Genomic DNA, 72,089 nt, shown 5'->3' with positions numbered 1-72,089 from the left:
AGCAGCTTCTGCTACACTCCCATGTGTATTAGTCAGCTCTGTGTGCTGTTTCAGATAGCAGTGTGTAACGCAAACAGATTCAAAATCACCAAGGCTCATTTCCTTTGCTCTAGTCTAATCAGTCACCCTGTAACACATGGTCAAGGTCTCAAGGAGCTGTTAGGACATGTGCACCTTTCTGCCTGTCTAAACTAGGAGGAACATGTGTCAGTCTGTTACAGTAATTATGACTTGCTCTACTCCAGTAGTAAATGTGCTTTCAAATTGCCAAAGGAAATATCGCTTTCTGTCTAGAATGAGAGCATGAGTCTGTGTGCATACAGGAATTGTTGTTAGCATTTTAATTTGTGTTGCTGTTGATCAGAAAAACTTGCATATTCAGGAAAGGCTCAGCTTGTTTTCTTCCAATGTGTTGGTTAGCAATCAGCAGAAAGCAGTATCTCAAAAATGTGATGCAAATTTAAACACGTTTGAAAATTGCATGGTAGATTATTCATGAATTCTTGCAATGGCTGAGGTGGTTCCTACATGTTGAGAACTCCAATTAACCCTTACCACACATGTACTCTTACACACATGTCTGTACTCTTCATGCAGTTGTGGGAGACTCCATGCAGATGTCTCTTGCAGCTGACAATACACAGTCTCCAGAAACACACTCTTTGCACACACGCAGCAGCTTCTGCTACACTCCCATGTGTATTAGTCAGCTCTGTGTGGTATTTCAGATAGCAGTGTGTAACGCAAACAGATTCTAAATCACCAAGGCTCATTTCCTTTGGTGTAGTCTAATCAGTCACCCTGTAACACATGGTCATGGTCTCAAGGAGCTGTTAGGACATGTGCTCCTTTCTGCCTGTCTAAACTAGAAGGAACATCTGTCAGTCTGTTACAGTAATTATCACTTGCTCTACCCCAGTAGTAAATGTGCTTTCAAATTGCCAAAGGAAATATCGCTTTCTGTCTAGAATGAGAGCATGAGTCTGTGTGCATACAGGAATTGTTGTTAGCGTTTTAATTTGTGTTGCTGTTGTTCTGTAAACTTGCACATTCAGGAAAGGCTCAGCTTGCTTTCTTCAAATGTGTTGGTTAGCAATCAGCAGAAAGCAGTATCTCAAAAATGTGATGCAAATGCAAACACATTTGAAAATAGCATGGTAGATTATTCATCAATTCTTGCAATGGCTGAGGTGGTTCCTACATGTTGAAAACTCCAATTAACCCTTACCACACATGTACTCTTACACACATGCCTGTACTCTTCATGCAGTTGTGGGAGTCTCCATGCAGATGTCTGTTGTAGCTTACAATACACAGTCTCCAGAAACACACTCTTTGCACACACGCAGCAGCTTCTGCTACACTCCCATGTGTATTAGTCAGCTCTGTGTGCTGTTTCAGATAGCAGTGTGTAACGCAAACAGATTCAAAATCACCAAGGCTCATTTCCTTTGCTCTAGTCTAATCAGACACCCTGTAACACATGGTCATGGTCTCAAGGAGCTGTTAGGACATGTGCACATTTCTGCCTGTCTAAACTAGAAGGAACATGTGTCAGTCTATTACAGTAATTATCACTTACTCTACCCCAGTAGTAAATGTGCTTTCAAATTGCCAAAGGAAATATCGCTTTCTGTCTAGAATGAGAGCATGAGTCTGTGTGCATACAGGAATTGTTGTTAGCGTTTTAATTTGTGTTGCTGTTGATCAGAAAAACTTGCACATTCAGGAAAGGCTCAGCTTGTTTTCTTCCAATGTGTTGGTTAGCAATCAGCAGAACGCAGTATCTCAAAAATGTGATGCAAATGCAAACACGTTTGAAAATAGCATGGTAGATTATTCATCAATTCTTGCAATGGCTGAGGTGGTTCCTACATGTTGAAAACTCCAATTAACCCTTACCACACATGTACTCTTACACACATGTCTGTACTCTTCATGCAGTTGTGGGAGTCTCCATGCAGATGTCTGTTGTAGCTGACAATACACAGTCTCCAGAAACACACTCTTTGCACACACGCAGCAGCTTCTGCTACACTCCCATGTGTATTAGTCAGCTCTGTGTGCTGTTTCAGATCGCAGTGTGTAACGCAAACAGATTCAAAATCACCAAGGCTCATTTCCTTTGCTCTAGTCTAATCAGTCACCCTGTAACACATGGTCATGGTCTCAAGGAGCTGTTAGGACATGTGCACCTTTCTGCCTGTCTAAACTAGAAGGAACATGTGTCAGTCTATTACAGTAATTATCACTTACTCTACCCCAGTAGTAAATGTGCTTTCAAATTGCCAAAGGAAATATCGCTTTCTGTCTAGAATGAGAGCATGAGTCTGTGTGCATACAGGAATTGTTGTTAGCGTTTTAATTTGTGTTGCTGTTGATCAGAAAAACTTGCACATTCAGGAAAGGCTCAGCTTGTTTTCTTCCAATGTGTTGGTTAGCAATCAGCAGAAAGCAGTATCTCAAAAATGTGATGCAAATTGCCAAAGGAAATATCGCTTTCTGCCTAGAATCAGACCATGAGTCTGTGTGGACACAGGAATTGTTGTCAGGGATTTAATTCATGTTTCTTCTATTTTGTAAGAGTTTGACTCGTAGCAAAGGATCAGCTCATGTGATAGGATTTGAAAAGTTTTTTTTAAATAAATGTAATGAATTTAAATTACATAAAGGTATTTTTTTTTAGTTTTTTGCAGGTATTGGTGAGCAACAGTGAAAAAATATAAAGATGCCTATAAAGTCAAGAAAAACAAAAGAAAAGAAACAACAACTATATTTGAAGACGACTGATAAAAAAAAATAGGCGGCGAAGCACGTGTTGGAAAACAGAAAAAGTCTTCTGGTAAGCAAACTAAAGATTTTTTTAAAAATATCTTCAAAAAAAAAAAATGATCGGAAGATACATTCAAACAGTGTTTCAAGTACAAAACAACAACAGAGTCGACAGCAAAAACAAAATGCTAATATAGACTCAGAAGTTAGGAAGAGTGACTTAACACGGAAAATAGATTTTAAAAACATTCGTCGAAAAATGTTTCAGAGAAGAGTGATGTTAAATTTGCTGAAGGATATGAAACAATATAAGAAAAAAACTAAATTTTATAAGAAAAAGAAATTAATTGAAAATATTGTTACCAAGGCATTAGAAATAAAAAAAACTATTCATTTTAATTTTGAACAGGATGCGTAGATTAGATAAATTAGTCAATGCAATGAAGTCACAAAGCAAAAGGAAAAGAGAAGTAAAAAAAAAAACTTTTGTTAAGTGTTCTTAGGAGAATGGAAGCATAGTTCAAGTACTGAACCATTTTTTAATGAAGAGAGTTATCTTCAAAGTAATAGTTTGTTGCATGCAGTTGACACCAATGGTAGAGCATATGAAGTTAAGGGTGGGTGTGTAATGGAAAAGGAGAAAATGGTTCCAAGAAATGAGGAACAAGTGATGGCTGATGAGGTTATGGGAAGACGTCTTAAAGCCCCAGTGTACACTTGGAATTGTAGTAGTATTTGTACTGTGCGTCAGGAATCTATTGATAAATTATGTGACTTTCTAAAAGAATATAGTAAAAAGAGTGTTAAACAGAAGATTAAGGTGCTTCAAAGACTAGATCCATGCAGAGTGAGAGAGAATACTGGTTTGCAAGGACATTCTCTGGCTTGTCTATCTCGGAAAGTGTGTCAAAGTGTTTTTCACCATTTTAGGATGCTGGCAGTTCATCATACTGAAATGAGAAAGTTTGTGAGAACATTGTATTTTGCTAAAAGTCCAGCACTAAAGTTAAATGAGTTGAATAATGCTCTGTTCCGTGGATCTGTATCAGATGTAGTGAAGGTTACTGATGAAATTCAGTTTTGTTACTTTGGTCCAGAACAAGAAAGTGCAGAAAATGATACAGTTATTGATGAAAATGTGGAAGAGAATGTAGAACTCACTGTTAGTAAACATTTTGATGATGAAATGACAAAATTTGCTATCATCTCTAATGAAAGACCAAATATTACTTGTATATGTTGCCGGAGAAGCCATTACAAAAATCAAACAAGGAATGATGATCTGTATAAAAAAAGTGAAAATGAAGATAATTATAAGTGGAAAGATTTTGCAACATATATATTTCTGGAAAATTGTTTTGATTTGGGTGAAGATCAGCGTATTTGTAAATACTGTTATAACAAGTTAGAAGAAAATAGAATGCCAGCTAGAGCTGTACATAATAATTTAGAATTGGTTGATATTTCTCAAGAACTTTCTGATTTAAATACGTATGAGTCTATACTCATTCAATGTGCCCATCCGTTTCAGACCATAGTGCGTATGGAGCCAAAAACTGGTAAATTACCTCCTTCGGATTTACAGAGAGGTTTAAAAGGAAGAGTTGTCTATTTGCCATTAGATTTGAAAAAAAATATGGAAACAATTGATGCAGATACTTTGGAAACTGAACCATTAGTTATTCTGGTTAATTGTGTACCTACAAAGAATAAGAAAATTTGGCAGGAGCTGGTGGATGTACGAAAAGTACAAAGAGCAAATTTGTATTTGAAAAAAAATAATAAATGGTATGAAGCCATTTATACGGATGAAGAAGAAATACTAGAAGACACAGGAATACCAACTGGGCAACTTGAAAAAGTGGAAAAGTCAAAAGAAGAAGAAATTTATGAACATTTCAGCATACATCCTCTTCATTCTAAAGAAGTTATGGGAAACGCTATTGATCTGTTTCAGATGAAGAAAGCACAAGGAACTCCCGTGAGTGTATGGGAAGAGAGCTTGGAAGCTCGTTGTTTTCCCCAGCTGTTTCCTACAGGAGAAGGAGGACGATATGATGAACGTCCAGTACAGATTCCTGCTTCTGAGTATCGGACTACAAGACTATATGCTGAAGATCCGAGATTTCGTCAAAGTATTCCTTATTTGTTCCATCTTTTATTTGAAAGTGACTTGTCAGTACTATCTTATGCAGTAAATCACATTTTGAAAACTGGAGTACATCTATGTAATGTGACTGCAAAGGATTTTATGAACAAAGTGCAACAGCGAGATGATCATTTGGAATCTCAATTGATCAATTTGATGGCTTGTCAGCGTGGGACGAATGAATATTGGTACCGACGCCATGGAGAATTAAAATGTATGTTACGGAATTTAGGAACTCCTACATGGTTCCTTACCCTAAGCTGTGCTGAGTACACTTGGGATGATCTTCTGGATTTTCTTCGAGAGGCAAATTCAAATATTGAAAACATCCAATACAAGACAGCAGGAGAATTGTGCTCATTGGATCCGGTTAGTGTTTGCAGATATTTCAATCATAGATTTGAGGCTATGATGTCCTTCATCTGCAATAAAAAAAATCCACCTCTTGGAGAAGTTGTGGATTTCTTTTGGAGAAAAGAGTACCAAGCCAGAGGTGCTCCTCATATTCATATGCTGTTGTGGATCAAGGATGCTCCAAAATTTGGAACAGATTCTGATGATGCAGTTTTAAGTTTCATCTAAGGATATGCAACATGTGCTATACCTAAAAGCACAGAAAAGAAAAATTTAAAAGAGCAAGTTTTACGATTCCAAAGTCATCGGTGTGGAAAATACTGTCGACGGAAGTACAAGAGTAAAGATAAATTCTACACAAAATGTCGATTTGGATTTCCACGACAAAAGGAAGAGTAAACAGTTTTATGTCAGCTGTGCGACATACCATTACAAGAAAATCGCCTAAGAATACCTACAACCTAAGAAGAAAAGAAGAGTCAAAATATATAAATGACTACAACCCAGTTATTTTATCCATGTGGAATGCTAACATGGATATACAGTATGTGGCTGACAATTCTATTGCTGTTGCTCGCTATGTCACATCTTACATCACTAAATCTGAGAAAACGGAATTGAAGGAAATGTGGGAAGAGATTTCTCACGAGAAGACTGTCAGTAAGAAGCTATACAGTTTCAGTTTAAAGATGTTATCGCATCGAGAAATTGGATCCTAAGAATGCTCAGATAGGTTATCATCTGCAAGTCTGTACTCGAAATCCAGAAGAATAATTTGGGCAAGTTTAGGCCTTGCAGGAATGTGAAACCGGGTTCTGAAATCTATTCGAGAAATTGAATATTTAGCAGAGTTCGAACCAGAAAGTACAGACATTTTAAGAACAAACATGTTGGACACATATTACCCACAAAGAAGTCATCACCTTGAGAACATGTGTCTCTATGAAGTGCTGCAGAACTTTATTTTTAAACGGAATGTCACAGAAGATATCAACAATGGAAAATATAAAGTCATTGGTGAGGAAGGATGTTTGGTGAAGCAAACAAAAGGAAGTTTGATAAATCACCGGAAGCTGAGTTGCGACACTCCTGACAAAAAGGAATTTTACTACTTGGCACTTTTGCAGCTGTTTAAACCATGGCGTACAGAGGAGGAACTACTTGGAAAATTTCAGAGCTATGAAGATTCCTTCAATGCTAACAAAGACAACGTTGAATGCAGTACTTTCACAACTCATGCTCAAATGTTAAATGAAGAAATTTAACAAGAAGCAACAATTGCAGCTGAAGTAGCTAGAGACAGTTCTCAAGACAGTCAAAGTTCTGGGACATTCAGTCAAGATCCTCTAGGACAACCGATCATCGAAAATGAAGCAGCAATAGCCATGAATGAAGTGGAAACAGCTATGAATCAAGCTCAGGAAGATTTTGTAGACTTAACATATTTGGAGGAGCAACTGAATGAAGAACAAAAACAAATTTATGAAGAAGTCAGACAAAAAATTGATCACGGATTACTACATGAAAATAAAGAGTGCTCATGCACATCTTTTGAACCGAGGAGAATGTATGTAAGTGGACAAGCAGGAACTGGAAAAAGTTTCTTAATTAATGTAATTAGAAGCTACCTACAGAAGAAAATGGATTCCATTTTGTCTTGTGTTGTTACTGCTCCAACTGGGTTAGCAGCGTATAACATCAAAGGAGTTACCTTACATCGTTTGCTAATGTTACCAGTAGAGCATGAGAACAAAATACAGTACCACAAACTAGCAGGAGAAGCATGCTTGGAAGTTTCAAGAGTATTGAAGAAAATTAAAGTACTCATTATTGATGAGGTAAGCATGGTATCAAACTTAATGCTTGCCTTTGTGCATTTAAGAATGCAGCAAATTCTGAAGACAGACTTTGATGTCCTATTTGGAGGAAAACATGTCATAGTTTTTGGAGATCTTTTGCAACTTACTCCAGTTAAAGGACAACCGGTATTCCATACACTTACACATGAAGACACAAAAAAGTCATTAGGAAGTATAGGCAATGTAAATATTTGGACATATTTTGAGTATAAGGAACTCATTACCAATATGAGGCAAGCCAATGATGAGGACTATGCAAGTATTCTGAAAGATATAAGAATTGGACTACTCACAGAACATGGCATAAAAGCATTACAGAGTCGATTGCTGAGTAATTTGTTTCCAACAGAACAAATAGTTCCAGAGAAAATATACAAGAAAATTGCAGAAAAAAATACTGTAATCTGCTTAATGCCAACACTACATGAATGTTCTGTATTCAATCAAGAACTTTTGAAATTGGAAAATGAAGAGATTATAAAACTGGAAGCTGTGGATAGAATAGAACATGAACGAATAACTGTTATATTGACAGGCAAATTGGGTACTAAATTGGATTCTCTGGAGAAAAACATTTCTAAAACAGCAGGTTTGGAAAAGAATCTTTATGTGTGTATGAACTGTAGAGTAATTTTAAGACGGAATTTGGATGTAGAGAAAGGTTTAGTGAATGGAGCTATGGGAAGAGTTGTGGGTTTTATTAATTACCAGAAAAAAGTTGGAATTGAATGTTTAAAAATAAAATTTGATCAGATACAAGAGGTTAAAGACATTTGTCGTTGTTCAGTTCGTTTCTTGCTTGTGAAAGACTTATATGTGCGTAGGAAGCAGTTTCCGTTTTCTCTAGCATATGCTGTAACAATTCACAAGTCTCAAGGATTAACTGTTGATAGTGCTTTTGTAAACATTGGATCTAGCCCTTTCCACGCCCTGTGCCGGGCGTTTCATTAGCGGGCGGGGCTCATGACGAGATAGTCTCGTCATGGGCACAGCGCAACCGCGGCCCATGACGAGACCATCTCGTCATGGGCACTCAAGGGGTTAAAGAAGGTATGGCATATGTTGCTTTATCACGCGTGAAAAAATAATCTGGTTTATTCATGATAGACTTTGATGACTCAAAAGTAAGTGCTGATGCAAACTGTGTAAAGGAGTATAATAGATGAAGAAGAAGCTATGCTCCTCATTTAGGTCAGTATCCTGTGTTTGAAAAACGTGTTGTTTGTCGGAAAAGGAGATATGAGGATATCAGTGATGTCATTTGAGATGTCATCAATGATGTCATCAGTGATGTCACTGGCCATGTCATGAGTGATGTAATATGTGACGTCATCAGCAGTGGATTGCGGGTGCGCGAGTTATAGTTAGCTGAACTAACTATAACGGGGGAATTTCATTGGTTTTTTGCGAGTAAAATGTCCAGCTAACTATAACGTGTGTTAAACCTCTGGTTTTTTCAGTGAATATATATATATATATATCCACAATTGACCCAGATTTCCGAAGTCAATAGCCCCTTGGCAGGTGGCGAGTCAAAAACCAGGCAGGTCTCCCGGTTAGTTACATTACATACAGCTGTGTGTCTGACGAAACGTGTTACGAATAAACCATTGGGTTACTTTCTGAGTGCGAGTCCTTCTGTGAAGAAGACGATGTGTGCAATATATATATATATATATATATATGCCTTCCGAAGTGGTTCACTTTTCCAGTTTGCCTGGCGCTCATCAAAGGTGCGTCACCCTCCCGGCTAAAGCGAACCGCTAATCATACCACAAAAAAACAGCCGTGAGCAAGGTATTTTGTAATACAGAAACGCCTTGGTTGGGTCTGTGTTATTGCTGAATAGAAATGATTGAAGAATAAATTATAATTACTGGATCACACGAGCTGGAGTGCGACCCTGCTTTCTTCTTTGTGAAGGGATTGTGGTATATACATATATATATATATATATATATATATATATATATATATATATATATATATATATATATATATATTAGCTACTGGCGGTCGCCAGTAGGTAGTTATAGTTAGGACCTAGTTACTATAGGAAAATGACAACATTCTATTCACATTAACTTTGGCGCCGATGGATGAATCTTCGTGAAATTTTCAAAACAAATTCTTTGTTGAGATCAGCTCCTGTTGAAGATTGCATTAATCTCTTAGCATGAGCTGTTTCCCTCTCCCAGAGTCCTGCACATGCGCAGATGTGCTTAGCTAGTAGAGTGCACCTGTTCCTAGTATAGAACTGTCAGGCTGTTCTAACTGATGTCAGCAACTTATTACTCCTCCTACTTGCTGACTGTGCAGTTTCTGTATGACCGTCTATGTGCATAACTCTTCTCATGTGTACTTGTACCGCCTTATTCAGCCCCTGTGTGGGTATAAAAGGACCATGCTTCTTCTGTTCAGTGTGCTACTTCACTCAACACCGAAGGGTGCTGGGGGGGGGCGTGGCCTGCTGAGCAGCGAGATGGCCGCTCTCTGAGTGAGCTCCGCCGGCCAGAACGAGATCCTAACTTTATCCTACACATCGGGGTGAGACGGAGCCGCCCAAACCGGCAGAAAATGTGCAGGAGGATGTGAGACATCGGCGAAGGTACACTATTCCCGCCTTCCATCGGCCTGCACGGTGTCGGGACCTGCAAAACTTGTGGGCGGTCCTGGTGGCGGCGCCGGCTGGAGCGTGATCCTGGAGACCCACTACTCGAGCCCGGGGCTGGTTCTGGCAGCGAGGCCTGTGCTGGGAAGGTGACGCGTGGCTGGTGGTCCCTGCCTAGACGGCGCCCGCTGACGAGTGCCCCCCGCGTGTGTTGAAGTGCGGTGGCGGGCTATGAGCTGGCAGCAGGACGAGCTGGGACGTGCGATGAGGATAGGCGGTGGACCGGAGGTCAGCGCGCTAATCGCCATCACTGGCGGCGGCAGATAAGTTGGTGGCCCTGATAACTGCTGGCTGTGGGGCATTCGCACTGTGCTATTGAGAGCTGGGGAGTCCGCAGGCTGCCGGCGCTGGCCCCGCTGCGCGTACCAGGTTGGCGGACCTTGGGATAAGGGGCCGCCATTTTGTGGATGACTGATGCAGCCGATGTGAGGTGGTGAGGAGACCCGTGAGCGGCGTGAACACATGGCGGGACGCTGACGCGCGGCTTCATGGATGCGGTGAGCGATATATGTGATCCGGCTGATGCCCTTGTAGCGGGGGTGCATATGGGCCAGGAGTCGTAGCCGGGCGTCCTAGTGTTTCACCATCGCTGGGACACTGCTCGCTTTGACCGGGAGCTGCGAGTGGCATGCTCCTTTGAAACGCTGACAATGCAACTGGGGGCATGTGCGGAGACACCGCTGTGCCGCTGGAGGTACATGAGCTGAATAGATGGAGGTGGCGAGCACGTGAGTAGGCGCTGCTGTGGCCCTGCCAGCTGGTTGGCGACTGAAGGAGGGTGTTGTGAGGTTGCTCCCCCCTGCGTTACAGGAGGTTTGGCAGAAATCTGCTTGAGACTCGGATACAGACTGACTCCTGCTGTGGCAATGTTCTGTGGTCACCTGTAGGGGGCACGGGTGCCGGGTGTAGGGGCCCACGAGTGAAGACCTGCTGCCGTGAGTACTGCAAGGTGGTCGTAGCCTATGCCTCCCACCTCCATAGTTGGGAACAGTTAACGTGAGCGCTAGAGGTGGTGTGAGGGTGACCTGCTGCAACGCTTCTGGCGAGGAGGCGGTGGGGGGCCCTTGTTGTGGGTTCGCGGCAGGCTACGGAGGTGCTATCCTCGTAATGGGTAAACAGGATTCTAAGCAGCCGAAGCTGAACTTTGACCATAAGCGCTCCACAAGGCAGGTGGAATTGGAGCCGGAGTCCCATGCGGTGGAAAGGCGCGACCGGGCCGCCGAGGACCATGGTGAGGATTTACACACACTTATGCTTGAGATGCGTTCTAGCCTACGGAACATTGACACTAAACTAGACAATCTCACCAGTCAATTAGACTCTGTGAAGACACAGATGGCGACACTTGAGACGCGGTTGGACACGCTTGAAGCTCATCAATCGAAGTTTCATGAGTTCCAGGTTGAAACGAAGGACCAGCTCCTGCATATGGATAAATTGTTGGGCATAATCCGTGCTAAGAACGAGGATTTAGAAGCGCGGTCCCGGCGCAATAATCTACGTGTCACGGGTATTCCGGAGACCATTGTCAGATCTAAAATGGAAACCTACAGAACTGAACTCCTACACGAACTGTTTGACTCTAGCCTATCCGCGGTTTTTGTGGTGGAGAGGGCGCACAGGTCGCTGGGTCAGAGGCCCCCTGTTGGAGCGCCGCCCCGGCCTATAATTGCGAGACTCTTGAACTACCAGGATCGTGATCTAATCCTGAAACTGGCCAGGGAAAGAGGAAACATCACGCATAAAGGCAATAATATCTCCTTTTACCCTGACTTCACCCCGGCTGTCCATGCTGCCTGCCGGGAATTTCTGCCGGCAAAGCGGGTTCTTCTGCGGTCGCAGATTCCGTACTCGCTCCTCTACCCGGCTAAATTAAAGGTGTCCTTTGAGGGGTCCGCCCACATATTCACTGATGCTAAGGCGGCGATGAAGTTCGCCAAACATATGGGAAGTAAATCCACAAAACGACCCCGTGGTGCGGAGGAGGCGGTTGATGGCAGGCTGAGTGACAATGATTAAACGTGGGTCCCGAATAGTGCATCTAGAGGGAAACGACTCCTGATTGTCTGATGGCTCCTGTCAGATCTAGAGGGTTGTGCAACTGTGTGACCCTGTCATTCAATCATTGCTATCTGCTATAATGTGTAGCTCCCAATTGTTAGGACTTGGGCGGCTCGTATCCCCTGCCGATCTTCTGGCCACCCTGTTCCACACAGGGTAGTAGCCGGCATAGCTACACCCCCTCGGGAATGTTCCCTTGTTTACTTAACCCCTTCGATGCTCATGACGGAATGGTTCCGTCATGAGCATCGGTGCTCCTGTGCTCATGACGGAACCATTCAGTCATGAGGATAGGGGCACGAAATCCCTCTGCTGCAGACAGCAGAGGGATTTCCTTTTCTCCCCCAGAGCCTCAGGAGCTGGGGAAGAGCTTCCCCAGCTGCCGAGGCCCCGTCCCTGGTTTCTGTGAAAGGACGATCAGCGCGCAACTCGCGCTGTCGTCATTTCACAGAAACCGAAACTAAAATGAACCTTTAGGTTCATTTCAGTTTCACTTTCTACATGCTCAGGGGGCTATCTCAGCCCCCTGAGCATGTAGAAAGACGGGAGAGGTATCGTTGGAAAGGGGAGAATCTCCCCTTTCCAATGGTACCACTCCCCAGTGGATCCCTGCTTGGGGATTGCCACAAGAAGGCGATCCCCAAGCAGGGATCCACCCACTAGGCACCAGGGAGGGGGAGCGGCACCTTGGGCAAGGGCTTTTGCTCCCCCATAAATATTTTGGGCACAATCAGTCTTTCTGGCCCCCCTGGGGGGGGGGTAGATGGGGGCAGTAGCCCCCAATCTGCCCCCCCGGGGGGGTAGAAAGCCCACTAGGCACCAGGGAATTCATGTAGATTTTTTCATTAGGGGTGGGGGCTGCCCAAAACGGGCATGCCGATGCCCCCACCCCCCAATGCACAAAATCAGTCTTTCTGCCCCCCCTGGGGGGTAGATGGGGGATGTAGCCCCAATCTGCCCCCCCGGGGGGGTAGAAAGCCCTCTAGACCCCAGGGATTTTATGTTATTATATTCATTAGGGGTGGGGGCTGCCCAAAACGGGCATGCCGATGCCCCCACCATCCCTAAGGCACACAAGTAGTCTTTCTGCCCTCCCTGGGGGGTAGAAAGTCCACCAGGGAATTCATGTAAATATATTCATTAGGGGTGGGGGCTGCCCAAAAACGGGCATGCCGATGCCCCCACCCCCCTAAGGCACACAATCAGTCTTCCTGACCCCCCTGGGGGGCAGATGGGGCAGTAGCCCCCAATCTGCCCCCCGGGGGGGCAGAAAGCCCACTAAACGCCAGGGATTTTATGATAATTTATTCATTAGGGTGGGGTCTGCCCAAACAGGGCATGCCGATGCCCCCACCCCCCTCAGGCTCACAATTAGTCTGTCTGCACCCCCTGGAGGGCAGATGGGGCATTAGCCCCCAATCTGCCTCCCCGGGGGGGCAGAAAGCCCACTAGACACCAGGGATTTTTTGGGCAAATTTTTATTAGTGTGGAGGCATTGGCATGGCAGTTTTTGGCAACCCCCACCCTAATTAAAATGTACCCAAAAAACTCTCTGGTGCCAAGTGGACTTTCTGCCTCCCCTGGGGGGCAGATGGGGGCATCAGCCCCCAATCTGCCCCACCGGGGGGGCAAAAAGCCCACTAGACGCCAGGAAGTTTTTTGGGGAAAATTTTAATTAGGGTGGGGGTTGCCCAAAACGGCCATGCCCATGCCCCCACCCCCTCCCCGCAAAAATTACAGCCTTCCTGCCTCCCCGGGGGACAGATGGGGCAGTAGACCCCAATCTGCCCCTCCGGGGGGCAAAAAGCCCACTAGACGCCAGGGATTTTTTAAAGCAAATTTTAATTAGGGTGGGGGCATTTGCATACCTGTTTTGGGCAGCCCCCACCCTAATTAAAATTTGCCCCAAAAACTCCCTGGCGTCTAGTGGACTTTCTGCCTCCTCTGGGGGGCAGATGGGGGCATCAGCCCCCAATCTGCCCTGTTGGAGGGGTAAAAAGCCCACTAGACGCCAGGGATTATTTTGGGGCAAATTTTAATTAGTTTGGGGGTTGGCCAAAACTGACATGCCCATGTCCCCACCACCTCCCTGCAAAAGTTACAGCCTTCCTGCCCCCCGTGGGGGACAGATGGGGCAGTAGCCCCCAATTTGCCCCCCGGGGGGGCAAAAAGCCTACTAGACGGCAGAGATTTTTCAGGGAAAAAATTAATTAGGGTGGGGCCATTGGCATGCCCGTTTTGGGCAGCCCACACCCTAATTAAAATTTACCCATGAAACTCTCTGGCGCCTAGTGGACTTTCTGCCTCCCCTGGGGGGCAGATGGGGGCATTAGCCCCCAATCTGCCCCACCGGGGGGGCAAAAAGCCCACTAGACGCCAGGGAGTTTTTTGGGGAAAATTTTAATTAGGGTGGGGGTTGCCCAAAACGGCCATGCCCATGCCCCACCCCCTCACCGCAAAAATTACAGCCTTCCTGCCCCCCTGGGGGACAGATGGGGCAGTAGTCCCCAATCTGCCCCTCCGGGGGGCAAAAAGCCCACTAGGCGCCAGGGATTTTTTTAGGCAAATTTTAATTAGGGTGGGGGCATTGGCATGTCCGTTTTGAACAGCCCCCACCCTAATTAAAATTTGCCCAAAAGAATCCCTGGCATCTAGTGGACTTTCTGCCCCCCGGGGGGGCAGATAGGGGCAGTAGCCCTCAATCTGCCCCCCTTGGGGGGCAAAAAGCCCACTGGACGCCAACGATTACGCTGACTTTTTTATGTGTGCGGGTGGGGGCTGCCCAGAATACCAATGCCCCCACCCCCCAAAAAATAGCCACAGTGTTTCTGCCCCCCTTGGGGGCATATCGGGGCATTCCCCTCCCCCCGATGCCCCCCCCCCGGGTGGCAGAAAGTCAACTAGGTACAGAGTTGTGTTTAGCAATATGCCTACCTGTGGATTTAGGGCCCTAGCGCAGCCATCACATAGGGAAACCTACCACACCCACACATTTCTGAAAACTAGACACCCGGGGGCTTCCAGGGAGGTATGGCTTGGGTGGATCCCCCAACATTTACTTACCCAGAATCCCCTGCAATTTTAGCTGAAAATATTTTTGTGTTGGAAAGTTGTGGCATCACCGGGCTCACACAAATTTCCCACCACCCAGTGTTCCCCTAGGTCTAGTGGTAAAAATGGTGCCTCACTTGTGTGGGAGGCCCAAGTACCAGCGACAGGCAAGGGCCCAAAACGTAGTGAGGCGACATCAAAATTGCCTATCTCAAAACCACCTGGTTTTGCAAGAGGGGTCACCTGGGTTTTTGGGCCGGTGCTCGGTAGCCAACTAGGGAAACCTACCAAACCCATACATTTCTGAAAACTAGACACCCAGGGGCTTCCAGGGAGGTATGGTTTGCATGGATCCCCCAACGTTTCCTTACCCAGAATCCCCTGCAAACCTCAATTTTAGCTGGAAAAAACAATTTTTTCACACGTTTTGGTGTGGGAAAGTTGTGGCATCACCGGGCTCACACAAATTTACCACCGCCCAGTGTTCCCCCAGATCACCCGGTAAAAATGGTGCCTCACTTGTGTGGGAGGCCCAAGTACCCGCGGCAGGCAAGGGCCTAAAACGTAGTGAGGCGACATCAAAATGGCCTATCGCAAAACCATCTGGTTTTGCAAGGGGGGTCACTTGGGTTTTTGGCCCGGTGCTCGGCGGCCATCTAGGGAAACCTACCAAACCCACGCATTTCTGAAAACTAGACACCCGGTTTGGAGGGGATTCTGGGTAAGGAAACGTTGGGGGATCCATGCAAGCCATACCTCCCTGGAAGCCGCCGGGTGTCTAGTTTTCAGAAATGTGTGGGTTTGGTAGGTTTCCCTATGTGCCGGCAGAACTACGGTTCAAAAACTACAGCTAGTCACTTTGCCAAAAAAGGGTCATTTTTCACTGCAAAATTGAGGTGTGACTACTTTGCGTTTTGCGCCATTTCCTGTCGCGGGCACTAGGCCGACCCGCACAAGTGAGGTACCATTTTTCTTGTAGGACTTTGGGGAACGCGGGGTGGGTGGAAATTTGTGGATCCACGCAGATTCCGGAACTTTCCATCACAGAAATGTGGGGAAAATGTGTTTTTTTGTCAATTTTTTACGTTTGCAAGGGATTCTGGGTAACAGACCATGGTGGGAGGCACTCAAGTCACCCCATCCTGGATTCCCCTGGGTGACTAGTTTTCAAAAATGTATAGGTTTGCTAGGTTTCCCTGGGTGCGGGCAGGGCTAGGGTTCAAAAACTACAGCTAGTCACTTTGCCAAAAAAGGGTCATTTTTCACTGCAAAATTGAGGTGTGACCACGTTGCGTTTTGCGCCGTTTCCTGTCACGGGCACTAGACCGACCCACACAAGTGAGGTAACATTTTTCTTGTAGGACTTTGGGGAACGCGGGGTGGGTGGAAATGTGTGGATCCACGCAGATTCCGGAACTTTCCATCACAGAAATGTGGGAAAAATGTGCTTTTCTTGTCAATTTTTTATGTTTGCAAGGGATTCTGGGTAACAGACCATGGTGGGAAGCACTCAAGTCACCCCATCCTGGATTCCCCTGGGTGTCTAGTTTTCAAAAATGTATAGGTTTGCTAGGTTTCCCTAGGTGCCGGCAGGGCTAGGGTTCAGAACCTTCAGCTAGTCACTTTGCCAAAAAAGGGTCATTTTTCACTGCAAAATTGAGGTGTGACCACGTTGCGTTTTGCGCCGTTTCCTGTCGCGGGCACTAGGCCGACCCACACAAGTGAGGTACCATTTTTCTCGTAGGACGTTGGGGAACGCGGGGTGGGTGGAAATTTGTGGATCCACGCAGATTCCAGAACATTCCAACACAGAAATGTGGGGAAAATGTGTTTTTTTTGTCAATTGTTTATGTTTGCAAGGGATTCTGGGTAACAGACCATGGTGGGAGGCACTCACGTCACCCCATCCTGGATTCCTCTGGGTGTCTAGATTTCAAAAATGTATAGGTTTGCTAGGTTTCCCTAGGTGCCGGCTGGGCTAGGGTTCAAAAACTACAGCTAGTCACTTTGACAAAAAAGGGTCATTTTTCACCGCAAAATTGAGGTGTGACCACGTTGCGTGTTGCGCCGTTTCCTGTTGCAGGCACTAGGCCGACCCACACAAGTGAGGTACCGTTTTTCTTGTAGGACTTTGGGGAACGCGGGGTGGGTGGAAATTTGTGGATCCACGCAGATTCCAGAACTTTCCATCACAGAAATGTGGGGAAAATGTGTTTTTTTTGTCAATTTTTTACGTTTGCAAGGGATTCTGGGTAACAGACCATGGTGGCGGGCACTCAAAACACCCCATCCTGGATTCCCCTGGGTGTCTAGTTTTCAAAACTGTATAGGTTTGCTAGGTTTCCCTAGGTGCCGGCAGGGCTAGGGTTCAAAAACTACAGCTAGTCACTTTGCCAAAAAAGGGTCATTTTTCACTGCAAAATTGAGGTGTGACCACGTTGCGTTTTGCGCAGTTTCCTTTCGCGGGCACTAGGCTGACCCGCACAAGTGAGGTACCATTTTTCTCGTAGTACTTTGGGGAAAGCGGGGTGGGTGGAAATTTGTGGATCCACGCAGATTCCAGAACATTCCATCACAGAAATGTGGGGAAAATGTGTTTTTTTTATCAATTTTTTATGTTTGCCCAGGGATTCTGGGTAACAGACCATGGTGGGAGGCACTCACGTCACCCCATCCTGGATTCCTCTGGGTGTCTAGTTTTCAAAAATGTATAGGTTTGCTAGGTTTCCCTAGGTGCCGGCTGGGCTAGGGTTCAAAAACTACAGCTAGTCACTTTGCCAAAAAAGGGTAATTTTTCACTGCAAAATTGAGGTGTGACCACGTTGCGTTTTGCGCCGTTTCCTGTCGCGGGCACTAGGCCGACCCACACAAGTGAGGTACCGTTTTTCTTGTAGGACTTTGGGGAACGCGGGGTGGGTGGAAATTTGTGGCTCCACGCAGATTCCAGAACTTTCCATCACAGAAATGTGGGGAAAATGTTTTTTTTTTTCAATTTTTTACGTTTGCAAGGGATTCTGGGTAACAGACCATGGTGGCGGGCACTCAAGACACCCCATCCTGGATTCCCCTGGGTGTCTAGTTTTCAAAACTGTATAGGTTTGCTAGGTTTCCCTAGGTGCCGGCAGGGCTAGGGTTCAAAAACTACAGCTAGTCACTTTGCCAAAAAAGGGTCATTTTTCACTGCAAAATTGAGGTGTGACCACGTTGCGTTTTGCGCCGTTTCCTGTCGCGGGCACTAGGCTGACCCGCACAAGTGAGGTACCATTTTTCTCGTAGGACTTTGGGGAACGCGGGGTGGGTGGAAATTTGTGGATCCACGCAGATTCCAGAACATTCCATCACAGAAATGTGGGGAAAATGTGTTTTTTTTGTCAATTTTTTATGTTTGCCCAGGGATTCTGGGTAACAGACCATGGTGGGAGGCACTCAGGTCACCCCATCCTGGATTCCTCTGGGTGTCTAGTTTTCAAAAATGTATAGGTTTGCTAGGTTTCCCTAGGTGCCGGCTGGGCTAGGGTTCAAAAACTACAGCTAGTCACTTTGCCAAAAAAGGGTCATTTTTCACTGCAAAATTGAGGTGTGACCACGTTGCGTTTTGCGCCGTTTCCTGTCGCGGGCACTAGGCCGACCCACACAAGTGAGGTACCGTTTTTCTTGTAGGACTTTGGGGGACGCGGGGTGGGTGGAAATTTGTGGATCCACGCAGATTCCAGAACTTTCCATCACAGAAATGTGGGGAAAATGTGTTTTTTTTGTCAATTTTTTACGTTTGCAAGGGATTCTGGGTAACAGACCATGGTGGCGGGCACTCAAGACACCCCATCCTGGATTCCCCTGGGTGTCTAGTTTTCAAAACTGTATAGGTTTGCTAGGTTTCCCTAGGTGCCGGCAGGGCTAGGGTTAAAAAACTACAGCTAGTCACTTTGCCAAAAAAGGGTCATTTTTCACTGCAAAATTGAGGTGTGACCACGTTGCGTTTTGCGCCGTTTCCTGTCGCGGGCACTAGGCTGACCCGCACAAGTGAGGAACCATTTTTCTCGTAGGACTTTGGGGAACGCGGGGTGGGTGGAAATTTGTGGATCCACGCAGATTCCAGAACATTCCATCACAGAAATGTGGGGAAAATGCGTTTTTTTTGTCAATTTTTTATTTTTGCCCAGGGATTCTGGGTAACAGACCATGGTGGGAGGCACTCATGTCACCCCATCCTGGATTCCTCTGGGTGTCTAGTTTTCAAAAATGTATAGGTTTGCTAGGTTTCCCTAGGTGCCGGCTGGGCTAGGGTTCAAAAACTACAGCTAGTCACTTTGCCAAAAAAGGGTCATTTTTCACTGCAAAATTGAGGTGTGACCACGTTGCGTTTTGCGCCGTTTCCTGTCGCGGGCACTAGGCCGACCCACACAAGTGAGGTACCGTTTTTCTTGTAGGACTTTGGGGAACGCGGGGTGGGTGGAAATTTGTGGATCCACGCAGATTCCAGAACTTTCCATCACAGAAATGTGGGGAAAATGTGTTTTTTTTGTCAATTTTTTATGTTTGCCCAGGGATTCTGGGAAACAGACCATGGTGGGAGGCACTCACGTCACCCCATCCTGGATTCCTCTGCATGTCTAGTTTTCAAAAATGTATAGGTTTGCTAGGTTTCCCTAGGTGCCGGCTGGGCTACGGTTCAAAAACTACAGCTAGTCACTTTGCCAAAAAAGGGTCATTTTTCACTGCAAAATTGAGGTGTGACCACGTTGCGTTTTGCGCCGTTTCCTGTCGCGGGCACTAGGCCGACCCGCACAAGTGAGGTACCATTTTTCTCGTAGGATTTTGGGGAACGTGGGGTGGGTGGAAATTTGTGGATCCACGCAGATTCCAGAACATTCCAACACAGAAATGTGGGGAAAATGTGTTTTTTTTGTCAATTGTTTATGTTTGCAAGGGATTCTGGGTAACAGACCATGGTGGGAGGCACTCACGTCACCCCATCCTGGATTCCTCTGGGTGTCTAGATTTCAAAAATGTATAGGTTTGCTAGGTTTCCCTAGGTGCCGGCTGGGCTAGGGTTCAAAAACTACAGCTAGTCATTTTGACAAAAAAGGGTCATTTTTCACCGCAAAATTGAGGTGTGACCACGTTGCGTGTTGCGCCGTTTCCTGTCGCAGGCACTAGGCCGACCCACACAAGTGAGGTACCGTTTTTCTTGTAGGACTTTGGGGAACGCGGGGTGGGTGGAAATTTGTGGATCCACGCAGATTCCAGAACTTTCCATCACAGAAATGTGGGGAAAATGTGTTTTTTTTTGTCAATTTTTTACGTTTGCAAGGGATTCTGGGTAACAGACCATGGTGGCGGGCACTCAAAACACCCCATCCTGGATTCCCCTGGGTGTCTAGTTTTCAAAACTGTATAGGTTTGCTAGGTTTCCCTAGGTGCCGGCAGGGCTAGGGTTCAAAAACTACAGCTAGTCACTTTGCCAAAAAAGGGTCATTTTTCACTGCAAAATTGAGGTGTGACCACGTTGCGTTTTGCGCCGTTTCCTTTCGCGGGCACTAGGCTGACCCGCACAAGTGAGGTACCATTTTTCTCGTAGTACTTTGGGGAAAGCGGGGTGGGTGGAAATTTGTGGATCCACGCAGATTCCAGAACATTCCATCACAGAAATGTGGGGAAAATGTGTTTTTTTGTCAATTTTTTATGTTTGCCCAGGGATTCTGGGTAACAGACCATGGTGGGAGGCACTCACGTCACCCCATCCTGGATTCCTCTGGGTGTCTAGTTTTCAAAAATGTATAGGTTTGCTAGGTTTCCCTAGGTGCCGGCTGGGCTAGGGTTCAAAAACTACAGCTAGTCACTTTGCCAAAAAAGGGTAATTTTTCACTGCAAAATTGAGGTGTGACCACGTTGCGTTTTGCGCCGTTTCCTGTCGCGGGCACTAGGCCGACCCACACAAGTGAGGTACCGTTTTTCTTGTAGGACTTTGGGGAACGCGGGGTGGGTGGAAATTTGTGGATCCACGCAGATTCCAGAACTTTCCATCACAGAAATGTGGGGAAAATGTGTTTTTTTTTGTCAATTTTTTACGTTTGCAAGGGATTCTGGGTAACAGACCATGGTGGCGGGCACTCAAAACACCCCATCCTGGATTCCCCTGGGTGTCTAGTTTTCAAAACTGTATAGGTTTGCTAGGTTTCCCTAGGTGCCGGCAGGGCTAGGGTTCAAAAACTACAGCTAGTCACTTTGCCAAAAAAGGGTCATTTTTCACTGCAAAATTGAGGTGTGACCACGTTGCGTTTTGCGCCGTTTCCTTTCGCGGGCACTAGGCTGACCCGCACAAGTGAGGTACCATTTTTCTCGTAGTACTTTGAAGAAAGCGGGGTGGGTGGAAATTTGTGGATCCACGCAGATTCCAGAACATTCCATCACAGAAATGTGGGGAAAATGTGTTTTTTTGTCAATTTTTTATGTTTGCCCAGGGATTCTGGGTAACAGACCATGGTGGGAGGCACTCACGTCACCCCATCCTGGATTCCTCTGGGTGTCTAGTTTTCAAAAATGTATAGGTTTGCTAGGTTTCCCTAGGTGCCGGCTGGGCTAGGGTTCAAAAACTACAGCTAGTCACTTTTCCAAAAAAGGGTAATTTTTCACTGCAAAATTGAGGTGTGACCACGTTGCGTTTTGCGCCGTTTCCTGTCGCGGGCACTAGGCCGACCCACACAAGTGAGGTACCGTTTTTCTTGTAGGACTTTGGGGAACGCGGGGTGGGTGGAAATTTGTGGATCCACGCAGATTCCAGAACTTTCCATCACAGAAATGTGGGGAAAATGTGTTTTTTTTTCAATTTTTTACGTTTGCAAGGGATTCTGGGTAACAGACCATGGTGGCGGGCACTCAAGACACCCCATCCTGGATTCCCCTGGGTGTCTAGTTTTCAAAACTGTATAGGTTTGCTAGGTTTCCCTAGGTGCCGGCAGGGCTAGGGTTAAAAAACTACAGCTAGTCACTTTGCCAAAAAAGGGTCATTTTTCACTGCAAAATTGAGGTGTGACCACGTTGCGTTTTGCGCCGTTTCCTGTCGCGGGCACTAGGCTGACCCGCACAAGTGAGGAACCATTTTTCTCGTAGGACTTTGGGGAACGCGGGGTGGGTGGAAATTTGTGGATCCACGCAGATTCCAGAACATTCCATCACAGAAATGTGGGGAAAATACGTTTTTTTTGTCAATTTTTTATTTTTGCCCAGGGATTCTGGGTAACAGACCATGGTGGGAGGCACTCATGTCACCCCATCCTGGATTCCTCTGGGTGTCTAGTTTTCAAAAATGTATAGGTTTGCTAGGTTTCCCTAGGTGCCGGCTGGGCTAGGGTTCAAAAACTACAGCTAGTCACTTTGCCAAAAAAGGGTCATTTTTCACTGCAAAATTGAGGTGTGACCACGTTGCGTTTTGCGCCGTTTCCTGTCGCGGGCACTAGGCCGACCCACACAAGTGAGGTACCGTTTTTCTTGTAGGACTTTGGGGAACGCGGGGTGGGTGGAAATTTGTGGATCCACGCAGATTCCAGAACATTCCAAAACAGAAATGTGGGGAAAATGCGTTTTTTTTGTCAATTTTTTATTTTTGCCCAGGGATTCTGGGTAACAGACCATGGTGGGAGGCACTCATGTCACCCCATCCTGGATTCCTCTGGGTGTCTAGTTTTCAAAAATGTATAGGTTTGCTAGGTTTCCCTAGGTGCCGGCTGGGCTAGGGTTCAAAAACTACAGCTAGTCACTTTGCCAAAAAAGGGTCATTTTTCACTGCAAAATTGAGGTGTGACCACGTTGCGTTTTGCGCCGTTTCCTGTCGCGGGCACTAGGCCGACCCACACAAGTGAGGTACCGTTTTTCTTGTAGGACTTTGGGGAACGCGGGGTGGGTGGAAATTTGTGGATCCACGCAGATTCCAGAACTTTCCATCACAGAAATGTGGGGAAAATGTGTTTTTTTTGTCAATTTTTTATTTTTGCCCAGGGATTCTGGGTAACAGACCATGGTGGGAGGCACTCATGTCACCCCATCCTGGATTCCTCTGGGTGTCTAGTTTTCAAAAATGTATAGGTTTGCTAGGTTTCCCTAGGTGCCGGCTGGGCTAGGGTTCAAAAACTACAGCTAGTCACTTTGCCAAAAAAGGGTCATTTTTCACTGCAAAATTGAGGTGTGACCACGTTGCGTTTTGCGCCGTTTCCTGTCGCGGGCACTAGGCCGACCCACACAAGTGAGGTACCGTTTTTCTTGTAGGACTTTGGGGAACGCGGGGTGGGTGGAAATTTGTGGATCCACACAGATTCCAGAACTTTCCATCACAGAAATGTGGGGAAAATGTGTTTTTTTTGTCAATTTTTTATGTTTGCCCAGGGATTCTGGGTAACAGACCATGGTGGGAGGCACTCACGTCACCCCATCCTGGATTCCTCTGCATGTCTAGTTTTCAAAAATGTATAGGTTTGCTAGGTTTCCCTAGGTGCCGGCTGGGCTACGGTTAAAAAACTACAGCTAGTCACTTTGCCAAAAAAAGTGTCATTTTTCACTGCAAAATTGAGGTGTGACCACGTTGCGTTTTGTGCCGTTTCCTGTCACGGGCACTAGGCCAACCCACACAAGTGAGGTACCGTTTTTCTTGTAGGACTTTGGGGAACGCGGGGTGGGTGGAAATTTGTGGATCCACGCAGTTTCCAGAACTTTCCATTACAGAAATGTGGGGAAAATGTGGTTTTTTTGTCAATTTTTTACGTTTGCAAGGGATTCTGGGTAACAGACCATGGTGGCGGGCACTCAAGACACCCCATCCTGGATTCCCCTGGGTGTCTAGTTTTCAAAAATGTATAGGTTTGATAGGTTTCCCTAGGTGCCGGCAGGGCTAGGGTTCAAAAACTACAGCTAGTCACTTTGCCAAAAAAGGGTCATTTTTCACTGCAAAATTGAGGCGTGACCACGTTGTGTTTTGCGCCGTTTCCTGTCGCGGGCACTAGGCTGACCCGCACAAGTGAGGTACCATTTTTCTCGTAGGACTTTGGGGAACACGGGGTGGGTGGAAATTTGTGGATCCCCGCAGATTCCAGAACATTCCATCACAGAAATGTGGGGAAAATGTGTTTTTTTTGTCAATTTTTTATGTTTGCCAAGGGATTCTGGGTAACAGACCATGGTGGGAGGCACTCACGTCACCCCATCCTGGATTCCTCTGGGTGTCTAGTTTTCAAAAATGTATAGGTTTGCTAGGTTTCCCTAGGTGCCGGCTGGGCTAGGGTTAAAAAACTACAGCTAGTCACTTTGCCAAAAAAGGGTAATTTTTCACTGCAAAATTGAGGTGTGACCACGTTGCGTTTTGCGCCGTTTCCTGTCGCGGGCACTAGGCCGACCCACACAAGTGAGGTACCATTTTTCTTGTAGGACTTTGGGGAACGCGGGGTGGGTGGAAATTTGTGGATCCACGCAGATTCCAGAACTTTCCATCACAGAAATGTAGGGAAAATGTGTTTTTTTTGTCAATTTTTTACGTTTGCAAGGGATTCTGGGTAACAGACCATGGTGGCGGGCACTCAAGACACCCCATCCTGGATTCCCCTGGGTGTCTAGTTTTCAAACATGTATAGGTTTGCTAGGTTTCCCTAGGTGCCGGCAGGGCTAGGGTTCAAAAACTACAGCTAATCACTTTGCCAAAAAAGGGTCATTTTTCACTGCAAAATTGAGGTGTGACCACGTTGCGTTTTGCGCCGTTTCCTGTCGCGGGCACTAGGCCGACCCGCACAAGTGAGGTACCATTTTTCTCATTTCTCGTAGGACTTTGGGGAACGCGGGGTGGGTGGAAATTTGTGGATCCACGCAGATTCCGGAACTATCCATCACAGAAATGTGTGGAAAATGTGTTTTTTTTGTCAATTTTTTACTTTTGCAAGGGATTCTGGGTAACAGATTATGGTGGGAGGCACTCAAGTCACCCCATCCTGGATTCCCCTGGGTGTCTAGTTTTCAAAAATGTATAGGTTTGCTAGGTTTCCCTAGGTGCTGGCAGAGCTAGGGTTCAAAAACTACAGCTAGACTCTTCGCAAAAAATGTGTAAATTTTCAGTGTGAAAATGTGGTGTGTTCACCTTAGGTTTTGAGCCACTTCCTGTCGTGGGCACTATGCCTACCCACACAAGTGAGGTACCATTTTTATCGGGAGACTTATGGTAGTTCAGATTTGTAAAGCAACTGTTATTACCTATCGATTTTTGATGCATTTCTCCCTTCCAAATGAAAGACATTGTGTAAAAAAAGAAGTCATTTTGAAAAATGACCAATAATTGTCATGCAAGTATGAGTATTCCCAATTTCGAAAATGTGCAAATATGACCTGTTTCTAAACTCTGTAATTTGTTCCCATTTCAGAAATACATAGGTGTCTTTCATACCGATTTTTCCATGTATACATTTTCACACTATAATTGCTATATACCCGGAACTAAAAAAAAAACATTACAAAATGCTGCTCAGTTTTGTACTCTGGGTTCGTTGGGCTCTTGGTGAACCTACAAGTCCTATATATCCCCACAATCAGGAACGTCCAGCGGATGTAACGGTACATTGCTTTCTAAGAGATGTCATAATTAGAAGAAGTTACAGGTGAAAACGTTGACACAAAAGGCTGCTTTTTTCAACTAATTTTTAATTTTTCCGATATTTAACTGTTAGTTTCTATAAAGAAACCTTGATGGATCTACACAAATGACCCCTTGCTGAATTCAGAATTTTGTCTACTTTTCAAAAATGTATAGCTTTCCAAGATCCAATATTGCTTTTCTACCCATTTCTACCATTATCTGGAAGGAGGTTGAAAGCACAAAAAATTGCAAAAATAGAGTATGTCCCAGAAAAATGTCAAAACTGTGTAGAAAAAGTTCGATTTCTAACAAAAATCTGTCATTCCCTAAAAGCTGGAGAAATGGTGATTTCAGCCCCACAAACCCTTTTTTGATATCATTTGCAGAGAAAAACCCAGATGCTTTCATTTGCAGCCAATTTTCCCCATTTTTCACAAAAAAAACAAAAGTTTGCTGTATTTTGACTAATTTCTGGGAACCCTCTAGGAGAATCCACAAACCCTGGGTACCTTTAGAATCCACATGATGTTGGAAGAAAAGGACGCAAATTTGGCGTGGATACCTAATGTGGTCAAAAAGTTACAGGGGCCTAAGCACGCACTACCCCAAGTAGCCCAAAAAAGGCTTAGCACAGGAGGGGAAAAGGCCTAGCAGCGAAGGGGTTAATGTCTATTTGGGTATAGTATGGGGGATGGATATTCTATGACCCGGTTGGGGGATTGAAGTGGGTGGGGTTTGGATGGTTGGGTTTATTGTTTTGTTGTTACATGCCAGAATTTTTTATTGTATGCTATCTATGTTGTGTCCTCTACATGCGAAATGGTCATTGTCAAAATGCTTCACTGTACTTTAAATAATGTTCGTGGGAAATGCCTAGGGTAGATAAAACATTGAACTGTCTTACCTGGAATGTTCGGGGGCTAAATAATCATAGGAAGGCAAGGTTGGTGCATGCATACTTGGTGCGGCATTGTGTGGATGTATGCCTATTGCAGGAAACACACTTGCACACCGCCCCTGCCCAAAGACTGCGACACACTAGATGGGGGCACGTTTATTCAGCTATCTATTCCAACTATGCCCGGGGGTGGCGATACTGATCCATCGTGGGCTGGACTGGAGGGAGGGCTCTGTTCAGTGTGACCCAGAGGGCAGATATGTTTTGGTTCAGGGCACTATGTGTGGCATTTCGGTAGTATTTGTGGCTGTATATGGTCCCAACGCTAACTCCCCCGCATTTTTCCATAGGATTTGGGGGCAGGTGAAAGCCAGAGGCTGCAGTACAATTATATGGGAGGGTGATTTCAATGCGATACTTGATGAGAAAGCAGACAGAAAGGGGGCGGCTTGTACACTGAACCCGTTGGCAAGTTCTGCGTTGAGGGAAATACTGTCGGACGGCGCGTTGGTTGATGTGTGGCGTGGCAGACATGAGAATCTGAGAGAGGGCACCTGTATATCGGCTCACGGTAGCGCGTGGTCCCGCCTGGATTTCTGGCTGGTGTCGCGGTACGTCGCCCTGTGGACTGTGCAGGTGGAGCATATGTCCCGCTCCTTGTCAGACCACGCCCCCTGCATGTTGAAATTGCTAATCCCTGGTGGTCCGTTCCCGGCATTCTCGTGGCGGCTCACGCCTCACGCCTCACGCCTCACGCCTTACTTGATGATGCCTTTAAAGAGGAGATAAGGACAGATATCACTGACTATTTCGAGCGCAATATGGGATCGGTCGATACTGAGACATCACTGTGGGAAGCCTTTAAGGTCATCATTAGAGGTCAGTGCATTGCCCGGCAAGCAGGTGTGCTGAAGGCGATAAGGAGCACCCTGGCAGCGCTGGAAACTGATATAAAAAGGGTCGAACAAACCTTCTTTGATACTGGTGGGACGGAGGTGGCGGTACTGATGAAAACTAAATTATTGGCTTACGAAGAGGAGGCGATGCGGGAGGTTAAATTTCTAGGGGAAATATGCAGAGGCGAGGCGTCATGGCGAGGGTGGGAGACCGGGGAAGGCCTTGGCCAGTATGATAAGACCGCCGCGTCCCGCAAAATATATTCATGAACTGCGCACGACGGCTGGCGAGCTGATTCATGACAGAGGGGGAATTGTAGGGGCATTCTCTGAGTTTTACTCCAAATTATATACCAACACCCAGGATACGTGTCCGGAGGGACTTGAATCCTTTCTGGATTCCATTGCCTTGGTGTGGTTTAATAATAAACACATAGAGTATATGGACCTTCCGATAGACGCTGGAGATGTGGCGCAGGTCATTAAGAGTCTACCGCCTGACAAGGAGCCGGGGCCTGATGGTCTGACAACGGCGTTCTATAAGGCAGACGTGGATGAGCTGTCGCCCAGGTTGCTGACAGTGTATGAGGAAGCCTTAGAAAAGGGGGTGTTGCCTGCGACCATGTGTGAGGCACTGATCATCACCTTGCTGAAGCCGGATAAACTGGCTGACGATCTGAACTCCTATCGTCCCCTATCTCTGATTAATGTAGATGTGAAGATCCTGGCTAAACTGCTCGCGAACCGGGTGCAGCCCCTGTTGCCAATGATTGCACTCCCCGACCAATCAGGATTTATGCCGGGAAGAGCAACCTGCCATAACCTACGCACGATCTTCGCCACGCTGCATTACCTACACCCCGAGGTCAGGGCTGCGGTGGTGTTTTTAGATGCCACTAAGGCCTTCGATACACTTGAGTGGCCCTATTTATTCAATATATTAGGAAGGATGGGTTTCAGCACACTGCTACTTAGGAAAATCCGCTTGCTCTACACTTTACCCAAAGCCAGGGTGCGAGTGAATGGCCTGGTGTCTGAACCGTTCTCCATTTCGCGGGGCACTAGGCAAGGGTGTCCTCTTTCCCCGCTGCTGTTCGCTATAGCTATAGAACCGTTAGCGGCCAGAATTAGACAACATCACACAGCAAGGGGTATAGGCTTCAGTTCTAGAAATCTTCTAATATCGCTATACGCGGACGATGTGACCCTTTATCTTATCGATCCTGCAGACAACTTGGATCCTATATTGCGGGAATTTGTCCGCTTTGAAGGCCTCGTGGGCATTTCCATCAATTGGTCTAAGTCGGTAATCTTCCCCCTGACGGATAACACTGCAGAGGTGTCTTCCGAATACCCCCTGCGCTGGGAGGCGGAAGAGGTCAAGTACTTGGGGATTTGGATCAGTCGGAGCCTTCAGGAGATCTGGAATCTTAATTATGGCAGGGCGATGATGTGGCTGGGTGGGAAAGTGAAGCTATGGGCTTCCCTGCCCCTGTCTCTTACAGGGCGGATTGCGTTGACTAAAATGATCATACTACCCAAATTCCTCTATCTATTTGTCAATATACCTATACCGCTTACGCCGCATTTCTTTGCCACGCTGAGATCCCACCTGGTAATGCTGGTATGGGCAGGCGGACAGGCTAGGGTAGCTTGGGACATATTAACGCTGCCATTGCGACAGGGAGGCCTGGGAGCCCCGGATATGAAGCTATATGCCCTCTGTGCTCAGGCTCAGTTTCTACATTTTTGGATCCACCCGACTCCCTTTCAGCCTCACGTGGCAGTGGAGCGAGATGCTGTAGCGCCCCTTCCACTGAGCGTGGCGATATGTGCCGTGGCAAAACGCCCTAGAGTGGATGTAGACACGGCTGGGATGCTACAATGGGCATGGGAGGAGTTGCGTAAATGAGAGAAAGTTCCACTACTGTATGCCCCCTCGCTCCCTCTGTTGCATAATCCGATGCTGCCATGTGTTGCCGATGGGGTGGCTGGACACCTAGTTGAGAGGCTGCATCTTCGCACATTTGCAGACCTCTTCCCCAATGGCAGGTTCATGTCTCCCCCGGCGCCGGAGGAGGGAGGTATTGTGCCCTTTTCCGAATTATTCTTGTATCAAAAATTACGAGCGGCATGCCGAGCACTCTCTGGAGACTTCCCTGATGCACCGCCAGTCTTTACAGCTTTGGAGGCGGTGGTGAGCTCCCCGTCCCCCCGTAAGCTGGTAACTTGTATATATCGACATATGCAAAACATGGCACCGGTGGTGGCGCCTAAATCCTTGCTGTATTGGAGCGGGGAGCTCCAACCTGCGCTATGGGAATTCTGTTGTGGGCAGCTTACTGAGCTTTCGCCAAACTACAAGTTACGACTAATACATTTTAAATACTTGCATAGGTTTTATAGAACCTCCATCAGCCTGAAAAGAATGGGGCTTCGAGAGACAGATGAGTGTTGGAGATGTGGGTCTGCCTCAGCTTCTTTTCTACATATAGCATGGTCCTGTCCGAAATTGGAAAGTTATTGGACTCAGGTTTTTAATTTGATAAACCAGATTATGGGTCGCTCGGACGTCCCGTCCCCTTTGCTTGGGATACTAGGGTATGTCAGAGACACTCCACCAAAATCGCGCAAGCTGCATGCGCTGCTTTTATTGTTTGCTAAGCGACAAGTGGCGATCCATTGGGGTAGACGGAGGGTGCCCACAGTGAAAGGCTGGCTGGCGGATGTAACGTATGGGTACACACAGCTAAACACATTCTGGGAGTTGCTGCCGTCTGCATCCCGGCCTCGCGACATCTGGGATCCATTTGTGAGTTGGGCTCGGGAACAACAGAGCAGGGAATCAGAGGGTGATATCTTGAGTGAATGATCCCTATGAGGTGGGTGGTGGTAGGGGGACGTCACATACGGCAAGGTGGCGCATTCTTTAATCTCGCTACCGGGGCAATACCTGTAACACTGTAACAGCTTTGAAAATTACCTATGTCTTCCTCTATAATTGTTCTTTTTAGGCACTGACGCCGCGTGATGTGGCCCCCGGATCTCCTGTATCCAATCTAATTGCTTGCATTCCCTATTTCGATATGGACATGATGACTATTGCAATATGTTCTTTTATGCATGACACCTAGTGGCATACTGTATGTGATGCTATTATAATGCTGACTGGCAGGTTTTTGTTGTTTGTATTTCTGTTGTCAACATTGCAAAAATGCTTAATAAAAAATAAAATAAAAAATAAAACACCGAAGGGTGCTGTGTGAATGTAGTTCCACCTCATGAGGTTTATTAAACTTTGTATTTTCTATTCCAGTTTCTGTGCCAACTTCTTCCTATTGGTCTGAGGACTCTGTGCAGAGAAGGGCGAACCCCTTGCACTGGTAGGCCTAGCTGAGGTCACCATCAACAAATTGGCGCCCAACTACTGGGGCTCATCGGTGACTCGGATGCCCAAAGGATTGGTCGCGATGAAGGATTGGAATCTCGCTCTGGACGCGATCGCTGCCCGATGAGACCCGAGACTTGGCAACCACTGCGTTTTTCCTTTCTTTCTGATCTGACCATCCAGGTGGTGCCGGTCCTCGACTGAGATCTCTTCTGTTGATTCGCCGTGCAGTGAACATTTGGTCAATTTTAGAACTTGGCAGTTGGAACCTGGACACCAAGTGATTGGTAAGTGTCCTTCTGTGGCGCTTGCTGTTGGTTTTGATGCCTGGGATTGGTAAGGTAGTTTAGTAACACTTACTGTGGCTTTTCGATTTTGGAATTGGGGTTGGCCAACTTGGTTTGTTATGAGATTTATATATGGATTGCAATCTATATAGGGAGGTAATGAGGAGAATTTTCTCTATTTGAATTGATTTGAACGGCACATTGTACTAAAGGTACCTTAAGTGCTACTTTGATTATAATACTGCATATTCTGCACTATTTTTGTCATGCCTGTTTTTAGCACACTTCATAGGATGTGTTGCTTTTGCAGTGGTACCAATTTGAGACTAGATGAAGCACAACCGGCCCCCCGGAGGGGACGCCTAATAGGGATATGTATATTAAGTATGGTCTTTCTTCTATAATGTACAGCGCATTATGGAATAAATACACTCGTAAGGATCCTGAGTTGCGTTGGCCAATGTATGGATCATTTGATTTACGAAAGATTGAGTATGTGGAACAATGTATGTTTAAGCGAAAGACTAGGCAAGAGATGTTTGATTGTGTATGAATGTGGGAGAAAGAAGTGCGTGAACGAATGAAGCGCGAGCAAGCCTTGATTGAAAAAGAACAGTGAAAGAACATTTATGTGAAAGCATTAGAGCTGAAGAACAAAGCAGTTAATTGTAAGCAAGTGTGTGATGGTCTTTTTGTTTTCCCCCAGGTGAATTTATGAATGTGTTGCTTTCTTGGATGTACCATTTTAAACTTGTATATAATTAGCCGGCTCCCCTAGAGGGTATACTTAACTAGGTTTAGGTATAAAAAAGTATTTCTTCTTTGGTGACTAGTACCCCGGGGAACTAAATATGTACATAGAAAGGATCCTTGTCTGTGCACTTAGTAACATTCATAAGTGGTGATATGCAGAGCGTTTTTTTCTTGGTGTTCTGCCAGCCAAATCTAGTGAATATGACTTACAACTAGTATTTACAAATGGTTTGGTTTAAGTACAGTCTGTGGGCTGTCTTTTGTTTCTGTCCTAAGTGTTGATCTGTGGGTTAAATGTGTGTTTAAATGTCTGTGGTTTGTCATTAGTGTTACTTGTAAGTAGCGATTGCGCTCTTGGTGCAAGAATGGCTTGCCTTAAGTGCCCTGTATTATGTGTATGACACCGTTTTGAAAATGTCTGGAATGAGCTCAATGTTTTTTTTTTGTCATCATTCTGTAATGCCAAATATCATTAAAATAAAATACATTTTAAAAGAATCCAGCAATTAATTATATAATATATGCTAAATAGCTGCATGCTATCATTAAATTGACAGAGTAAGACACTATACATGTGTGCAAATTGCCACAATGTTAAAGATAAAATTAGAATCCACATTTAATAGGAATAAAAAAAGCTTCAAAAAACGAAATTGTGTGTTTTGCAATAGATAAATTAAGATACAAAATGTCACAGCATTTATCCTTCTGTATTAGGTATTAACAGGCATTCACATGAGTGAGTTGGTTGTTGCAGACCTGAATACATTACAGAACGACAGATTTGTGGAAAGGCTGACTTGAAAGGCGTGTGAATTCGACGCCTTTACGTGTCAAGCAGCTGTGTCAGCACGTGGGTATTTCTGACTCCGGCCACAGAGAACAGCTAAAGTCAAACACGGTGTAAAATCCTGCATTTCAGACTGCTGTTTTAAAAGTTAGAAATATAGTTTCATTATTTTTGATAAACAGAGGACAGATTGACAGTAGGGATTTATTTTCTTAATGCCTTTTTAAATAAGGATAAGAGTGGTTTTTGATGTTAAATAATAATGACTGTCCTTCATTTAAAAGTGGCGCAGACTTTCAAGTTCGGTTTCTGTTCTTAGGGCTATGAATGAATATGTTTAAATATGATAGGCAAAGGGATGCAGCTTGCTTTTCATATGTGGACTCATCAAAATGATTGGATTTATAAAAAAAAAATATTTTGATTATATAAAAAATGTTATTTAAAATAGGTGTATTCAATTTGTTTTTTAATATTTATAATGCCTAATAATGATGCTGTGACCTCCTAGCATCCAATTGGAATTTAAGCCATGCTATACAGCAATAGGGGGTCACTTACGTGTGAAATGTCACTTTACCCAGGCGTACAAAATTCATTTTTATAAGGGTATACATTATACATTTCTGATGCCACATCTCTGGGATATGTAGGGGACATTCTGGGGATGACTATTATGCAAAAACATTGTAGGATATTCATTTTTAAGTGCCCCAAACATCAAAGTCGAAATTGAGTAAAATTCACTATTTAAATGAGGTTATTCCAACCAGAGCAGCTTTTAAACTGCCTCAGGCTACAGTAAATGCACATATGTAAGCATAGAATGAATAGCTGACATCTATACTGCTAGACAAGCACTCGGCACACTGCTTACAAATATAAATATGTACAAAAAAACTGGCAGAAGTTATTAAGCTTACCTCTGAATTGCTGGTAGACAGGAATGGAGTGGGTTTTGCTGTGAGCTCTCAGTCTCCAGGGTCACTTTGAATTTGTAAAACTGCATGAAAACCTTGCACTCAAGATGAAACAGCTGCGAATAGGTTAAAGGTCGAAGTTCTACATTTAGAAGCAGGGCTCAGCGCAAAATTTGCTTTGACATTTTGACATTTGAAAGACGAAATGGCAGGGCAGGGACAGAAAGAGGTTTTGCTTGTTTTTTTTTTGCAAAAGCAAGTTTTTGTTCACTTATATGAACAGATTGAATAATAATGGTATATGTCAGCTTTTATTAAGACAATGACTCTGTCATATGTATAGCACTAATGCTATTAGGGCTGAATTAAGGAAGCAATGGGATTTAGTTTGAATTCATGTGCCCTCGTGTCACACTTGTACATTTGCTAAAGGAATATGTTCTTTAGCCAGCTCAATGTGCTATTTAGCTCCTCAGAGTTTGTTTATGCCCAGTTGCTACGAATTGGGGTTGATAGTGTTGACAGAATGAAACCTGTTACAGGTTTCCTACTGTCAAAAATGGGGGGAGGAGGCTAGCTCCTCTACAAATTAAGGGTAGGCAAATTTATGTTTTCTCTCTCTTTTTCCTAATTTCTTTTGAGCCTGTCTAAACTGTCTGTGAAATAGCCATGAGACATTTAATTGGCTATTCAGTAATACTGTTTTAAACATTATAAGCATTAATAAAATGAATAAATAAATTTGCTATGTTACTGCCCATCCTGTCTGATGAAATTATGAAAGGATGGGTAGTCTAGATTGTGGTTTCCTTATTTGATCTTTAAGGGGAACTAGCTGTGGGTAGTTTTTGTTCTAAAATTCTCAGGTGATAACACCACTAGTGTTTGTTATTCTCATGCTACATACCGTTTTTCAAGGGCATTGCTAGTTTTTATTAGCTAGTCTGTGTAAATAAACTGACAGTCCTTACTAGAGCTGATGTTGCATAGTTTGGATTGTGAAAAATAGAATGCAGAGAAGATGCCCATGTGATCCTTAGCAAACATTTTTGAGGAAAATATTGTTTTATAGGAGTCTGTTTGTCACAAGATGTTCAGCTGGAGAAAATGTACCCATTATGTTGAAGTTTTTAGTTCTTTATGTAATAGGAATCCCTGTTAAAGTAGCAGTTTTAGATTTTCCTGTTGCTCCTATAACATGAGAGCATGGTCCTAAGCATACAATGTAGGTGCTTTTATTAAGAGAAATCATTTTAGAAGTGTCTGCAGTCCTGTACAATTAATGCAAAGTCTATGAGTAAAAGTGTAGAACATTTCCTTTTTTCTTGAGGGTCTTTAGATGATTAAGATAGGAATATACAGATGTAAGGATTTGGAGTATGTCTGTATTGTTTTTCTCTTTTCCTCAGAATTTAGTAAATGAACACAGACTTCCTTGGCTGCTTGGGATTGGGTGACGTATTACTCTTGTCAGTTCACCAAAGAGTTCCTTTTATACTTGCCAATAGGTCGAGGCTGTTGTTTTTTTTACTCTCACATAGATGAAAGTGGTTCTTGGGTGCCTTGTTAATATATGGGGCGTCCCTACACTAGGAAGTATTCTGAGACTATCCTCTCTGTTGATAGATTATTTCTGTGCCTTGTCTAAAGACCTTTTGTTCTGTCCACCAATAGATATTTGCCTTACAACCATTGCCAGAGGGGCGCGGACATCAAATCCAGCTTGGAGAGTCAGCACCAGTCCAGCTTGAAGTCAAAGTGAAGGTAACCAGCACAGGCATTGCTGGCAACCAGGACCTCAGTGAAGGTAGAAGGCCGGAAGCACTGGGATGTGAAGTGTGTACCCCTGCCACTGTCTTGGGCGAAAGACGGGGTCACAAATCAGAAAGGAGAAATTATGGATCAAGTTTTTGATGCCCAGCCGAGAGTCACAGACCGACCAGGAAGGCGAGAAAGTTTTTGCTTGAGGTAACCCCCTTTGAAACAAGGGTTGCTTCAGAGATCCTAGCATCAGGCCTCTGAATCCTGGTCCCAAAGTGGCTGTAAAGTTTTCACCTTTGTTGGTCAAGAGATACCTGGGCACACTGAATGCAATCTATGGCCCCAACGAAAGAGCAGTGTGCCAGCAGAGCAATACAGAAGTTAGGGAAGGACTTGAGTTCAGGGTACAGGTGCTGTGTCTCTGGTGCCTGTTAGATTGAAATGAAGAAAACTGGTGCACTGCCTGACACACTGGACAGGATCGGTGAGCATTTGCCCTGATGGGTGATTGCCCTATCCTGAAAGAAGAAACTTTTCCCTTGAAACTGGGCCGTGATTCCTGAGTTGCGAGGTGTGCAGCTCCACCGTGGGAACAGCAAGAGCCTGCCTGTGAGGCTCAAACGGACACAGGGAGAAGACTCCCCTCTGGTTGGTTGTACAGCGGCTTTAATTTCTCAAGGACTTCTTTTTCTTTTTTGTTGAAAATGTACCCCATTGGTCGTCCCATTTTTGAGGAGGAGCAACCCTTTGCAGCTCTTCGTCCTAATTCTCATGGTCCTGTGTGGTCCTCCTGGTCCTCTGGATCCAGGATCATTTTTGTAATAATATGTCTGACTGCTTTCATAATTGTATTAGGAATAATGTTTATTCTGCGAGAGAAAAGTTCATCTGAGCAATTAACAATTGTTACTTTACCCTTTCCTTGATGGATCCTCTAGCCCTCATAAAGGAAACACTGGAAAAGTCTAGTGAAAATGTTTTTATTAGATATGTGCTGTTGGCTATTTTGAAGTTGAAATTGATGGTCACTGAAATGCATAGGAGTCTTGAAAATGTTTTTACTGGATGGTTCTAGGATTTGCTTAGGACTAGAAAGCTAATAGTTCTGTTTATGATAATAACAATTACTCTCTCCTGCTATCTGTATGACCCAATGCTCTGTTCCCTTTGTACTCCTGCTTATACCTTATACATACCAGCTTAACAATATTTAGAATAAGAAATGCCCACCAAGCAATGAATTAGGATATTGATAAATGTATGGAAAAAAATTAATATGCATATTTCCTACTGGATTATGGGAATGTCTTTAGCTCATGCTAAAAGGACCATCTGTTGAAGATTGCATTAATCTCTTAGCATGAGCTGAAAGCCATTTTGTACTTGGCAGCCATTTTAGTTAGCTATGTGCTGGACATTTGCTGTTTCCCTCTCCAAGAGTCCTGCACATGCGCAGATGTGCTTAGCTAGTAGAGTGCACCTGTTCCTAGTATAGAACTGTCAGGCTGTTCTAACTGATGTCAGCAACTTATTACTCCTCCTACTTGTTGACTGTGCAGTTTCTGTATGACCATCTATGTGCATAACTCTTCTCATGTGTACTTGTACCGCCTTTTTCAGCCCCTGTGTGGGTATAAAAGGACAATGCTTCTTCTGTTCAGTGTGCTACTTCACTCAACACCGAAGGGTGCTGTGTGAATGTAGTTCCACCTCATGAGGTTTATTAAACTTTGTATTTTCTATTCAAGTTTCTGTGCCAAATTCTTCCTATTGGTCTGAGGACTCTGTGAAGAGAAGGGCGAACCCCTTGCACTGGTAGTCCTAGCTGAGGTCACCATCAACACTCCTATGTTGAAAGTTTGGGGGTGATTTGTCAAGGGGGTGCCGAGAAAAAAGGTGGTCTCAAAACGTGTTTTCTCCATCTTAATTTCCATAGGAAACTTTAGACATGGCTACAGGTCGAACGGGTGAACGGAATTACCCCAAATTTGGCAGGGAGAAGGGTCTTGGTCTAGAAAATACGCATTTGTTTATTTGGTGTAAATTCATTAAGTAGTTTCTAAGAAATATCGAAATTTACAGATATCGATATTTGGGAATTCTGCCATCTGATTGGCTGAGGTGTTACGAGCACAAGCTTGTTGCTGATTGGCTGCGAGTGGTTGCAACTAGGAAGTGTTGGCCGCCATTTTGTGATTCCGTTGAAGCGAGTAAGGTGAAAAAAGGGGGAAAAAAGGGGGAAAAGAAGTGGGAAGTAGGAGGGTAAGAGCACTGTAACCTCTGTGGGGTGTTTAGGGTGTGCTATAGAGGGGGTGCGAAGTGAAGTATTTACCACTACCATTGTGTAAGTCGTGGGCTATGGAAATTAAGTGAGGTATTGGGTAGAGTGTGATGCGGGTAAGGTGAGCTGATGCGGGACTCGGGGATTAAAGCGTGAGCCCAAATTGTGTGTCTTATGATGTGAAGTCATGTACCGTGGCCGCTGCACTACAGTTGTGGAAGTAGTGTGAGGATGTGTTTATAACTACTAGGGTGAACTACTGACCCGTACTGGTATGAAAGTCCTGGGGTACGGAATATGTGTGAGGTATTGTCTAGAGTCTCATGTTGCTAAGCTGAGCTGCTGCCGGAGTTGGGGATTAAAGCGTGAGCCCAAACTGTGTGTCATATGCTGTGAAGTCATGTGCTCTGGCCGCTATGCCACATCTGTGCAAGTATTGTCAGCATGTAGTTATGGGTACTTGGATGAACTTTTGTTTGGAACATTGTAGCTTGTGAATGGTGCTTAGGTGGTGTTGTATAGGGAGTGTGAAGGTAAATCAATATGGTATTTGTAGACCGCAAACTACTCACCCCTGTGGGTGAGTAGAGCTGGGGATCAAAGCGAGAGGTCTGTGTTGCAAAGTGAGATGGTCTGGCTGCTGCACCACAGGTGTGTGGAGAATACATTTTGATGAGGGGGCAGAGTTGGCGTTATCTGGCCCTAAAATAGCGTGCCTAAGTTGTAAGTTAAAGGGTGGCTCTAAAAAGAGCCCTTGTGTTCATTAGTTGGAGCTACATATAAGTGCGATGCACAGCTTCAAGTTATTCAGGAAAACTCGGTTTCCTTGATCTGTGAAGTGTACTCCATCACTTCTGTATATATCCGCCATATCAAAACGTATGCTGTTGTTGGATATGGACCCCATTTTGTGGTCTCTGAGGTATGCAGAGACAGCTTTGTTGACTTTTTTCCAAGATTTTTCAATCTGAGGACAAAATTGTTTGGACCATTTCCACTTCTGTCTTTGGCATATATTGGAATATACAAAGACAGTTTGGGGCAAAAGTAACATCAATTGTCCAAAGGTGTCCTTCATATGCATTTCCAAATCTACCCCAGTCAATGTGCCTAGGTCACTTCCACCACAGTGCACAATCATGAGGTCAGGGTGTTGGAGACGCAAACAGGTTTTAACCAAAGGCAACAATTGGTGCCACTTCAATCCTCTCTGTCCAAACCATTTAATGTCCACATTTTGTAAACCTAGATCTGAGTCAATACGTCTCTGTTCTGCATACCTCTTGCACCAGAAAACATAGCTATGTCCTACGATCCACACTAGCATTTTGAAGGTATGGCTGGAAGGTATGGAAAGATGTCTGTAGCTCATGCAGTTCCTTCGTAGAATAAGAGATATGTTTAAAGATGGGGAACTAGTTTCTTTTCGCATACAAAATGGTACCTGTTTGGGAGATGAAAAGCATTGTTTTTTAAAAGTAGGGTGCACATTCATTTTGTGGAAAAGTATGTTTGTGATTGGTTAAGAAAAAGCAGTTTGCACATACATATTATAGTACATATTATAGGATAAAATTTGCTCAACTCAACCACACCTACTACTTGCATTTGGAAGGCACTGTTCGAAGTTAAAACAATCGTGAACTTTTGCAGTTAAATGTTCGAGAAAATGTTGCAAAAAATATCGTTAGGTTTAAAAAAATTGATGACATTTTTACCTCCACGTGTTGTAGAATGTTCTAGAAAGTGTCGTGATAAAATACGTTGCATTTCTGACTTTGATGTATACTTGAATATTTAAAAAACTATTTATATGGAAAAGTAGAAAGACAGTAATAGAGAGAATTTTTTAACGCTAAAAGAATCAAGGAACTATTGTCATTTGTTCTGGATACCTACTGGCGTTCAACAGTAGGTAGTTATCACTGTTAGCGGTCTGAAAGTGCGGTGTTGCTCAGAGTGGCATGGTGGTGATATGATATGGTGCTACACTCGGGTATGAAACTGAGAGTCTAAACCGTAAGGTCATTGCTGTAAAGTGATGTGGTCTGGTGTTTGTAGCATATGTGTGCCAGTAGTGTTAGTAGGCATTTATACCATACAGGGAGTGGGAAGCGAACTACTGACCGCTACTATGTGTTGATAGTATATTGGAAGCGGGAAGCGAAGTAGTTACGCCTACTGGTGTGAAGACTTGGGGATGAAACCGAGCTGATTGCTGTAAAGTGATGGGCTCTGGGCGGTGTAGGATACTAGCCGCTGCAGTATAAGTGTGTAAATAGTGTTAGTATGCGTTTATAGTATATAGGGAGTGGGAAACAAACTACTCATCCCTACTGGTGTGAAGACTCGGGGATTAAACCGTAAGTCTAAATTGTGAGCTTATTGCTGTAAAGTGATGTGCCCTGGGCGCTGTAGAATATTTGTGGAAGAAGTGTTAGTTAACGTTTATACAATATAGGGAGTGGGAAGCGAAAGTCTTACCCCTACCGGTGTCAAGACTCGTGGATGAAACTATGAGCTCATTGCTGTAAAGTCATGTGCTCTGTGTAGTATTCCATTGTAAGCCATAGTAGAATGTTAGTATGTAATTCTACTGGAATCTAAGGAGCATATTATCAAGGAACGGCGTTAAAATTATCGCCGCTTTAGCGGCAGGAAACTGCCGCTAAAACGGCGATAATGGGCTTGATGATATGCCGTAGAGAATTCCAATAGAAGCCCATGTTAACATGAGAACATGGGCTTCTATTGGAATTCTCGACGGTATATTATCAAGCCCATTATCGCTGTTTTAGCTGCAGATTCCTGCCGCTAAAGCGGCGATAATTTTAACACCGTTCCTTGATAATATGGCCCTCAGTATGTAATGTTAGAATGTAGGGCTATCATGAGGGGAACCTTGTGGAGTTTGTACACGGTGCTGGATTAGACGGTTGCTTTGCTGTCTGCCCCTGTTGGTGGTTGTTTCAGGTGTCTTGTTTCAATGTAAAAAATCTACTTATTGGATTCACTGCTGTCTGCCTCTTCACTACATAAATTTGGCGACGAGTGGGAGAAGGCAAAAAGAAGGCACCACTCAGCAATATTTCAAAATTGCTTGCGTTGTGCTGAAGACTCGTTTTGTTCGTGTAGCTGTTTCTACTCATGCTAGGGTCGTCGGCTCATTGAACTATGTCATCCGACTTCTGGTAGGATTTATATTTTTAGATTTTGCGCTTCCTCTGCTTCTTCACTACATTTTGGTCGCTGTACTACACGTATGTAAGTAGTGTTAATATGTGTTTATACTAACAAATGCATGGTAGTAGGGAGGGCGACCTCTCAGGCGCAGCTCATACAATGTCCCTGGGTGTGCATTCGCTGGACATTTGTGTTTGCTGTTAGAGGGTGGTGCATGGCTTCCATCCTGTGATAGCAAATACTTGTTCGACTACTAGAAGTGAGAGGAGGAAAACCTCGTATCGCTGTAATAGAGGGGATGCGGATGGTAAAAATGGAGAGAAAAGAACAAAACAAAAAAATAGCGGGGTCTCTCCCATTCTTTTAAATGAGGCCCCTGGTGGGTGGGTAAAGTTCCGTGGCCAATCCAATTATTATATTGTGGGGTCTCTGTAGGACTGGGGATCTTAATGTCACATGTAAATTAGGCGCGGAAGGGCACAGAGATGTTTTGCAGCCTAGGGGAGCGGCACCTTCCCGGATATTGTTTACTAATTGTTCGAGGGGTTCGAGGCCAACTGAAGTCCGGGGATCGCCACACTCCGGGTCTTTATTTAAATATGCAGGGTGGGCCTCGGCACTCCATGAAGCCTCGGTGGTCCTAGGCAGTGCCTTATTTGTTTTTTAATCACACGGGCAGTACTTATGGTGTTATAAAGTGATACACTCATAGAACTCTTGCAGTTGTACAATTACCCAGGCTTCATTTGTCTAATAGTCAGTTATTATGTTTGGTAGGTGCACTCTAATATTAAATAATGTTGTCCTTAAAATCTCCTATAAACAGATGATTTTCACAATAAACAATAGACAAGTGTCGTCAGAAAAAGAAGACCTATACACTCAGTTATTTATTTGAAAAAATAAGTAACCTTTATTAAGACAGAAATAAATAGAAATGTAACTTTAATGGAACAGTATAATAAAAAAAAACGTGGGTTGGACTCCAGTGGAAGCAGCGTAGGAAACCTGCAAGACAAAAATGAAACATAAGTATGTGTGCTATGTGGAAGAGGTAAAGAAAGGTAGTCCAAATGAAAGGACCATAGTGAGAATGGAAGGGAGGTGGAGTGGGTGGAAGGGAGAGTCAAAAGAAGAGAGGGATGAGGAGAAAGAGCGTTAGCCTATTGCACCCAGCCCTTAGTGTTTACCCTCTGTCACCCATTTGTCTAGGACGCTGGGGTCTGCGAGAAAGAGTGTGGTTCAACAAGTCCTTAAAATTAAATACATGAGGCCAGAGATTATGGAAAAACTAACAGGAGATGCAGAGTCTATTAAGAAAAGAATAGCAAGCTACTGACTGCTGTGTAAGAGAATACAGAAAAGTACAAAAAGAGTCCCTAAGGAGATCAGGATAACACCAGGCAGGAGTTGAGGGTTCATCAGCCCACCCTTAATGGCGGAGCATCGTCATCTGAAACTCTAAGGAATAGAGGTCTGAGTTCACAATTGCAGGCCAAAAGGTACTGCTAAGTGCTAAGCCTGATTATTCCTAGAAGAAGAATACTCCTGCCAGGGGTTATGCTCAAAACCTGAAGAATATAGTGCAGTGCTCTGGTGTGAATGTGAGTTTAAAAATGAATACTAAGGCAAAAAATATGTTTATTCAGGATTACCTAAGTTTCATATTTAAAAAAACCATAGTCTTAAACAAAGATAGACTATTTCCTGGCTTGATTATAAAATGGTCGACATGTTTCAGCCGAGATGGTCACTTGACCCGGCTTTCTTCAGGACCAGTAACAAAATAGATATAGAGAAGATGCTACTGCAGGAAAAAATGCATATGTTGGTGTAATGTGTGACATAAAACAATCAAAATATAGACGTATGGACGTCAAATTAGACAGTGGCAATAGCCACCCTACCATACATATAAGCTCGTCTTTTGATGTAGGAGAAATGTATTCTTTCCTATAAAGAGTCAAAAGAATCAAATGTCACAAAATAGCAACACACAGTAAGGTTCTGGACTTTTAAGAGTCCAGAGGTGTCAGGGAAACAACACCCGAAGACCCCAGAGTTCCTCCTGTCTCGGTGCACAAATAAACAGAGACACGGGCTTCTCGATGGCGGCGTCAAAGACCAAGGTTTATTTACTGCAGGGATACAGAAATCATAGGAACCACACAGAGGCAGAATCTATGAGGCTGTTCAAATTGCATTAAGTGGGTTGCTTCTTAAATACAAGAAAAATGTCTTGGGGCAACATTACACGAATATTTCTCATGCCTAACCCGGTATCCCAAACAGATAATAAATAAATATCAAGCAATGATTAGTTGTGGGTTTTCGGTATTCAATCAGGTCCTCTCGACAGTTTTTCATTCTCTACTTGATCCTCCCCATCATAAAAATCGTAACCTCCCCATTGTAAAAGCCCAGAAAGAAAGGAGCAGAGCCAGGTGCAAAGGATTGAAATGTAGGATAAGAGGTGTTTATGGATCATAAACGGGCATGGCTACCGTCTTCGGCCTTTCAGTCAGGACAACGGACACGAGAACCAGTATAGCAGGACTGGCCTCAGGCAAGGGAGGCAGCTTGATTCTGCCTAGTCATGTAGCGTCAGCCTTTCTCGGGGCTCGAGCTTACGTGTCCTTAACAAGGTGACTCTGCCGGGGTCATCGTCCGTTCATTGACTATGTGAGGGCAAGAAACAAGATGGATGCCGTAACTAAAATGGATGCCGTGACTTTTAGAGAGAATGCCCTAGTTTCCAGTGAATTCGTGCTAGTTGCACAGCGAAAACACTGTCACGTATACAATGGATCGTTTGCAGTTCATTGGTACCAAAATCGTGTCAGTACTATGATACTGAATTCACAGGTTCGGATCGCTACAGAACCTCAGACCGTCCTTTTGCCCTTACATAGGCAACAACTCACTCTATGTCAGAGTCCAGTTCTATATTCATCAGGTCACTGATATGTTGTTGTAGCATTACTCTATCCCGTGGCGTATCTCTGAAAACAGGTGGTCTTCTTACGCATGATGAAACACAAACGCTACATAAGGCAGGGCCACACTGAATAATAAGACAGCACGAGAATAAAAATACTAACGTAACACCAATGACCATTAGAACCTTCCACCCCCATGCAGATAACAGGTTCCAGAACCATCCCATTAGTGACCAGTCACCTTCCTCTACGTGAATGGAGTCGGAGATTTTGTGTAACTTAGAGATGGCCTTGTATACTGTTGGCGCATTATCTGGGATAAAAACGCAGCAACTTGATTGGATCATTTTGCATACCCCACCTCGATCTGCAAGTAACACGTCAAGAACCATACGGTTCTGTAACGTCATGAGGCGATCCGCTTGAAGCTCAGCTGTCAGGTTACTAAGGGCACCTGTAGTTTCAATAATGGTGGATTCAACTACTCGTGTTAGTTGACGCAGGTTTCTACTGTTGACCATAGGCCCCCAGAACGGGAGGAAACCTTTGAAAAAGTCTCCTGCTTCTTGGCCAGCAGTATCCTCTTTACTGAATACACCTCTCACAACTCTCGTTTTGTGATAATCCGGTGCAGCAGTGTATGTCGGAGGTAACAGTTGAGCGATATAACATGAGCCTGAGAAGTCAGCGGGCAGCCATGTATATGCTCTGTCTTGACAAACAAAATAGGTACCCTTAGCGGCTAAGAATGCAGGGGAAGATTGTGACGGGAACACGTATGTTTCAATACAGTCACTCTTCCCCAGTCGAGCCTTCGGATTCCTCCCATTCCCTTGCAAACAGACCTGACCTTGGTGGGGTACGACCCAGATCGGAGTTGAGCTCTTACGTTTGTTCTCACCCAGAGTAATGCCATATTCTGTAATGTTCCACCCCATGTAAACTCGCAACTCATCCTTGGGAATGTACGGAGCATTAGTGACATCTCTCACCATATCAGTGATTCCTTTTACCAAGGCTCTATTAGCAGAGTTATACCGGGTGGAACGCGGAGGTCGTGGAGGGTAGGTCTCTAGAGCATAGGCGAACATGGTCTGAAATGCCCAGAATGATCCATTATAACTGAAAGGCAGAACCAAATAAGGGATGCCCTTGTCCATGGTATGAGGTATCAGGCCACATACCCAGCAGTTTGTTGTGTTAACCACTAGTTGATGTTGATGCAAGAGCTGAATGAAAGTGTTATTTATATACTCAGAGCGTCGAGCTTGCTCGTGAGCAGGAAAAGGGTGGAAAGAGTGAATAGTACCAATAGTTGGGGAAACAGAAATATGGGGAGATACTGTGGACGTAACAGGTGCAAAGATCAATTGAATACCAAAGATAATTCCGCCTACTAGAGTTATAAAAACAATCAGAAGTGTTAGGGCACATTGCATTGGGAAACATTTACTATACAATATGTCATATAATTTTGTCTTGTGCACATTTATGACTTTAACCCGTCGTAATTCAGGAAGCTCCATCTTCTACAACCGTTCGCAACGGATGGTTTGTACCTGTTAGAAACTTACCTCTGTTTATCCTGGGAGTTCCCAAGACAAACAGAAGAAACCGACCTAATGTCTGATTCCCTGTAAATTAAAACAAGGCACACGTTACGACCCTACGGTAACCCAGATGGCAAGGTGAAAGAAACAAAAATAAAAAAATAAAAATTCTAGCAAACTTCCTGATTGACTGGAATGTAGTATGATCAAAACAGTTTTACAGTCTTTAAACAGAAGGGCAATAATGCAATGCCATTAGTTCATAACATGAGAACGTAGATTATATCTGTACTTTCCGGGTCTTGTTTGGTCTTGAAATAGCTGGTCCACAGGTGCAGAAATGTTCGATTCCACAGGAGACAAGTGTTCACTTTGTGCAATATTTGGTTCAGGATTCAAAGGAGCGGTTTCTGCTGAGGTGCCAAAGTTCTGCGTTTCGGTTCGTGGATGGTCCGTTAGGTACTCTGCATCACTGAAAGGGATGTGCCTAGGAACAGGTTCTGTTTCGGACACACCAATTCCTCGTCTAACCCAGTTGTCATAGGGGAGTGGAAGAGGGACACACTTTGTGTGGCTGGCGTGCACCCAATTCTTCCTTCCAGCTAGCCATACTGCAGTTCTGGTTACGAGGAGGACCTGAAACGGGCCCACGAATCTTGGCTGAAGGTTTCGGGTGCGTTCAAAGTTCCGCACCACAACCTGGTCACCGGGTTTCAACGTATGACCTGGACTCTCCGGCAGTTTAGGCAAGGATTCGAATACCTGTTGATGAATAAGGCTTAGTTTAGCAGTCAAGTCATAAAGGTAATCAATCAACATTGGGTATTCGATCTGTTTGAATTCCTTTGGCCTAGGGACTCCCCAAACATTAGCAGGACGACCGAACACAATCTCATATGGGCTAAGCCCTACTCGAGAGTGTACAGTCGCTCTGGTGGACAGTAAAGCTAGAGGCAGTGCGTCTGGCCAAGAGAGACCAGTGGAAGCTTGAATTTTCGCAAGTTTCAACTTCAGGGTGCCATTGTACCCTTCCACCAAACCTGCTGACTGTGGATGATTCGCACTGTGGAATTTTTGTACAATTCCTAGACCTGCACACACACTCTTCATAACTTTCCCTACAAACTCACTTCCGTTGTCTGACCAAACAATCCGTGGCATACCATACCTAGGGAAGTACTCTTTGAGGAGGATTTTGGCAGTGGACATGGCAGTGTTATCCTTTAATGGGTATGCCTCAATCCATCTTGAAAAGGCACATACTACCACTAGGACATACTTAAGATTGTTACACCTGTCCATGTGGATATAGTCTAATTGAATCACTTCAAAGGGACAAGAAGGGGGAGCAAAATGACCAGTTGGGGTTGGGGTTCCCTTACCAGGATTATGCATCAGGCATACCATGCAGTTTTTCACCACTCTTTCCGCACACTTAGTAATTCCATCGTTCTTCCATACTGGAGCTAACATTTTACAGATCCCTTTCGAACTGATGTGCGCCGCTCTATGTGCCATCGTGACTACCGCAAGTACATACGCGTCAGGTAACATCCAACGTTGCTGCTCAGACAGATCAATCCAACATCCACTTGGATCCATTTTACCCGTTTTCTCCTTCCATTCATTCTTCTCATTTTCAGTTGCCTCATTTTGGATTGCTTTCACACTGTCAATCGTATTCTCACACATTCCTGATTCAGCAATCCATCTTGCAGACGTTGCAACATACATTCGGCTCGTCATGTTCTTGGCCGTCTCTTTGGCAACCTCATCGGCAAATGCATTCCCTCGGCCAACATCATCCGTAATCTTTCGATGTGCACTGCACTTCACAATCGCAACTTCATTCGGTAGGGTCAGGGATTCCAATAGATCGCTGACTAGCTGTCCATGTTGGATCTTAGTTCCATGAGACGTGAGAAAACCTCTTTCTTTCCAGAGACGCCCAAAACTATGTGCAACGCCGAAGGCGTACTGGCTGTCAGCTAAAACACACGCTCTCGTCAATGCAATTAATTCTGCTGCTTGGGCAGAATTCTGACTCACTCTTGCAGCCTCAACAATCGTGCTCAAAGTCGTAACTGCATACGCGGCCGTCACGTCACCATTCTGGAGTTTAAAGCAGGACCCATCGACATATAACGTGCCGTCTGGGTCTGATAACGGAGTATCTTTCAAATCAATTCTACCTTTTGTCTCTTCCTCAGTTCTGAAACAACAATCATGGGGCTCTGAATCACTCGACTCCTGAGTAGTCGGCAACAGTGTTGCTGGATTCAATATGTTGCATCGCTTGATCTGAATGTGACTTGCCAATAGTGTCAGCTCGTAGCCTGATAATCTAGCACTGGTGAGGTGCTGAGTTTTCGTTCGATTCATGAGTGTATCCACAGCATGTGGAACCATGACTACTAGCATGTTGTTCATGACTAATCCGGCAGACTGTCGAATAGACACTGCGGCTGCTGCCGTGGCTCTCAAACAACTTGGCAATGCTCTGGCTACCGGATCTAACGTGGATGAAAAATATGCACAAGGCCGCTGTTTGTCGCCAAATTGTTGCGTTAATACGCTCAATGCACAACCTTCTCTTTCGTGGACATATTGAGTAAACGGCTTACTGTAGTCAGGAGTACCCAACACAGGAGCTGAACACAGCGCATTACGCAAGTCGGAGAAGCTCTGTTGACATTCATCAGACCATGGCAAAGGGCTTGGAACACCTTTTCCAGTCAGGGCTACCAATGGTTTCGCCATGAGAGAAAAATTTGGGATCCATTGCCTACAGTATGACGTAATACCCAAAAACGCACGCACTTCTCTTTGTGTGCTTGGTACAGTCATCTGCGAAATTGCTTTGATTCTCTCTGGGGTCAACCTTCTTCCCTCTTTTGACAAAAGATGACCTAAGTAGGTCACTTCTTGGCAACAATATTGCAGTTTAGAAGGTGACACCTTGTGATGTAAGTCTGACAAAGTGATGCAATAAAGAAATTGTAGCTGCTTTGCAAGTTTCCTTGTCGTCAGCGGCTAATAAAAGATCGTCTACGTATTGGATCAGAGCAACACCATGAGGAAGTACAAGAGCGTCTAATTGACTTTTTAATGCTTGGCTATAAATTGAAGGGCTTTCACAATAACCTTGTGGAGCGCGTTTGAATCTGAAACTGCGTCCTCCTAAGGAGAAACCAAAAATGTCTCTACTTTCTTCTGCTATGGGAATGCTGAAAAATGCATTTTTCAAGTCGATCACCGTAAACCATGATGCCGATGCAGGAATCAACGTCAACAATGCGGTGATATCTGGTACCACTGGGAACTGTGGAATCACAATTTTATTTACCTCTCTGAGGTCAATCACAAATCTGTAGATTGGAGGTTTGGAAGGGTCAGTGCGTTTCAAAATTGGCAGGACAGGACTATTGCAGACGTTTCCTCTAGTTTCCTCAATCACGTCTTTCTGTATCAAGTCTTTCACAATCAGCAAGAGTGCTTGTTCACCTTCATTTGAAATCCGATACTGTGGGATTCGTGGAAATTTAACATTAGCTTTCAGACTTACCACGTAAGGGGGAATTTCCAAGAGGCCTACATCGTTTGGACCAGTTGCCCAAAGAGTATCAGGGAGAGAACGTAGCTCCGGTGGGAGCTTGTCCATCGACATGTACATCGGAGAGATTACTCTTTTTCCTAATGTGAGCTGTACTCCCGAAGGAGAACAGTACAGTGTCGCATGCAGGCGTTTCAACAGGTCTAAACCAAGGAGATTCTCATTACAACCAGTAGTTAGGATAAGGGGTGCTTCTAACTTGCATGGCCCAACAGAGATAGATAAAGGATTGGACACAGGATTGTGAACAGGGGCGCCTGAGAAACCTACTGAAGTGTTCGTTAAGCCGGACAAAGGTGCGCCAGGGAGTTTCGCATGCATGATTGAGCTTTTTGCCGCACCAGTATCCAACAGAAACGGTTCGACCATGCCTGAGGTAGCTACTGCGACATAAGGTCCACTCTGATCAACTGGAACTGATACTACTCCCTCTCTCTGCCTGTGGCTGTCCTATTGCTCGCTTCTATGAATCTCTTCATTATGGTCGTAGTAATCTTCAACATGGTACTGCGGAGATCTACCTGGCTGCGTAGGTTGTACATTTCGCTGGTCGAAATAATTCGATTGGCGATCAGCCTGTGGTGTCATCGTACCACGTCCTCTACCTCTAGGAGCTTGCATAAACCCAACATGACCTCTCTGTGCTGGGACACCACTAGTTTGTGGGTGTAGTACTGGACACTCATTCTTATAATGACCCTCCTTTTTACAATAGGCACACTGATTCCATGCTAACTGTTGTCGGGGAAAACTATAATTAAATCTCTGGGCCGTCCCTTGCTGGAATTGTGGCTGCTGTTGAAACTGGGGTCGCTGCTGTGAATCTGACTGATTTGAACGAGGCGGATATGCCTGTTGCAAAAGGACTTTGGTTTTTAAATCTTTCGTTTTCTTTTCTGACATTTCCTTTTCTTCTTTCTCTCTATTCTCGTAATACTGTGCAGTTGCAAGTATCTGTGCTGTCGTCGACACTGCCCATGCACTTTCTGAATCCTTTAACTTGTTACTAAGCTCAGGTAGTAAATTAAACACGAACTTGTCAACAAACAATCTCTGACCTCCCTCGGTACTCATATCTTGCCCACTGTGGTCTACGAAAGTCTCTTCAAATCTAGTGAAGAAGTCAGAGACGCTTTCGTCCTTCTTTTGCTTGCATGCTGATAGTTTATCCCAATTTACTCGTAACGCTGGCATCAGCGTTTTCATCAGGTTAATTATTCTGCCAGGTAAGTCAGCAATCAGAGGTTCGGGTTTAGCTCCGCCAACCTGCTGTGCGTCTGCCGCTACGATAGCTGCCCAATCACCTCCTAAGGCGACTGGGTGGTTCTCTTGTCGAATCTTAGCCCATATAGGCTGTGGTACTACATTACCAAATAGCCTTTCAATGTCTGCCAAATTCATGATACACGCTTGGACTGTCTGCGTTAATTCTTTGTAATAACCAGCAGGATTCTCACGAGGGTCTGGTAATGCTTGTTTTACTGCTAATACTTCAGCCCGTTTCCAAGGAATGTGTATCCACACTCTCTGGAATTGTGCCGGAGCAGCCAAAATACCCAGGGCCGCATCAGCTTGAACTGCATCACGCCATATCGGTGGAACTTCCCTCATCGGATATTGACCTCGTCTTTTCCTAGTTATCGGTGTACCATCAGGGTCTCTTGTCGCCCTAAAAGGGGACTCATCCCGATAGGCTAAAATCAATTCTATCGCTCTCCCTACTTCTGAACCTATCACCATTCCTGCGGCGAATTTCTGCTGAATATTTATTAAATCCGAGGGGACGGAATCTAATTCATCATCTTCCCATTCTTCACGCACAAGAGAACACATCACGTCAAAAACATAACGTTGAGTCGGTTCATTCCATTGCATAAATGTGTCTAACACTCTTCGTGCATCATACTTCGCAGCTTTCGACATCCACCTAAGAGCTGTCGAATCTAACGTGTCTCGTTCCTAGGGACCAGGAAGCTGGCTACGTCTCTGTATAGAGTCAGAAACGGGGGTCCCAATTAAAGACCTGTAGAGAGGAGTTAAGATATTAGTTACAGAGTCGGTTATCTTCCGACGAACGGAAAGCGGAGTCAGAATGACAGGGCTTGAGGACAGGGCAGCTGAAGCAGATGAAGTAGTAAGGGTAGGAGTAGTAGGTAAAGCAGTTTGCGAAACGATAGGCAAAGGCGGAATAGGCGACCCAGGAAGAGGAGGTGCCGTAGGATCATTGATCACGGGAAAGACAGGAGCTGGATTAAAAGGAAGTGGAGCACCTATCCCATGCTGACCAGCAGCTGGCTGTACAACAGGTAGTAACTGTGGTGCTGTAATACCCTGTGCATACGGTGGAGGTGAACTCAACAGATAAGATAACAGAGGGTCCTTTTCAGGGTCCTCTATCGGCTTAGCAGGACAAGATGGCAATACAGGGTAACATTTATCAATTGCCAAATTGTGTTTTCTATTTTCTATCTCTATTGCTTTCTCGGTCTCGTTGACATGCAGCTGCCTAGCAGACTCCATCAAGGTCAACCCTTTCTCTTTCTGTTCTTTCTTCGTTTTCCTAATTTCTCTCTGTTTGGCTTCTTTGCGCCATACGCGAAAAGAATCAAACATTGCCGGCCGGGCTTTTCTCTTAAACAACTTCGTTTCTAAATTATCTAGAATTTCTGTTTCGAAACTACCATGCGGTGGCCAACTAAGGACACCATCTTTCTTGGTATAACGGACCCATACTTCATTATACGTAATAGGACCCACACCATGTTTACAATAGAGCTCATATGTAGGAGTCCCAATCGGAGGAACCAAACACGAGTCCTCCCCGTTGCAACGTAACCAGGACAAAAAACAATTGTTACCCTTAGTCATGACTACAAGGACAAATTCCAACCAAAAATGCGCAGAGAACTTAGGCCTACCAAAATGAACCAATACCAAATACAAAGATTATCTTACCAAGAGCAACCAATGATAATCTACAAATCCAAAACAAACGTATCCAAATAACCAAACTGAGCACAACCCACTTAATACTTAACTGAAATGTGGAAGACGTCACCAAGGAGAACCCGTCTACGTCTCGCCGTACTAAGGTCTGCACCTCGGGTCCAAGACAGGGCGACAGTCAAGGCAGCGGTCCTCTGTAGCCGTCTGGGAACGGGAACCCTCGTGGAAGAGATCGTCGGGCCACTTTTACGACATGCAGGGATCGATGAAGCGGGGTACCTCCCTCCGGAATCTTCACACGAAACTTCTCGAACTTTTCAGGCTTTGGACCGGTACCGGATGACGTCGCCCCACGTTGGGCGCCAATTTGAGGTTCTGGACTTTTAAGAGTCCAGAGGTGTCAGGGAAACAACACCCGAAGACCCCTGAGTTCCTCCTGTCTCGGTGCACAAATAAACAGAGACACGGGCTTCTCGATGGCGGCGTCAAAGACCAAGGTTTATTTACTGCAGGGATACAGAAATCATAGGAACCACACAGAGGCAGAATCTACGAGGCTGTTCAAATTGCATTAAGTGGGTTGCTTCTTAAATACAAGAAAAATGTCTTGGGGCAACATTACACGAATATTTCTCATGCCTAACCCGGTATCCCAAACAGACAATAAATAAATATCAAACAATGATTAGTTGTGGGTTTTCGGTATTCAATCAGGTCCTCTCGACAGTTTTTCATTCTCTACTTGATCCTCCCCATCATAAAAATCGTAACCTCCCCATTGTAAAAGCCCAGAAAGAAAGGAGCAGAGCCAGGTGCAAAGGATTGAAATGTAGGATAAGAGGTGTTTATGGATCATAAACGGGCATGGCTACCATCTTCGGCCTTTCAGTCAGGACAACGGACACGAGAACCAGTATAGCAGGACTGGCCTCAGGCAAGGGAGGCAGCTTGATTCTGCCTAGTCATGTAGCGTCAGCCTTTCTCGGGGCTCGAGCTTACGTGTCCTTAACAAGGTGACTCTGCCGGGGTCATCGTCCGTTCATTGACTATGTGAGGGCAAGAAACAAGATGGATGCCGTAACTAAAATGGATGCCGTGACTTTTAGAGAGAATGCCCTAGTTTCCAGTGAATTCGTGCTAGTTGCACAGCGAAAACACTGTCACGTATACAATGGATCGTTTGCGGTTCATTGGTACCAAAATCGTGTCAGTACTATGATACTGAATTCACAGGTTCGGATCGCTACAGAACCTCAACAGAAAAACACAGCATTACGAGCCGCTATTCAACAGTGTCTACTCTACACTGCCAATTTTTGACCAAAACTCAAATCGATGTTTGCCAATACACTGTTATATAAACCATGTTGAAAAACTCACCCAGCTTTCTGTGGGAGAACTGCCTCACCTCACCCGGCTGACTGCTCGGAGATGGAGGCACCGCTCTGTTCAAATGTGGAAGCAAACAGACAAGTTGCGCATTGATACTTGTCCTGTTCGTGCTCTTCTCACATGCCTTTGAACATTTAAACAAACCTAAAAAAACTAAAACCTCAATGACCTCCAGATAACCCACGGATACATTATCTACAGGTAAGTCGCGATATGCAATGTTGACAAATCATTATAAAATAAAACATTGTGTTTGTAATCTAGGCCTTTGTTAAGCAGCTATGACATGATAGTAAGAAAAATAGTGGCTTGAACCCTATATAGAGTACCCAAGGTGATGTATCGCTGTTATGTCTTAGAATCATGAACACAGCCTGATTTAATAGTAGAACAAAATATATATGGTCTACTAATTCTCAACTACCAAAGGGCTTAGCATTCAACTGCCAATAAACCAACCACCATACAACTAGCCCCCTCCTTACCTCTCCGTCGGTACTTCAGACTGGCCTCCGGGCTGTCTGGGAGGTAGGGGTGGGAAGGAGGGAGGTGCTTTTATACCCGCCTCGATAGATTCAATATGTTTAAACGAAGTCAGGTGTGAGCGTCTCAGTAATCGCCTCGCTGCTGCCGGCTACATGGAGCATGCGCGGAAACCGGAACATATCCATGAAAGCTAGCGCATGATCAGAATAAACGCCATGACGCATGCGCGCTGTGTTTAGACATACGGCGCAAGTATGGGTGATTAGTGTCTCTTGCGAGTGCAGGTATACTGAGAAGGGCCCGCCTCGCATCGAGAAATGTGAAATGTTCACCTGACAGTGTTCTTCCTACGAGGCGAACAAGAACAAGTCCACAAAAAAATAATAATCTACCTCAAACAATTATCGATTGCATGGGCATTTCTGTAGTTTAACCTGGTAATTTTATCCTCGTTGTCAATATGTAAAATCGGAATGCTGTTTAGGGGTTCCATAGCGATAAACTCGCAATAATAGATGGCAAGTAACACGAAAATGAATGAACCCCGGCATCCGATGTCCAGCATGACATAGTGGCTAATAATCATGATAAAAACTAATACCCAATTTGTATAGTGTGAAAAATGTGTGAACACATATACTGGTTACTAGTTGTATCAATACAGCTGCCACTAGTTATAATTTACCAAATATGCCGCAGCTTGGCTAGGGTTGAGTGATGTGTAAGGTTCAATATAGGAGACAACAGGTATCTCTTGCCAAACAATTTCACCACTCACGGTGACTACTTGGCTAAGTACAATATGGAATCGAGCCATATGGCCTCCAGTAGATTCACATATCAATGTAGAGAGTATATTTCAACAAAAAACGTTAATCATAGCGTTTTTTAATAAAAGAACATTCATCATTGCGTATTTTGGAAGGAAAGCAAAGGAAGGACAAGCACCTGGACGTAGGGGTGTCAACCTTCCTAAGGCAAATATCACTTCTGAGCAGATATCAAATTGCTCTTTGCAGATAACTATGAACAACCTCGCATAGATGTTCACGTCTCAATGGTTTGAGATTAGCATTCCAGTTTTAGGTTTCAGTCACTAGAGTTCAGATGGAGACCCACGGTATGGTATTGTTCAGGCCTTGTGTGTCTGTCTTAGATTTGAAAATCCACCTTTGTTCTCTAGAGAATAAGAATCTAGAGATGTCAGCTATGTGTTGGGGAATGAAGGGACGTTCCAACACAAGCCATCTCAGCTCATCGGCCTTGTGCTTCTTAGCCAAAAAGTGGTCCGTCAGGCAGGTAGATTGTTTCTTGCAGCGAATAGTACTCTTATGCTCGCTGATGCGAAGCTTTACTTTGCGTGTGGTATATCCTATATAGTGCAACCCAGACGGACACGTAATTCTATAGATCACACATTCCGAGTTGCAATTAGTGTGATTATATAGTATCCAAGGGCGGTCTGTCCCTATATCCACTGATGTGGTCTTGATGGTCTGAGGGCAAACACTGCACGAACCACAAGGAAAGTGACCACGAACCGGAGGTAATGACCACAGAGTATTGGGCCCACAGGTAGGCTGCAGTAATGGGCGTGTATGGACCAGACTGTCGCATAAACTGGGACCCTTCTTGAATGCGAACAGCGGGGGCAAGATGTTTTCAGATGCTACATTCAATATATGCCAGTGCTTACGTACCGTTTTCTGTACACGGTTGGACAAAGTACAGAAGGTGGTAACAAAGGTAAGTTTCTCACTGGGGGTCCTACATATGCTAACATCCAATAAAGCATCTCTGTTATTATTCGATGCACGTTTCAAAGCTTGTCGCACCAGACGCTTAGGGTATTTTCTTGAACAAAGTTGGGGAGCCAGTTCCTTGGCATGTTTGTCGAACAGTTCCCTTGTTGAACAGTTCCTGCCTATACGCAAGGACCTGGCCTACGGGCAGGTTTTCCTTAAGAGCCTTGGGGTGGTGACTCTCAAAAGATAAAAGAGAGTTCCTCGACATGGGTTTCTTGTATAATTCACAATGTAGTGAATTCTCATGTACAAAGATAGAAATATCCAAAAAGGCTAACCGTAGTTGGTTGAACTCAATAGTAAAGTTCAGGAAGGCATTCTGTTGGTTGAGCCAGGTGTGGAAAGACAAAATCTGCTGGCTTGTGCCCCGCCACACCACTAGTATGTCGTCTATGTATCTCTTCCACAACACCAGATGATGACGATATGGGTTGTTGTGGTTGAGTACATAGTTTTGTTCAAATAAATGAACGTACAAGTTGGCGAGGCTGGGCGCGAAAACGCTACCCATAGAGGTACCAGATGTTTGAAGAAAGATCTGGTCTTCAAATCTAAAAAAAATTTCGCACATGGCCAATCTGGCACACTCCATAATGAAATTAGCAGGAGTCATACTGTCGAGGACACGTGCTTCCAGGAGTCCTCTGATAGAATCTAAGGTTTCCAATTGTGGAATACACGTGTAGAGAGACTCCACGTCGAAGCTAGCCAAAAGGTCGGTGTCAATGTTAAACTCAATGTCAGGCAGGATGCGCAAAACATCTGAAGTGTCTTTGAGATAGGTCGGCATCTCATTGACCATTGGTCGCAAAAACACGTCTACAAATTGGGACAAAGGCTCAAGCAATGAGCCAATGCCAGAGATGATGGGTCGTCCAGGAGGAGGTCGTTGTTGTTTATGAATTTTAGGGAGGCAGTAGAAGTAAGGCATCACAGGGTTGTCGGTAACTAAACATTTAGCCTCATGTGGCGTGATCCATCGCTCTGCCTCCCCTTCCTCGACCAAATGTTTGATCTCTAAAGTCAATCTGTGTGTAGGATCTGTTTCTAGAACCCGATAAGAATTGGTGTCTAGCAACTGTCGTAGGCATTCAGCCCGGTAGATAGCGGTGTCTTGCAGGACCGTTGCACCACCTTTATCTGCCGGCTTGATGGTAACAGACATATCGTTGGCCAGGTTCCGGAGTGCCAGTCTATCTTTTCTGGAAAAATTGCAAAAATTAGTTGATCGTGTGTCACAAAGTGACATCATGTCATGAGTTACCGCTTTCTCGATGTTAGTGTCATCATTTTTTTTTTCTTTAAGAACAAAGAGTCGGCTGAGAATGTATCCCTTAATGATGACACTAACATCGTTAATACTGGACTACGCCCCAAGAGTAACTTTACACCTTTACTCCATCAGGTTCCCTCCCAAGTCTCTACCTTTGAGAAAGCGGTAACTCATGACATGATGTCACTTTGTGACACACGATCAACTAACTTTTGCAATTTTTCCAGAAAAGATAGACTGGCACTCCGGAACCTGGCCAACGATATGTCTGTTACCATCAAGCCGGCAGATAAAGGTGGTGCAACGGTCCTGCAAGACACCGCTATCTACCGGGCTGAATGCCTACGACAGTTGCTAGACACCAATTCTTATCGGGTTCTAGAAACAGATCCTACACACAGATTAACTTTAGAGATCAAACATTTGGTCGAGGAAGGGGAGGCAGAGAGATGGATCACGCCACATGAGGCTAAATTTTTAGTTACCGACAACCCTGTGATGCCTTACTTCTACTGCCTCCCTAAAATTCATAAACAACAACGACCTCCTCCTGGACGACCCATCATCTCTGGCATTGGCTCATTGCTTGAGCCTTTGTCCCAATTTGTAGACGTGTTTTTGCGACCAATGGTCAATGAGATGCTGACCTATCTCAAAGACACTTCAGATGTTTTGCGCATCCTGCCTGACATTGAGTTTAACATTGACACCGACCTTTTGGCTAGCTTCGACGTGGAGTCTCTCTACACGTGTATTCCACAATTGGAAACCTTAGATTCTATCAGAGGACTCCTGGAAGCACGTGTCCTCGACAGTATGACTCCTGTTAATTTCATTATGGAGTGTGCCAGATTGGCCATGTGCGAAAAATTTTTTAGATTTGAAGACCAGATCTTTCTTCAAACATCTGGTACCTCTATGGGTAGCGTTTTCGCGCCCAGCCTCGCCACCTTGTACGTTCATTTATTTGAACAAAACTATGTACTCAACCACAACAACCCATATCGTCTTCATCTGGTGTTGTGGAAGAGATACATAGACGACATACTAGTGGTGTGGCGGGGCACAAGCCAGCAGATTTTGTCTTTCCACACCTGGCTCAACCAACAGAATGCCTTCCTGAACTTTACTATTGACTTCAACCAACTACGGTTAGCCTTTTTGGATATTTCTATCTTTGTACATGAGAATCCACTACATTGTGAATTATACAAGAAACCCATGTCGAGGAACTCTCTTTTATCTTTTGAGAGTCACCACCCCAAGGCTCTTAAGGAAAACCTGCCCGGAACTGTTCGACAAACATGCCAAGGAATTGGCTACCCAACTTTGTTCAAGACAATACCCCAAGCGTCTGGTGCGACAAGCTTGGAAACGTGCATCGAATAATAACCGAGATGCTTTATTGGATGCTAGCATATGTAGGACCCCCAGTGAGAAACTTACCTTTGTTACCACCTTCTGTACTTTGTCCAACCGTGTACAGAAAACGGTACGTAAGCACTGGCATATATTGAATGTAGCATCTGAAAACATCTTGCCCCCGCTGTTCGCATTCAAGAAGGGTCCCAGTTTACGCGACAGTCTGGTCCATACACGCCCATTACTGCAGCCTACCTGTGGGCCCAATACTCTGTGGTCATTACCTCCGGTTCGTGGTCACTTTCCTTGTGGTTCGTGCAGTGTTTGCCCTCAGACCATCAAGACCACATCAGTGGATATAGGGACAGACCGCCCTTGGATACTATATAATCACACTAATTGCAACTCGGAATGTGTGATCTATAGAATTACGTGTCCGTGTGGGTTGCACTATATAGGATATACCACACGCAAAGTAAAGCTTCGCATCAGCGAGCATAAGAGTACTATTCGCTGCAAGAAACAATCTACCTGCCTGACGGACCACTTTTTGGCTAAGAAGCACAAGGCCGATGAGCTGAGATGGCTTGTGTTGGAACGTCCCTTCATTCCCCAACACATAGCTGACATCTCTAGATTCTTATTCTCTAGAGAACAAAGGTGGATTTTCAAATCTAAGACAGACACACAAGGCCTGAACAATACCATACCGTGGGTCTCCATCTGAACTCTAGTGACTGAAACCTAAAACTGGAATGTTAATCTCAAACCATTGAGACGTGAACATCTATGCAAGGTTGTTCATAGTTATCTGCAAAGAGCAATTTGATATCTGCTCAGAAGTGATATTTGCCTTAGGAAGGTTGACACTCCTACGTCCAGGTGCTTGTCCTTCCTTTGCTTTCCTTCCAAAATACGCAATGATGAATGTTCTTTTATTAAAAAACGCTATGATTAACGTTTTTTGTTGAAATATACTCTCTACATTGATATGTGAATCTACTGGAGGCCATATGGCTCGATTCCATATTGTACTTAGCCAAGTAGTCACTGTGAGTGGTGAAATTGTTTGGCAAGAGATACCTGTTGTCTCCTATATTGAACCTTACACATCACTCAACCCTAGCCAAGCTGCGGCATATTTGGTAAATTATAACTAGTGGCAGCTGTATTGATACAACTAGTAACCAGTATATGTGTTCACACATTTTTCACACTATACAAATTGGGTATTAGTTTTTATCATGATTATTAGCCACTATGTCATGCTGGACATCGGATGCCGGGGTTCATTCATTTTCGTGTTACTTGCCATCTATTATTGCGAGTTTATCGCTATGGAACCCCTAAACAGCATTCCGATTTTACATATTGACAACGAGGATAAAATTACCAGGTTAAACTACAGAAATGCCCATGCAATCGATAATTGTTTGAGGTAGATTATTATTTTTTTGTGGACTTGTTCTTGTTCGCCTCGTAGGAAGAACACTGTCAGGTGAACATTTCACATTTCTCGATGCGAGGCGGGCCCTTCTCAGTATACCTGCACTCGCAAGAGACACTAATTGCTCATACTTGCGCCGTATGTCTAAACACAGCGCGCATGCGTCATGGCGTTTATTCTGATCATGCGCTAGCTTTCATGGATATGTTCCGGTTTCCGCGCATGCTCCATGTAGCCGGCAGCAGCGAGGCGATTACTGAGACGCTCACACCTGACTTCGTTTGAACATATTGAATCTATCGAGGCGGGTATAAAAGCACCTCCCTCCTTCCCACCCCTACCTCCCAGACAGCCCGGAGGTCAGTCTGAAGTACCGACGGAGAGGTAAGGAGGGGGCTAGCTGTATGGTGGTTGGTTTATTGGCAGTTGAATGCTAAGCCCTTTGGTAGTTGAGAATCAGTAGACCATATATATTTTGTTCTACTATTAAATCAGGCTGTGTTCATGATTCTAAGACATAACAGCGATACATCACCTTGGGTACTCTATATAGGGTTCAAGCCACTATTTTTCTTACTATCATGTCATAGCTGCTTAACAAAGGCCTAGATTACAAACACAATGTTTTATTTTATAATGATTTGTCAACATTGCATATCACGACTTACCTGTAGATAATGTATCCGTGGGTAATCTGGAGGTCATTGAGGTTTTAGTTTTTTTAGGTTTGTTTAAATGTTCAAAGGCATGTGAGAAGAGCACGAACAGGACAAGTATCAATGCGCAACTTGTCTGTTTGCTTCCACATTTGAACAGAGCGGTCCTCCATCTCCGAGCAGTCAGCCGGGTGAGGTGAGGCAGTTCTCCCACAGAAAGCTGGGTGAGTTTTTCAACATGGTTTATATAACAGTGTATTGGCAAACATCGATTTGAGTTTTGGTCAAAAATTGGCAGTGTAGAGTAGACACTGTTGAATAGCGGCTAGTAATGCTGTGTTTTTCTGTGTGTTGCTATTTTGTGACATTTGATTCTTTTGACTCTTTATAGGAAAGAAGACATTTCTCCTACGTCAAAAGACGAGCTTATATGTATGGTAGGGTGGCTATTGCCACTGTCTAATTTGACGTCCATACGTCTATATTTTGATTGTTTTATGTCACACATTACACCAACATATGCATTTTTTCCTGCAGTAGCATCTTCTCTATATCTATTTTGTTACTGGTCCTGAAGAAAGCCGGGTCAAGTGACCATCTCGGCTGAAACATGTCGACCATTTTATAATCAAGCCAGGAAATAGTCTATCTTTGTTTAAGACTATGGTTTTTTTAAATATGAAACTTAGGTAATCCTGAATAAACATATTTTTTGCCTTAGTATTCATTTTTAAACTCACATTCACACCAGAGCACTGCACTATATTCTTCAGGTTTTGAGCATAACCCCTGGCAGGAGTATTCTTCTTCTAGGAATAATCAGGCTTAGCACTTAGCAGTACCTTTTGGCCTGCAATTGTGAACTCAGACCTCTATTCCTTAGAGTTTCAGATGACGATGCTCCGCCAGTAAGGGTGGGCTGATGAACTCTCAACTCCTGCCCGGTGTTCTCCTGATCTCCTTAGGGACTCTTTTTGTACTTTTCTGTATTCTCTTACACAGCAGTCAGTAGCTTGCTATTCTTTTCTTAATAGACTGCATCTCCTGTTAGTTTTTGCGTATTTGATCTGAGGGTATTGGAGTTGTAGAAGTCTTTAAACTTAATGTCCCTCTTGACCCTCTCTTAAATTGTATTCTGTGGCCAGAGATTATGGGCCATATTATGAAGGAAGGGCGATAACTTTATCGCCGCTTTTGCGGCAGGAAACTGCTGCTAAAGCGGTGATAAGGGGTTGATAATATGCCCTTGTGAATTCCCTTAGAAGCCCAGGTTCTGGTGTGAAACTGGACTTCTATGGAAATTTACAAGGGCATATTATGAACACTTTATTGTCGCTTTGGTGGCAGTTTCCTGTTGCTAATGTGGTGATAATGTTTTCGCCAATGTTTGATAATATAATCCTACATTATTAGCTATGGGAAAATCGCTTGCATGCACCTGTGCACCCAGGGTATGCACCCCAACCCCATCCCCCGCACTGTGCACAATTATAGGTCTTGCACACCGAGGCTTCACTGCTCACCTGCCACCACTGGTGTATCCCACAACGTGTTGGTGCAAGCTCCTAGTCTGGGGTATGTTTGTCCGATAGACCAGGTCTCCGGTCAGGGACGGTGTCTTGATACCTCGATGGAAGGTGTCAGAATGCCAGGGCATCATTGCGGGGTCAGCTCCCGCTCCCCCCTTCTTGTGGCAATCAATGGAATGTCTGAAAAGGGAGAAATAATTTAATGGTGGAAAGGATTGGAGGTAAATGAAGGTTTATTTCAAGCTTGATAGAAAATAGGAGCTGAGTGCATCCTTCGTTTTTGAAGTACGATCTACCAACTGTTAGTGGTAATCGTGGTTCAAAGAGGAGTTGAAGTGCACGAGAATACACAAGGTTAAATGATAATAATGCTATGCCAACGTTCACATACAAAGGAACAGAGCGCATGCTAGAAGCATAATATGCACGTGTAATGCAGTAGCAGGAGCCTGTGTGCATGTACACTTAGTAAGGAGCTCACTACAGTGTCCTAAAAGCCAACGCCATGTGTATGTAGGGCAGCGCTGCCCGCTGGCTCAGGGCTACAGTACGGTCCAGCAGGTCCTTAAAATTAGACCGATGTGACTGAATGAGGTCAGAGATCACATCATTACGCACGGCAACATCGCTTTTTCGCACGTGTGCACTCAGGGTCATGCACCCCACCCCTCCCGCAGAACCGCCCTCAACAGGTGTCTGTAGGGCAGCGCTGCCCGTAGGTACAGGCCTACCTTATGGTATAGCAGGTCTTTGAAATGAGACAGAGATGTGACTGAATGAGGTCAAAGATCACATCATAACACATGGCAGTATCGCTTATTTGCACGTGCGCAGTTTGGCTGATGCATCCCATCCCTCCCGCAGCACCACACTGAAGAGGTGTCTGTAGGGCAGCGCTGCCCACTGGCTCAGGCCTACAGTACAGTCCAGCAGGTCTTTAAAATGAGACAGAGATCTGACTGAATGAGGTCAAAGATCAAATCATATCACATGGCAATATCGTTTGTTCGGGCCTGCGCAGCTAGGCTGAAGCACCCCACCCCTCTCGCCGCAGCACGCTCAATTGGAGGCCCTGTGCACCCAGGCTGCTCTGCTTACCTGCTGTCATTGTTGTGTGAGCAAACACTACGGGCAGCAGTGCTCACAATTCAGATGGAGTGTTGATTGCAGGAGAGTGTACACCTCATGGATCCCTTTCGTAGACGACGGGCAGTAGGGCTCACAATTTAGAGCCCGTGTTGATTGGCAGGATGGAGTACACCTCATGGATCCACTTCTTTTTTTATTGCGCGTTGTGATATGCGAGGTGGATGTGGCAAATCATTTGAGGTAGTGTGAAAGAAGAGGGACGTGTGGCGTCGTGGTTATCCTAAATATACATACGCAAAGTGGGCTGGGCTTGCGTACGCCAGGCCAGCGTAGGGGTGTGAATAATTATTCCGGGGACTTGGGCGTTGTTCAGTTCCTGCCTGGCCAGGAAGTGTACATATGTGTGTTTCTTTTGTAGTTTTGACCTCGCAGAGTGTGCAATTTAGATTAGTGTAGCATGTGTCGGGAGGGCGGAAACTATCGTTAATGAGATGGCATGTGATCTTAGATGTGCAGTCTGCCCGTGGCTGATGATGCTCCTTAGAGCCAGCAATATCCAGGCCGAAAGGCAGCACAATAATGTGGAGACACACACACCAGGGGCATCGTGTTACACATATTTGTTTTTTGATGGAACATTTGAGATGCATGGCAATCACACGTGGAAGGCTAATGTACAGAGCATGAATATTGATCAAGATGATCGTTGCATGTTGTGTGTAGGAGAAGATATGTGTATACAGGAAAACACTTTTCAAAAAAGATTTTTAAGCAGAAGAGGTGTCTCTCATCAAACGCTGTAGAGAGAATTAGTAAAATGGGTGGGGTCGTACAACTGATCCAATGGGAAATGTTATGAACCAATCAAATGCTTTTTTTTAAGGTCACACCGAGTGCGCAAGGAGGCCGCACCCGACGCGATTTTGACAAAATATATTTATCATAATATAAGTTTATTACAGTTAGAAATATATAAATGTTTAAAATAATTTAGATGTTCGCGTGCTGTCATATACTGTTTAAAGTTATTTAGATAACCTTTTGAGACAAAAAAAGGGAATGGCATACCCGGCGCGATACTATACGTCTGTGACGTAACACAGGGCCTGGCAGAGTGTACTCGTCAAATACGCAACGCACAGCAGGCGCGACCCCATAAGTACATGACGTAATGCGTGGCTTGGTACTGCGTACCCGTCGGATACCAAAGTAGTACCTGGGGTGACTTCATGCATTTATGATGTTATGCGGGACGTGGTGCCACGAACTCGTCGGATACGAAATGCGCATCATTTACGAGTTTAGCAATATGACGGATAGGATTCGTGTGGTGATAGAGCTTGGTATGCTACCGGTATGGGAGTGCAGTTTTTTGGGGAAGATATAAAACATTACATGAGTTTTAAAGTTAAAAACAAGAAGTATAATAGAGTTCCAAAATATTTAAAAATATAATAGAAAAAATATAGGTTTTATAAATATTAAAATGTGAAATTAATATTTAAAAAACCTTTGAAATGCACTGAAAAAACCATAGGTTTTACAGACGTTATAGTTAGGAATTAGCATTTAAAAAACTTTGAAATTCACTAAAAAAAACATAGTTTTCAGGGACGTTATAGTTAGTTGAACATTTGGCTCATATAAAACCAGAGAAATTCGCCTGTTATAGTTAGTTGAGCTAACTTTAACTCGTGCGCCCGCAATGCACAGCTGATGATGTCACATATTACATCGCTCATGACATGGTCAGCGACATCACTGATGACATCACTGATGACATCTCAAATGACATCACTCATGACATCATCCACGTGACCATCTGATGCACATACTGATGCTCTAATATAAACTTTGATACACTCATTCTAAAATGCTGACTACTATTTTTGAAACCATACACAGAAGAATGCCATATACTACATAGCACTCTCTATTTCCTAAGTCTACACACACATCCAGTCACTTATACATGTAGTTACTCATCAATAGACGACTATAATATGCACTCATACATCTATACATGCACTCATACGCTGCCATTCATCCATACAGTTACTCACACGCCTAGTCAGTAATACAAAGAATGAATCACATACCCATTTAATCATGTATACAGTTATACACACCAACTTCGTTATTTTTAGACATACCACATCACTTATTTATACAGATACTAACACATATTTACTATCTTATACAATCACTGATAGAAGCGGACACTTATTTATACACCCACTCTTGAAATAACTTAGTCTCATATATACTCATTTATATACTCCAACACTCACATATAGAGGCTTAAAATATATGTAGTTAGTCACAGATATACCACTGAGACATTTATTCACTCACCAACACACCCATAGACACACTAACTCACCCATGCAGCCCTTTCCAGATGCACTTTTTAATCCATACAACCACTGAATCACCCACTCTATGCACAGACTCATACACCCACCCACCCACACAGACACTCAGGGACCCATACAGATACTCAGACAACAAATCAATAACCTATATAGACACTCATGTAGGTATTCAGCAACCCATGCAGTTGCTTACACACCAATGGAGAGACTAATACAGACTTTTACACAGTTTAGTCAGTAACCCTTACAATCAGTAAGACACGTTCAATCACTCACTTATACAGTCAGCAACATAAATACAAAATAATTCCTTTAGGCACTTGTAAATGCATTCATTCTTCAATACACCTTGGCATATATATATAAAACATATTTACATTTTATAGAAACACACATTCACTGGATGATGTCATGAGTGATGTCATTTGAGATGTCATCAGTGATGTCACTGACCATGTCATGAGTGATGTAATATGTGACATCATCAGCAGTGCATTGCGGGCGCGCGAGTTATAGTTAGCTCAACTAACTATAACAGGTGAATTTCTCTGGATTTATATGAGTCAAATGTTCAACTAACTATAACGTCCCTGAAACCTATGTTTTTTTAGTGAATTTCAAAGGTTTTTTAAATGCTAATTCCTAACTATAACGTCTGTAAAACCTATGGTTTTTTCAGTGAATATATATATATATACACACACTCACATACATGACATGGTCAGTGACATCACGGATGACATCTCAAATGACATCACTGATGACATCATCCAGTGGCAGTGAATGCTTTTAAAAGGTTCATGGGTATACCAAGGTGTATTGGTGAATCAGTGGGTTTATGAGTGCCTGTATGGATTAGGGGTGGGTGGAATTTGCGTAGTCGCGCTACGAAAAAGTTCCACGAAACATTAAAAAATCTCATGTAGTTAACGGTATGGGTGAGTGACTAGTTATGTGAGTAGCTCTATGGGTGACTGACTCAATGTGTGAGTGTCTGTGTGGGTATATGAGTGGATATATCAGTGGCTGTATTAGTGAATGACTGGGTTTTATGAGTAATTGTATGGGTCAGTGAGTGGATGTATGTGTAGATCTATGAATCAGTGATTGGGTGTGTAAGTAGTGGTATGGGTCTTTGAATGGTTGTGTGGGAGTGGGTATATGAAAGGTTCTATGGGGGTGCGAGTGGGTGCGTCAGTGATTCTTTGGACAATATCATCAGTAATATCAGTAATGTCGTTTGAGATGTCATCAGTGATGTCATCAGTGATGTCACTGACTCTGTCATGAGTGATGTAATATGTGAGGTCATAAGCAGTGCATTGAAGGGCATGGATTATAGTTAGCTCAGCTAACTATAAATGCTGAATTTCACTGGTTTTGTACATGTGAAACCTGAGCTTAATACTAACGTTCCTTTAACCTTTGTTTTTCTCAGTGAATTTCTAATTTTTTTAAAATTCTATTTCCAAACTATATTGCCTCTGTAATCTTTGGTTTTGTTCAGGGAATTTCTAAGGTTTTTTAAATGCTAATTCCTAACTATAACATTCCAGTAACCTTTGGTTTTTTAACTGAATTTCTATGGGTTTTTTTAACTTGTAGTTGCATTTGCAGAGTGGGGGACAAAGGGGGCAGGGCCTCTGATTAGCTCTCAGCAGTCAAGTTCACTGAGACTTACTGGAGGCAACTAAAGGGGTTTCTGGTTTCCAAGGACCCTTAGTATCGAAGGGAACTTCATACCTCAACTGGAAGTGTACCAGGAGGTGTGTTTGCAGATTGGTGGAGAAAGGGGGCATGGCGCCCGAAGATCTCTCAGGCATCCTGCAGTTTGGGACTTACTGGAGTTAACAGGAGAGGTAGTTGTTCCCCAAGGACCTTCAGCATTTAAGGGGACTTCATCCCTCAACTAGTAGTGGACCAGAAGGAGCGTTTGCAGAGTGGTGGGAAAAGGGGGCGTGGCCTCAGACCAGCTCTGAGCAATCCTGCTGTGTGGGACTTATTGGAGGTAACAGGAGTGGTTTCTGGCACCCAAGGACCCTCTGGAGGCAAGGGGACAGTAGTGTGCAAGGAGGCATGTTTGCAGAGTAGTGGAGAAAGGGGTCATGGCCTCTGAAGTCTTCTCAGCAACCCGGCTCTGTAGGACCTACTGGAGGTATCAGGAGGGCTAGTTGGCATCAAAGGACCCTTTGGAGCCAAGGGGACTTCATCCCCCTACAAGCAGTGCCAAGGAGGTGCATTTGCAGAGTGGTGGAGAAAGGGGGCATGGCCGATGATGACCTCTTATCAATCCTGCTATGTGGGACTTATTGGAGGTAACAGGAGGGGTACTAGCCCCCAGGAGCTTCTGCAGCCAAGGCGACTTCATCCCTCAATCAGTTGTGTGCCAGACGGCGCCTTTGCAGAGTGGTGCAGAAAGGGGGCAGGGCATCTGAGGACTTGCCAGTCCAGTTATTATATTTTTTTTCTTTATAATGGGGGTGGCACTGTGTGGCTCCTCCTTACCTGGGCAGATGTTTGCCTCTGTGACCCCATCCCCTAGGGCCAAGCTATTTTGAATGGGGAGGGAGGCTGCTTGGCACCCAACCCTGGGCCGAGTTTGGCCTTGGGCACCCCATTCCCTGAGGCCCAGACTTTTTTTTTTAAGGGAGGAGGGGCCTCCAGAGTCTTGCTTATCTGTTTATTTATTTGATGGGAGGGGCTGTGTTGCCCCCTTTCCAGGACCAATACCGCCCTGGGGAACCCATTCTCCGGGACTTGGCCACTTATTTATGGTTTTATTCTAAATCAGGGCAGCAGGGCCACACGGCCCTCCTCCCCGGGCCAATTTCATTCCCAGGGACCCCATCTTCAAGGGCTCAACATTTTTTAATACGTTTTTAATTAATACTGTGAGAGGGGGGCACGCGGCCCCACTCCTCAGGCCATTTTTGGCCCCAGGGACCCTATATTCTTGGGACCAGCCATTTACAGATGGGGAGGATGGCTGCACTGCCCCCCTCAGATCCTATCCCTCAGTGCCTGGCCATTCAAAATGGGTACCTCCAGGGTACTCACTCACCACTGGAAATGGGGGGGAAGCATCAAGGCCCCCTGGTCCCTTATTGCTCCTTGCAGCCTATGGTAGCTGGCATTGCGTTTAGACAGAGGGAGCTACTGAAAATGCAGCACCCTCGGTACACAAATAATTCTGCTCTGCCTTCAGCAAGCAAGAGCATTTTTAATGTTCTTACTTGTTGAAACCAGAAGAGAGTTTGCTATGGCTTGGTGGGAGTGGTGAAGCTCACACCAAGCGATAGCAAACAGCTATGTCCCAGGGTTGGCACATCGGTACGTAGCAGGAGCTGGCCCTGGGGTTTGGCGGTCCCAAGGGCCATCTATAGCTCCAGGACGGTGACCGTGCGGGCCCCTTCATGTTTTAATTTTGCCCCAGGTAGGTGGTGGTCCCTGGGGCTGCAGGGGAGTCCGCACGACCCTTGCATTATTTAAAAAGATAGCCTTGGGGAAGTGGTAGCCCCCGGGGATGGGGCACATTGTGTAAGGACATGAGCTCTGATGAGGTTGTGGTCCCAGGGGTATGGGGGTACAAGAGAACCCCTATTTATATTTGGCATGTGGCCCCAGGGAGGTGGTGGTCCCTGGGACCTGGTGGATCCAAGAGGCCCCTAGTTTATAGTGCAATAAGTGCCAGGAAGTGGTGGTCTCTGAGGAAAAATAAGCTTACGGAGGGGATGCCCATGCGCCCTCCCCCTTATTACATAAATGTTCCTGGGAATGAGCCCACGCGGGGGGCCGATTAGAAAAGAAGTGTGGGAGCCTGCGCTTTGGATCCGACTGATTTCTTTATTTAATGCTTTTACATTCCATCAGGAGAAGTGTGCAGAACCTTTCAGATTCTCAAGTATTCATGTGTAGGGGTACATGAATATATTCACTCATCGTTTGTTCTTCAAGTCTTGAGTCTTCAAGTCATTAACATTGCATTTGTTGTGGAGCTTAAGGTTTGCACAACTTATGTGTTAATTAGGGGTGGGTGATATATTTCGCTCCAACTGTGGAATTAGTGGAGTTCCGGTCGAATTCCGCCAACCTCCACTTGGCGGAGTTTTTTCTTGTGCATGGCTTGAAAATGGCAAGTTGGCGAGCGCAAGGTAGATTTGGTGTCCCCTAGTGCGATTTTCGGTTGCCTCGGGGCACCCTGCAAAATTACTCCAACGTGGGCGGTCACGACCATTCGCATTCAGAAAGCTGCTGCTCGAGTAGAAAAATTACTTGAGCAGCCTAACAATCAACTTGAGAAGCTGCACACTGTGGCATGCCACGTGGTGTCGGTCATGCTGATTTGTCAGCATGTAAAGAATTTCCAGTGCTAAATCACAGTGCAAGCAGTGTGTCATGCCTGTTCGCTGACTTCTGTGGAATTTCAGAGTTTTATTGTAACTCCACAGAATTCCGCTGAGCGAAACTACAAAAGTTCCACCCAGGCCTAGTGTTAATTATGATTTGTGGAGCTAACCATAACTTGTGAAGAACTGTACTTTAACTGTGAATGTTTAAAGCAATTTCAGAAGTTTTTGTAAATACATGTTATGATGTTAGGAGCAAAGCTAACCAAAACTTTTAATTAAATGTCACTTTAATTTAATGTCACTTTAATTTAATGTCACTTTAGTGACATTCAAGATTTTTCGTGTCAATATAATGCATCATGGCCCATATGTTCGAAATTTCGATTTTGCAATTCCCAAATAGCAAAACTGAATGTATGTAATCTGCGATTTCCTAATTGCGATTCCTATGGAATGGCATTCTTTTTTTAGGAATTAGCAATTTAGGAAATTGCTAAATTGCGATTTCCTAAAACATAGGAAATCACACAACTTACAAATATGGGTCATAGAGTCATCTGGTTGCCTTAATTATAAACCAAGACATTACTCAAAACCCTTGCCAGTTCCTAACTATCCAGTAGCATCTTCAGACATTTGTAATCAATGCACTAACCTGTAAAGCAGCATGTGACTGGCACACTGCAGCCATCTGCTGGTCCATATATTGGATGATTTTTAGGTCACCTCAAAAAATCGAATCAACATGTTTAGAATTAATTTTAAAAGCTAAACAGAGAAAAGCAAAGAATCAACAGCGAACCTCTCCACTGCACCTCACATATAGTTCAAAATAGTATGGCACTGTGCACTCCTCTTCCAATCCCAGCTGTTGTATGGTACTACTGCAAAAGCAGACAAAATCTTGACAGAACAAAGAGTGAAAGGGTGCACCCGTAAACAGATTAATTAATGAGTCTCTTGGTCCATTAAGCAAATTTCTGCTTTATTCAGATCCAATATTCATCAAAGTTAAAAGCTTAATAAAACTATATGAGATATGTTAAATTCAAAATAATACATGAAAATAGCAATAAGTGACAAAAGTAGGATTCTAAAGTTGACGAAAAGACAATCAGAGGATACAGTGAAAGATGGTTGGGGAATAAGTGGTTGAGCCGAAGGTGTTAATTTAGCACTTGAATAAAGGTATTTATGGGTATACAGTGGGGCTGAAACACAAAGGAGCGGATAGCGCTGCAGCTGAAAGTTGAACTGAGACAGGGCCCGGGAAAGGTATCCGTCTATGGGAATGTCTACATGTTATGCAAGGAAACTAATGGTGGTTCAGTGAAAGGTGGATGGGACGAGAAAACACAAACAAATAATGTAGGAAGCAAGACTTGTAGCGCACAAGAATATTCATAAAAATTATATTGTTAAAACATTATTTTTTTAATTAATAGGAATTGAAATGTAGATTATTTAATTCAATACTTTTCCCTAGAACAATCATGTTTTTCAAATGTATGCAATCTTATATTTTAATGCACAATCCACTGTCAAAGGGAGGAGTCACTGAATTCCTAATCAATATTAATTAGGCATGTCATTCTTTGAACCTCTTGTGATTCTTCACCAACACAGGGATGGTGGCCTGCAAGGAACAGCAGACCACCATCCCTGCGTTTTATTCTATTTGCTCCTGGTTGCCAGCAGATCCGATTCAATAGTAAGAGCATTTCCTAATGCCCATTTTGCAATTGAGAAATTCTATAAACATGCGGTTAGGCAATAGCAAATGGGAAACCCCCATTTGCGATTTCCTATTTTGCTAATCACAAAATGTGATTTCTGCTGGTTAGGAATTGTGTTCTGAGATGCTGCATATACCTTTCATACATACCAAAAGGCAATATAGCATTTCCTAACAGCCCGAAATAGAGATTCGGACCATTAAGAAATGCTAAATTCATTGGTACATATGTACCCATATTTCTATAAAAGTAGCCTCATCCACAATGTCCACACTCTTTGACTGTGTGAATCAGGGGTTGGTTGAGGGCCTGGCTCGGATTCTCCTCTCTGTGGGAGGCCAACGGGCTGCTAACGGAAAAGTCTTACTTCACATGAGCAAAGACTATAGGGTTGGCTGGAAGGCCTGCCCTCTGGCTTAGCCTTGTGAGCAACCCTGCACAAGCAGTCAACTTCTGGGGTGCCCAGTCTTTGGCCAAGCATGCATGGGAAGAAATCAGATGTCTCTGGGGGTGGTCATTGTGTCAGGGGGCAAGCGACAAGCTATTTTATGTAGGAATGAGGGTGGCCAAAACAACAGTTTTCTTCATTTTCAGATTTTGACTGCTTAAGTTTTCTCTGGTTTTCTAGAAAGTCCCTGCAACCAACATCATACCACGCATGGCCACAGGGTTTGCATAGCAGTGGAATTAGACACAGGTAGGGGCTGGATGTAGGGCCTGGCCTAATGCTGTGTGCTGGAGGGGGTAGGCTGCTCTCAAGCCTGACCCCAACCCCAGCAAACTCACTATGTGATGGTGGACATGATTAATTTTGTCCTTATTTGGATTACATATATAGATGACCTTTTCCTACTATGGGATG

Source organism: Triturus cristatus, chromosome 2_1 (assembly GCF_964204655.1).
Source record: "Triturus cristatus chromosome 2_1, aTriCri1.1, whole genome shotgun sequence".
In the NCBI taxonomy this organism is placed as follows: Eukaryota; Metazoa; Chordata; class Amphibia; order Caudata; family Salamandridae; genus Triturus; species Triturus cristatus.
This window is presented reverse-complemented; position numbering follows the sequence as displayed.